The sequence below is a fragment of the Phalacrocorax carbo genome, chromosome 7 (assembly GCF_963921805.1).
Source record: "Phalacrocorax carbo chromosome 7, bPhaCar2.1, whole genome shotgun sequence".
NCBI lineage: Eukaryota > Metazoa > Chordata > Aves > Suliformes > Phalacrocoracidae > Phalacrocorax > Phalacrocorax carbo.
In genome coordinates, this window is record NC_087519.1 from 12,834,778 (window position 1) to 12,905,368 (window position 70,591).

Sequence of the window (70,591 nt, forward strand, 5' to 3'; positions counted from 1 at the left end):
CTGTTCATAAGCCTGTCTTTTGACCTTCATGTTTCTCTCCAGTCTATCTTGAGACACAGTAGAAATGAGATCCTCCTCTGAAGAGGCAGATATCATCTGATTCTTAAAATACTTTTTGGCCCTTTTAACTTTGTAGTGAATTATTTATTGTAATATTTCTTTGCTGTTAACCATTTCTTATCTGCCATTCCACTGTTCCTCAAACAAAAGCAACACGAAGCGCCTTTTGAGTTTGCAACAAATATTTATTTAACAAAATGGATGCCACCAACATATCTCCAAAATGCAGGTATGTATAACAAATGTAACTACAGTTGGTTTCCAAAATGAAATCAACATCAAATTTAAGGCAGGATATTCTGTGAGTTTTCATGCAAGAGCATATTCAAATGTTCCTTTATCCAACCCCTCAACTTCATCTTCCCATGTAGATGAAGGCATACTACTGTAGGGGTCTAGCAAGATTTTGAAGCATCTGATAATTAGAAGTCCCAAGAAAACACACAAAATCCCCACAAAGGCAAAGCCAGTTTTTTGCTCTAAAGTCAGAGGGAAGGCAGACATTTCATTGACACTCATGCTGGCTGAAGTGTTGCTGCAGTAATTACTGCTCATCATTGGGCATCACATCCTGGTGACTCTGTGGGATTATCACCTCTATTGCTTCTTTGCCTGCATAGAAAAGAAGAATTTTGGTTAGGTCTAAATGGGGTGTGTATACCTGAGCTGTAACATATGAACATTTGGAAATGAAAAACAGGTTGGATTTTAGTAGCATCTTGTTGTTTTTTCACATTTAAATTAATGTGATAAAATTGCAACTTTTAACCTCTACACCCCATCCACTGACTGGCCACTGTTATGAGACAGCAAACTCACAATTTCCTGTGTTTCTATCTCCTCAAAACAGAGCAATTTCAGCACATGGCTATTGCAAACAGCATTTTGTCAGACTGGACACAAGCCTACAGATTCTGATTAGGCAATACTCACAAAGGTCTCCACCTGGAGAAACCAGTATGTTTTCTGAAATGGGTTTACATCTCAGTCCTTAAACTACTGAAACTTGCATTAACCTCAAAGGGAGTTCCAGCCAAATAATGTGGATTTTTCTTATGCAATTTAGCTTATAAATCTACATAATTACATCCAACTTGTAAAGCATTGTGTGTGCAATTTTAGCGAAGCCTTGGGCTCCATTTTCAGAAAAACACTGTGTGCATTTTGAGCTTGTAAGAAAGTGAGCATATTCGTAAAACTGCCCCTTCGCCTTCCTCTATACATGTCCACTCTTGTGTATGAGGAAAGATTGGTGGGCGAAGAGGTAACAGAAGTAAATTCCCTTCCCCTAAATCTTGCTCTGATTGATTTCTCCTCCTTAGTCTTCCCCATTGAATACATATATACCCCGCCATCTTTACAGGCATAGTAAACACCCCGTCTGAACATGCTCCTCGTGGAGCTGAGGGGACTGACCCTGATGTGTGCCCTATGGAGGCAGGATGCTCAAGCATCTCCACCTTACCACTGCCACCAGGAGAGCTCTATGCGTTTCCAGCCAGGAGAAACTTTTGTCTTTTTAAGGAGATCTTATGTAAAGATTTTAGTTGGGGGTGGGAATAATTTTGCTTTATTTTAGGTTTTCCATCAGATATTGAAATCACATCTTTCTTTTGTCTCTGTAGACAGCAGGAGAATTGGAAGGACTGGGACTTCTGAAGTGCCAAAGGACAAAGGCATTTTTATTCTAAGTTTGGAGCTTGAGGGTTTTTGGCTCTTGCTAACACCTATTTAACTAACATGCCTCAGGGGAAAACTCTTTTTGTTAACAATTCAACCATCTTTTCCCCCAGGGAATTCCCAGTATCCATTTATTTCTTAGCAGAGTAATTAGGCCACTCAGAGCTCTGTGCTGCCATGGCTACACTGCTTCAGGTACCTGCTCTGCTAGCCAGTTTAAAGGGAGCTCCAGTATCTCCACTCTGTACTGCCATCACGGCTGAAACCAGCCATATCCTGAGTCAGCCTACAATTAATAACAACAGAAAAAGTGAAAATAAGGTTTGGTATTACTGAGAAGACAGAAATGCACAGGACTTTTATCCTGTTTGGTGTCTCCTTTCTCACATCAAAATTTGTGGGATTTTTTAATATTATCCTAAAGAATGAAAATTTTAAAACAAGGATTAAAGGGGCAAGGCACAAGTCTGTCTTTTTGCAATAATCCTCAGTATAATAGGTGTTAAAATATATGCTTCCCTATTACAGCCTTTACACATTTGCCAGAGCACAACAACCAACTGTCTGTTTATTCTACAGAGCTGTGTAGGAGATCCTTCCTTGTTTTGAATGATGTTCTGCTCTTTGGGTCGTGCTGTTTTAATTCCTGTTAAGTTGGAGAAAAGATCCAGATATAGCCTACTAGGATTAGAAGTAATGTCAACAACAATCAATATTTATTTTCTGAAAATATATCACAGATAAAGCCCACCTGCTGTATGGATTTTCATTGGGCATAATTCCAATTTTTCTATTAAGTTTGACCTTATATAGGAAAAAAAATCACAGAAAGTTCAATATCATGAATTTATGTCACAAATCAGTTGATTTGGATGACAGCCTGTCAAGGAAAAAAAAATACCTTCCAGAAGTCCTAGGACACAAGGTTCTAAAAATTAAATTGAAGACTTATATGGGAAAATGATACATAAACGCTACCTGGGAAAGCCAGACTCAGAAAACCCTGCTGCTATATTGGAAGACACTGAGGGAAGTCTTAGGGATAGGCTGGCCACAGAGAACCCTGCATTTAAGCTGAGTCCAGAGATATATGTATGTGTTTGAGGTGACATTCCTTTATCATAGAGTCATATTCCAAGATTATGACTTCCAGTTTTACTAATTTTGCAGGTTACACACTAGAATTAATGGAATTTGTTTGTACATTATGTGCTTGTCAGGAGATGTTATGGGACAGATCTCTGTGCAAAGCTTGACTGATGCTGAAACATGTAGTGGTAAGAAATGGATATCAGTCTTATTTGGCAAAAGTTCAGCTGGAACAGCTGCATGAGAAAACAGTGGGCATTTTGCTTGGGTGGGGGCAATTGGTTCTGGGAAACTCTAATATGCAGCTTTCTGTTCTTCTCTTCCTTGTCCTGAATTTCAAAAATTGTAATTGAAGCCTTAAAGTACACAGAACATTTTGTTCTAATTATGTATCCCCACCATAACTGTGGTACCAAGACTGACCTTGGGCACCTTTTTATTGTTTTCGTATTTTAGTGCCGCATACAGGTTAGATGTCCTCTCCCAGTTAGTCAGAAATCCTTTAATTTGCTTCAGTGTATGTGTCAAGGGTGAGTCAGAAGACTGTGAATACCAACTAACATGGCCTGGATGCAAAAATCCTTGAAGATAACCTTTAGGGCACTATGATGGGGGCAGGCATTATATGAGAATCTGCAGAGTCATTTTGTAGGGGTGGGTCTCAGACTGATCTCTCTAGACTTTTTTTTATAGGTCAAGACTCTACTAATCCTTTGATTCATTGCCTCTACAAAAACACTGTCATAAAGAAAGGCTCCTTAAATCCTGCTGTGAAATAAAAGACCATTTGAGTCCCCTGTGAAGCCAGAAGAAATAATTGGAGTCCTAGAGAAAATAGGAATGAGGAAGATAGCTCAGCACATAGACCACTGAGATAAGGCAAATGGAGGTATGAGCTTGGGGTACTGGCTGCACCTATGGAGGGTGATGGGGAACACCATGGGCAGTAAGTATTGTAAGGCAGCTGGAAGAAAGATGTTGAAATTCTTATCCTAGCAGCATCACCAGCCCAGCTCTGACAATGTTTGGTGTGGAGTGAAGATCCCAGCCACAGCTTTGGTGGTTTGGGTGTCACTTTTTTCACACCTAGCCTTCACCCTCATGTTTTCAGAGATACTGAGAAGATGAAGAAAGTAGCCAGTAAGTGTTAAATAAAGACTTCCTCAATAATCTTCCTTGTATTTTGGGTTTCAGTCCTTCCCTCAAAGAACCCCCATAGATTTGGGATTTTTTGTAGTGGCTCAGTACTGGAAATGAGTACCTTTGACATCAGCTCAAGCTGGGAGCATCCATCCTTTTGGCATGATTAAGCCTCAGTTGCCTGAAAACTCGCTTCATAAATGATAGTAACAAAATGGACTAAATCAGTTGCCATCTGTTCTGCCCTTGGATATCTGCAGCCCAGATGCTGGTTCATGGATCTGGTCATTCTGAAGGTACTTTGAATAGCTTCAGTCCCAGACTTGAGTCTGAGTGACAGAAAACCTGACTTAAAGACGTGTTGGTGTGGTTAGGGATGTAAACAGGAATCCTCTGTGAGTTTCAGAAGCACCTCATTCACACTTAACTATCTGGTCAAGGAAACTGAACTGTATTCCAGGAATGCTATTACAGGAATCGGGCATAGGAGTTGTCTGCATGAAAGGATTAGCAACGGAGATCTAATGAAATAGAAATCAGCATAAATTTGGAATTCTCCAAAGGGTCTGAGCTATCTTAACAACACACAGCCAGAAATGCTGCAAAAATAGCTCTGGGACCACACAGCTAACCTGTCATGCTCATGTAAACGCTGCATGTATGTATTCTCTACATTGCTGGGAGAAGACTGTCTCTCCAGTGTAAGGTTTCTAAGACAACATACAGGGAGGTGTAGGGTAAGAAGGCCAGCGCAGGGATGCCTAGCAAATAAATAAAAGCTAACTGTCCTGCAAGGGTAGCGAAGCCCCACAAAAACAGGCACTGTTTTTGCAGCACAGTAACTTGGGGTGGAGGCAACACTTTTTCACATAAACAGCATTCCCCTGCAGAGAAGCAGCCGCTGGGCAGTGACATTTCCAGCCTTCAGACAAGCAATGAATTGCAGAAATGAGATTTTATCCTTAGTAAATACACAAGCCCGGTGTCTCCGTTGGACAAGAGCCCCTGTGCTGTGAATTCATATATGTGGTCTAGGTTTGGGTAATATAGACAGGCAGGAAAATACAACGCTCATTAGCATCATCCTTAACTTGTGAACGTGAAAAAGTGTCGGCTGCTTCCCCGGGGATGGAGGCTGCGAGAGACCGAGCACCTGCAAAGCAATTGTTGCTGCAGGATTGCCCGCACAGCCTTCGCTCTCATCGGGCCCGCTTCCCTCGCAGGGCAGATTTACGCCCTGCCCCTCGGCCCGCCGCCCTCCCCCCCGCCGCCCCGGGGTGCCTCTGGCCCGCAGGGAGGTGCGGGCCGGGCCGCAAGGTCAGCCCCGCCGCGCCGCGCCGCCCGCGCTACGAACCCTTCTCCTCCGCGCCCGCGCAGCCCATGGCGGCGGAGCGCAGCGCTTCCCGCGGCTCCGGGCACCCTTTACCGGCTGTCGAAAGCCCAGGCTGGAGACCCGACGGCGGGTCCCGGGCGGCGGGGGCGGCTTGCCCGGGTTTCCCTCGCCGCCCGGCGATGCGGCCCCGCCAGGAGACGCTCAAATCATCCTAATTAAAAAATTAAACGCGGCCGCTGCTGCTACCGCCTCCTCCTCCTCGCCGCCCGCCCCCTTGTATCGCCGTTCAGCCGCGCTCCTCTCCAACCCCCTCTTTGCACGGATTAAACTGAGGAGCGTGGAAACTTCCTGCAAAACACTACGTGCCGCGCATCGGTAAGGGCCCGGGCCACTGCCGAGCGGTGTGGGAGCGCCCTCCTCCTCTCCATTCCCCGACAGGGTAACGGGGCCTCAAAGGCCGGGTGGTCCCTGCAGCGGTGGAAAACGCGGCAGCCGCCCCCGAGTGGAGCGCCGCGGCCGAGCAGCGCGGCCCCGCCGCCGGCGCGCAGCAGGACCTGTAGAGCCGCGCAGGCTGCAGCGGGCCGCTCTGCTCGCTGTGGAACTCCCCGCAACCGGCGAGCGGGGCTTTACGCGCTGATGCCGAGTTGCTTTGCGTGGTGAGCTAAAAGCCCCTTAGGCTGCACCTACAGTGTCCTCCCCGTAGCTTTCATAGTAATAACGATTGAGGCATGGAACATGTGGCGACATATGGCCGGGAGCTGCTGGTGGTGCGGAAGCCTAGACCTCCCTTTATATCCTTTCATTAGCTATGTTTAGCTCGTGCTGGTTGTATATTAGAGAGGCTTTTATTTGCCGTAACAGCAGATGTTTAAGGTGGATAAGGAAAGAGGATTTCGTTTCCCAAAACTGGATTGGTATATTGCACTAATAAACAGCAAATCTGTTTTAAATGATAGTGATTCCATATTTGTATGCCACCCTGATGAATACACCCCTGCGGAGACGCACGTGGGTCAGTGGAACAGGACTGTATCATAGTGTTGTGCATCATGAGATTTTTGAAGGCTACTCCAGAGCTACTAGCAGAATTTGTTTCGTAGAAAATAATTTTTAAACTCCCTATGTTTCTTCCTCCATGCAGTAACACTAGGATAGGTTAAACCTTTTTCTTCCCAGCTCAGGCTGGGAAAGGGTTTTGCATTGCCTGCCATTTTAATGTCTGGCTCTTCTGCTGTGTCTACAGTGGGCTTCTGACCACTGGGTAGTTTCAAAAAAAATGCCTTCTCCTGCTAGTAGTTAACTATGCACTTGCTAATGGTTATTAGTTTCATCTTCTAATATTGTAGTGTCAGTCGTGGTAAACAGTCTGTTGCTGAAATTATAAGGCAAGCTAATTTTTGAAGTGCCTCTCATATTTAAATATCTATGAAGACTTTATAAATAGAGTGTTTTAAATAGTATAAGATTGTGCTTTCAGAATATGTATACAGGGAGCCTCTTCTGTTCCTAAGGAGCTCTAGTGTTCTTTTTTAGCCCTGTCCCCGATTTATTCAGGGCCCCGTGAAGGTCTCTCACTAGAGAGAAGCAGCTATAGTTTGGGATTTTGGGATTAGCAAACACACAGGGGTTCAGGATATCATGGTGCCTCCCCATCTAGCACAGCTGTGTTAGGAGAGTGACATAAATCCAGGCTTTTCCAGTAACTGAGCATTGCTCTACTTGGAGGACCTTACTGTACGTAGGCTTTGGGAGTAGTCAGGACCAGTGTATCTGCTCTGGCTGGGAATGAGGGACAATATTGACAGTAGAAATATATAACCTCTGAGTGGGAGCGTCTTCCTCTTCTGTCTGATTTTGGGCATGGATGCTGGGTCTTTCTCTACCATTTTTCCTGGAAAAGGTTTACTTGTGGGATCTTTTTCCCTATAAATATGATATTATCCTTTCCTCTCATTATTCTTGTAGGAGTGAATGTTAAGAGATTATTTTTTTTAACTGAAATAATTGCCCCTCTTGTACTATGGCTTTGTGTGTTGGAGATCCACTTTTCATGGGAATGAAACTGGAAAAGAAACTGGCAGCCAGCAACAGGGAATGAGTCTCTCCTTCAGCTACCAGTTGTCAGCAGGCAAATAACACTCTTTCTGTTCAAGATGTTATATTTTAAAATGGAAAAGTGATGGAATGACTTTTTTCCTATATTTCATTGCTTTTTCTCTTGAAAGTCACTAGTTTTGCTCTTGCACAGGAGCAGTGATTTTTTTTTTTTTTTTTGTAAGGCAAATGGGGATAGCAGTGTATGTGTGGCCATTCTGGATACATGGACAAATAGAGCATTCACTACTTTTCACCATTTCTTTATCAGGCTCCACCTTCTTTGTATTCAACAGAACAATAACTTTTACTTCCGTCTGTCTTCAGTCGTATTTGCCATTGATTCAATCCTTGTTTTAAGGGAGTGTTAAGTGTGTCCTTAAAGGAGGGCCCTTGAACAGAAATAGAGATTTTATAATCATCTAGTAATCTGGTGTGTTGACCTTGTAAATTCAACTAGCCTAATTTAAGGTTGGGCAAGACACTTTAAGCCAAGTGGGTATCAATGAGCAAAAGGCAATAGGGAACTCTTAGAGCTATTAGCTGGTTAATACCTTTTGATGTTTGAGGATCATCTGAGTGGTGTAAGTATCAAGAAAATGTAACTTTTGAGGAATAACTATCTTCATTGTAACTTGCTTTTCAGTTTAGCTTTAAACAGCTGCTTAAGTGTTCCTTCACAAACTAACTCTTCAGTTGCTAGAAATTTAAAATGGGCTGATAAGGGTAGAGTCAGTGAAGAATATCGTGCACAGAAGAAACAGATCAAGTTGAAACTCCCCTCCTGAGCAAATTTAAGCAAGTTTATGAAACGATGCATCATCAGAAGGCGATAGTATATGGGGGAGATGAAAGCAGGGATAGAGAACCACAGTGAAAGAGGGAGGATTATATATTAATTTATGTATTGATCAGTTACAAGTGGGAATTTTAAAATGTCATTTAATTAATGCTATTTAACATTTTAAAAAGGATAAACACCTTTATTCTACCCTGAGTTTTTTTCTGTAGTCTTAAAAGATCTGAATCTGTCTTTGTGCAAAGGCAGATTTTACTAGGTACTGACTTCACCAGCAGCTTCAATGTGTGCTCTCCAGTCCTGAGGGTCCACAGGGTACTCCTCTGGTGACTGCCAGGAATGAGGCAGAAGAACAAGTTCTACGAAGCAGTCTCCCCACGTTAAATCCCCGAATAGGCGCAGCCTCCAAACAGGAGAAGTTCAGGGATTCAGAAACTGAACTAGGTTGAAAATCACAGCTTCTCAGTTCAGTACACGAGTGTTAGCGTTGGGGAAGGTGGAAGAGTGCACACATACTGTGAAAACCAACAGTGCCACCTGGTGTGAGTGGTACAGGAGAGTTGGTTCATGAGGAGGGCATATGTACCCAGGTGCATCCCCAGCTCCTCCATCTCGGGGTTGGGGCAAGTCCCCGGCCAACAGGGAGAGAGCAAAGGGCTTCTAAGCCCTTAGGCAGGATAGACGCTCTTTAGACCTGCAGGAAGTAGATGTTTTCTGCCGCACCCTGACAAGGGGAGGTGGCAGGTACGTTAGGGGCACTCAGCCTGTCATTAAGGACCACATGTGTTGTAGAGGGAAGGACCAAAATGCAAGCAGGTTGCTTAGTTTTTTCCTTTTGTAACTTCAGCAGCTAGAGTAATGATTTGGGGGAAGAGAGGGTAATGTAATTTGTTTCAATATAGGACGAGTAAAAGTACTACCCAAGGCTTGGTGTTATGCAGCCTTTTAGAGGTAAAAAATACATGATTATGTTTTAGGCTCTTAAGCTGTGGTCAAGGGTTGTATAACACTGGGGGGGAAAAAACCCAATTTTGATGAGAATTAGGGAGATTTAAGCCTTCAGTGGGGGAAAAGAGGTTAGATCCCTGCAGATCAAGTAGAGCAGGTCTCCTGTGTGACTGATCCCCTGCTGTGGACATAGGATGCTGCACAGTTTTTCTGGTTATAAATATGCAACAGGCAGAACAAAAGCCTCACCACAGTTTCATCCCCGTAGCAGGCATCTGTACAGCCTTTTATCTGGGGAGGGAGTCTGAAGCAGTTAGTGCTGCTGAAGACTTATTCGGGATGGGGGAGGGAGAACAGGACAGAGAAGGCAAACTGGAAGGATGTTGAAAGGACGTGGAAGCGATGGAAGAAGCAATCAGCACCGCAGCTGCAGGTGTGAAGGTCTGTGCACTAGGTGGGCTCTAGCTGCGAAATGGCCGTGCTCTGCTGCAGTGAGTCTGGAAGATGCCTGCCGGCAGACAGGCTGTAGCATTTGATAGTTTGCCCTTTTGAAGTGTAAAATGTTTTGTTTTCCAAAGTTAAAAAAAAAACTTTTCTCAGACTGGAAATATAATGTTTAATTGCAAAGACAGCGTTTGTGGAGGATAATATTTGCTTTACTTTAGGCCCATTAGAGCTATGCAAAAGAGGGTGTCAGTTGCAGAGTAGGGTTAATGTTTTTTAGCACAAAGTAAAGCAGTGTAGGTTGGGTGCGACCTTAGGCAAGGCAGACTGGTTTGGAAATACTTGTGGCTGTGCAAAAAGGAATCTTTAAATGAGCTGCAAAAGTCAAATGATTTACAAAGCAAACCTGTTGTTAAAGCAGCCCTTCTGCAGCTATACTCAGGGCTTTCTGGAGAAGGGACAGGGTCTAGAAAATGCCAAGCACTTTTAGGTGCCTTAGCAAACAAAACAAGAAAAAAATACATGCAACACATTCACCATGCAGGTGCCATATAGGCGAGAGCAATGTCTGACTGAAAACAGTCATTTACACAAAAAAAGAAAAAGTCAATGGATTTAAAACGTATGAGGCTGAGAAGTCCCATTCTCTTGAGCTCCATATGAACTGACTTTCAGGAAGATAGAACTTTTTCACAAGTGCCACCTGATGAAAGTGTCTCTGGACTGCTTTTGATCATGACTTAACTGGAAACAAAATTAAAACTAATATTGAGATAAACCAAGCACCAATTAAAATGATCCTTTCTATAAGGATGGTGATACATATTTAGTCATTAGCAAGTTGAGAGCAATGACTTGTTTGTCAGTGAGGACTTGAGACTTGAATTTACCAGAGAGTTACTGTATTGAAAAGAATGCTGATACTTGGAACACACGCAATTATTTTAACATGACTACTACTGGTACAAGAGACTTCCAAGAGTAGTTCCTTTACAGTTGCTTATATTTACATACATATGCAAGAATACACTAGTAATATTCCATTATCCTCAACTCTCTGTAAATTAGTGTTGACAACTCTCAGTTTGCCAAGAATATACAGCTGGAACACCATACACCCTACCCATAACTGAGAAACACTATTTACATTAGGGGGCGAGGAGAGGAATTTGTTAGGACAGCAGATCAAGAACACTTCTAATACTTCTGTACTAAATGAGGAATCTCCTTGTAAAAGGAATGTTCTTCAGAGACCACATCTGTCTCCTCTAAGGACATGAACAGAGGTGGAAGAGATGTTGGAAGCCCGTGTATCAAAAGATAATTTAAAAATATTCTCAGGAGGGATTGGTAGTATGTAGCAAAGGAGACTTTCTCACAAATACAAGCATATTTACAATACAATACAAGGTACTGGTTTTTATATTTTCACTTATTATGTGAAGTAGATTTTTTTTTTTCAATTGATTTATATGCAGAAATCTTCCTAGGGAAAAACTTAAACCTTTTGCAACACAGTTTTGTAGACCAAAGAAATCCCACTTTTTAATCCCAATTCACCCCATCAGATCCCTAACAGCTCTTTGTAGCATTGTTCTCCCATTTTTATTATTGTTCTTTGAAGAAAGAAATACTGAGTGGTTATGTGTGAGAATTCTAGAAAAGGTTGCAAGACTCCCATAAAAATCCTGAAACAGGCAACTGAGGTAAAAAGAATGTTATAAATAGGAGTTGTGGTGTGAGGGGAACAGAGCGAAGCTAGTAGCACTCCTCCAGGCTTTAAGCTAAGCTATGCCCCATTGCAAATCTAGTACAGAACACCTCTACATTAATAGATGTGTATCACTGTATGGATTGTACAGTTATCAGTATTTATTACAAAACACATTGAGTGACAACCAATTTTACTGGTACAAAACCAGTGCAAGCTGGGCCAAAAAGGCATACAAACTTGGTAAGGTAGCAGTTGAAATAGCCAGTAGGTTATTCAGAACAAGTAGGCAAACTGTGTGTAAGAAAGTCAATAATTCTTCACGTTACTAACATCCACAGGCCCATGGGCATAGGAATTCAGCATCAGCTGCTTGATGCCATAGTACTGGGTTAGGGAGTATAGGATTCCAGCACTTGAGATGCTCTGTGCAAAGCACAATCGAACAGAGGTCTGGTAATGGATTTTAATAACCTGAACACGTGAATTACTTCCTTTCATCCTGTAGAAGTGAGAGCTGTAAAATGTAATGACAGCAGTTTCAAGTAAACATTAACTATTTCAGTGATGGTGATTATCGCAAATACCAAGTTATTTATCTAATTATGGTTAATGTGTGAACGGAATTACACCTCTTATCAGACCTCTAGACATGCCTTTCTACCTTAATCTGGGAGGTAGGTTATTAGGGTGTTTCATAATATCTTTGAGCTTTCTCCAAAAATATGAGGCGTTACCAACACCTGGTATGACAGTCATGAGGGCAGACAGACAAAGGAGAGTCCCAGCAACTCATAAGGAGTTTACTTCCAAAACCCACTTTTGTCCAAGTCAGTGATTCCTGTCTCTTGCCGGAAACACACTCTTAATAGAGTTGTGGAGCCTCTGTACTGCTCAGCTTTTCTGAACCTTCATGAATTGTTTTCTTAAAAATGCATAAATTCCTGTGGGTCAGTAACCAGGAGCCACTGATTTAAATTCACTGCAGAGGACTGAATGGTTTTCCTTGTATCATAGATGTTGGTGACGCCTTTAGAAATACTTTGGTACTCGTGGTTTGTGAATTGATTAAACTTCATTCAAATGATAGAAACTTTTTTTTTTCAAAATATTGCTTAAAACCTATTTTCCCCCCAAGTGATAAAGAGAAATTGGGATTGATGAAGCTGAGAGGAATATGCTGCAGACTATACCTCCTAAGTAAATTAATATCTTCCAGGTGAGTGATAGAGAATGCAAAATGCTTAGGGGGGTGTGTGTGGCATGGACCTATGTAATTTTGAAATAGTATAGCATAATTACAACTATTAATATTTAATTGTTATTTATATTTAAGAATAAAGCAAATGTCCATCTATAAGCTTCCAGTGCTCTAACTATAACTGAACTTTCAGCTTAGCCTGCCCAGTAGCTTTATATATTTATAAATAATCAGAAATCTGCGGTTGGAGGAGAATTTAGGTGTAAGCTTATAGCCTTTTAGCCAGTACTAGAAGGGTGTCCCAGCACCCCTAAGCAGGCTAGGTATAGTGTTGTCCCTATATTTGGTCTGTGAGCTGTCTCAACAGAGGTTAAGGGGTGACAGGTCTACAGAATTCTGGAGCCTTCATTTCCTCATGAATGTGGGGCTCTTCTTGACACTGGAAGTACTGAAATATTTGGAAAAAGACCATACAACGTCTTATAGGCAGGAGGAGTACTTGTGACTGTGCTGATTTTGAAGGAATAAGGAGACTATAAATGGAGGAAAAATGCAAGGCAAATTTTGTTTTGAGAGATCATGACTTCAAGTCATTGAGTATTCTGAGCATAAAATTTGAATAATAAGTTATAGTCTGTTTTCTGAAGTAGAGAGAAAGCAGTGACCGCAGTGACTTGCTTTGGAATGCAGATAGTCCCCAAACAACAGGCGCGATGCTCCTCAATTAAATTAAGGGTCAAGCAGCAGTTTGCTGGAGTGGATGGTATTGATGGAAGCATAAAGGTGCAGAGCTGAAAACGTGCAATAGCTTATTTATTGTTAGCACCCTACAGCTTTGCAGATATTCCTAAGCTTATGAAAATGGCATCATGCCTTCGGTGCTAGGCCTGCTGGCTTTTGTGAGGTGCCTGTGAGCTGCCAAGCACCAGCCGCTTGTCTTGGGGCTCAGCTGGCCTGCAGCTGTTCTGGGCAGGGGACCCTGGCCACCGCAGGAGGTGGCTAGTTTCAAACGGGAGTTAGCAGGTGCCGCCGCTCAGGGAGATAGCCTGCCTGGGGTGGGAGCTACCCGGTGCCTGGGAGCGGGCCTTAGCGCCGGGCAGGGCTGCCCCGCGGTGAGAGGTAGGCGGCAGCAGCACCTCAGGGTGTGGCGCCGCGCGGGGCGGGGAGGCCACACACCCGAGCGGCGGATCCCCTGGGACGCGGGCGAAGCGGCCGTGGGATGACCGCGGGGTTGCCGTGGCGGCCGCAAGCCCGGCAGCCCGCCGGCGTCGCCATGGCAACCCGTAAAGCCTCCTCGCGCGCGCCCTCCCCCCGCCGCCGCCGCAAGCCCTGCTCTCGCGAGACTTGGCCGGCCCGGCTCGGCGAGGCCGAGGCGCTCGGGGCCCTTTTCAAACCAGCGGTAGCGGGGCCGCGGCCCGGCCACGAAATGGCGGAGAACGACAAGCCGGAGGCTGCGGCAGCTGCGCCGCAGCGCGCAACCGAGGACGCCGTCGCCGCCGGCCAGCCGCCGCCGGCGGCACAACAGCAGCAGCTGCCGCCGCAACAACAACAGCCACAACAGCCGCCGCGGGATGAAGGGGCGGCAGCAGCGGCAGCAACCGAGAGCGGCGGGGGCAGCGCTAATGGCGTCAAAATGTGTGTGCGGGGCCGGACCGGGGCGGAGCGGGGCAGCGCAGCGCGGTCGGGGCAGCGCGGGGTGCGGCGGGCCCGCCTAGGCCGCGGCGGGGGGTAGGCGGCCGGCCCCCACCTCCACCCCGCCGGGCTCCTCCCCCGCCGGGGCACGGATGCGGGCGGCGCGGACCCAGCGCGGAGGCCCCCCGGGGCCGCGGTGGCGGAGGAGGCGCTTCCCGGCCCGGTAGGCTCCTGCAGGGCGCACGGAGGAGGCCGGGGCCCGGGTCTGGGGGAAGGTGAAGTTTCGTGGTGAAGTCGCAGTCGGTGAGGGCTGGGCGCCTGCCCGGGGAGCCGCAGGTGTTGGAGGTGCGAAGCCGCCTCGGCGGCGGGCTCTGGTGGGGCCAGCACTCGCAGGTTCCGTGCCTGGTTTTGTTCACGTGCTCATGTCGTACCGTAGCGATGTGTTTGGTAAAACCTTTGAGCTAATCTTTGTTTACGTGAGAGTGGGAAGACGGCCCTGTAGTGGTTTACTTTTTAAAAAGAAAAAAAACAACCAAAGAACCCCCGCATACGTGCACAAACTTTTCTTGTAAATAGTAGCGTTATCATATATGGAATATGTAAACAGGGCCTTATGTAGCAGGTCTAAAAGGAACATAGTGTAAGGGAGCCAGAAGTACCGGCTCTCTAGAACAATACCGTGAGTAACCTTTTATGGGTTTGGTTGTTCTTGATGTCAGGCTTCGAGGGTTATTGTTCTTTACATTAACTAGATTTTGGCCTCATATCGTTGGAATATCGAGATCTAATCTTATTCGCATCTTGGAAGGAAAATACATTTATAGTAGAACTACTGTTGTGGTACAGTAAAGCCGTTGAGACCTGTAAAGTTTTGACATGTTCTAAGCAGTCCTGGTCCGATACTGTTGTGTTTGAAAAATGCATATGGGATCAAGTTCAATATAAAGCTGGAGGAATAAAGGCATACTTCATGCCTTTACTTGATTCCCTGTGACATTCAAATAGTTTACAAGTTATAAGTTTCACATTACCATAAAATAGCAGTGTGGGTTTTTTTGTTTTGTTTTGTTTCCTGAGCCTGGCCCTCAGCTCCCAAACTACACAAATTATGATTGAATTCCTGCAGGAAGATTGTCACCCATTTGCACCTTCAAGGCATATAATATTTTATTGCTATTTGGGGTTGCTGCTGTTAGAATAATGGCTTAATGTCTCAGTATCCCTCATTCTGTCAGCAATTTTCCTCTTTTCTCTCCAAAACTAATCACAAGCAAATTAAAAATCCCAGTCATTCTGCATGGTAGAAATCACAACTTTACGTTTGAAAATAATGCAAAGTTCTTGGTAACAGAGTTTCAAATCTCATTCTGTTGCATACAGTTTCCAGTTTTCCCCAAAACACGTGTACAAGGGATTAAGTTGTCAGTGTGCAGGTGAAATGTACGACTTTAAAAAAGTATTTCAGTAACCGGATTTGCTTAGCACTCAGGTTAAATTGGATAGGAATCCTGATCTCAACTTGCACATTTCCCTAAGTTTATTTTATTGAGCAGTGGAACTGTTCAGCACAACAAAGCTGAACTGATCTATGTGCTTTAGAATCATGTGTTGTAGATGTCTTGCATTTCTGTCTCTGCTGATCATCTTATTTGTATGGACACTTGTGAGCAGAGAGGTAAAGTTTAAAAAAGTCAGCTTTTAGGGCTGTCATGTTGATTTGTGATTATTTTTTAGGCTTTTGTATATTAATTAAATATACAAATGATGAGTTCATACAAAAGGTAAAGAGCAGAAATTAGTCTTGGTTTCCCCCCAAGAAAATGGCAATTCATAGTTTCATAGTTTCTGGGACAATTTATAGTTTGGGACTCTTTTTTTCTGTGGTCTGTAGGTGACTAACATGACATTGCTTTGAATGTATTGTTTGATTAAAATTATTTTTAATATTCAGGGAGGAGGGTAAGAGCTACATCCACAGAAGGTTCTCTGCCTCTAGCTTGTTCACTGGCCTGTTGGTTTTGGCAGATGAGTTTTACAATGATTGCTTCTTAATTAATCGTCTGTTTTCAGGAGGCTGGCTGTGATCCCCAGATTAAGTGAAGTGTCTTCTTGTTTCCCAGATTTAAGAGTTTATGCCAGACTCATATCCTCTGTGCTCTCTACTGGTTTGTACTGCCAGGTCTTGTAGAGCCTGTGTGTTCCATATTTGCTCTTCCTCAGCACCCAGGGGCTGTTTTCATAATCCTTTAAGCAGGAAGGAGCTTAAAAGGCTAAAGAGAATCCATTGTTCTAATCCTAAAATTTAAGGAAGAACTCAGATTTTACTAGGGTTCTCATTGGGCAGGAGTTTTGCATTCGCAAATGAGATTGAATTAGAAGGAACTGATCTGACTAGAAAACCTGATACTCTGGTCTTTCCCTCCCTGCTTCCTCCAACTGTTACCCCCATTTCAGCTCATTACACAGCCACACAAGAATTGAATTGCCACAACAGACAGGATGGTGTGGAGGAAGGATGATGCAGAGGGAAGCTGAAGGATGCGTTGTTGACTTTGAATGTCTTGAATTTTACAAATACTTTCTCAGTTGCTAATCCTCCTTTAATCCACTTGTAAACATAAGGACCGTGAAGTTCATATGAGTACTTCAAAATATGGGGAAAAAGTCATGGGAGAAATATGAAGATGTTTGAATTTATTCCTCCCTGAAAAGTGCCCAAGCTTGAGTAGATAATATGTTTAGCTTCGTGAAGGACTACTTGCATGTGCTCTTGAGTGCAAGACTGCTACTTACTCACTGTTTTAGTAACTATGCAGAGAGCTGAAAATGCTCATTTCAATTAATCAAAATTGGTGATCTTGCCATATGTTGTGGTTGTAAAACTGAAATGCCTGTATTGGTTAATTTAACACCAGAAGCCTTCCAAAGTGTCAAAATGAGATAAAAACTAATCCTTCTGAAATGTGGGAAAAATTGTGAAGATAGTGATGTAATTTCAGGAGGGTTCACAATCAATCCCTTCTGGCAGTCCGGTAGAACATTTCATTTTAATTGTTCTAAATTGAGTGGCTAATGCTGGCTTTTTAAGTAAACGTTTGTGTAAAAGTACTTTTTAAGTTTCTTATTAATTGTGGTGAGATTTGAGCTACGCTTTTATTTATATCTCTAGCATCTGTCTGGTGGCTTTATCACTGGATTCTTTCAGTTCAGCGGTTTACCTTTTTTAAAGTAACAATTCAGGCACCTTGATCCTCCGTTAGCATGTTAAATCACCTTGTGATAGTAACACTATCAAGAGTGCTAAAGAGTTTTGGATAGTTCATCAAACTGTTCAAAGTGTATAGTTTTATCAAAGTTGAGATTTGGGCTGCTTTAAAAGAAAGGAAGCAAATTTTCCTTCATTTTAATCTAAAACTAGAAAGATTTTAAAAGGAGAGCAGCTGCTGTTGCTAAATTTTTGTAATACTGAGGGCCAGAAGTCTATTTTGTTGTTGTTTCTGATGACTTAATTAGTCATAGATTGCAGAGCATGTTTTAATACACCTATTTCCTATGCATTTAGCAAGTTTTCAAACTCTAGTAGTGTTACAAGCAAAGAAAGTAAAAGAGCATTTGTTCTCAATTAAATTTCAATTTCGGTCTAAAAGCAGTCTGGCATAAATTATAAAAAATATGTGGTAAAATGTAATTTGATTTACAACCTATTAGAGTTGATTTTTATATATTATTATTACTATATTGAATGAAGTACACCAAGCTGTTTCATAAGTTAGACCATTTCAGCTCTCAATTCTGTGGTGAATATCATGAAATTTAACCAAATCTGATGTGAAAATTATTGAAGGATCAAAGCACGGGTGCTGTAGCTTATTTTTCAGATGAGTTTTATTTTGGTATTTGTAGTAGTTTCATAATACCATCTTGCTGAATCCTGACAGACATAATGGAAATGGAATGTAAGTGAAGTAGCAAGATGTGCTTGCTTTACTTACGGTAGTGAATACATTACTTTTTGTTTTAGATAAAGCAACATATTATGGAATTAGACTGGTAGCATGAATTTATTTTTCCTAATTTGAAAAGCAGCATTTGACGTCCTGGGAGTTCTAATAGCGTAGGAGGTGTTCAGCTATATATGTATAGGAGGTATAACAGTCTAATGATCCAACACAAGGCTAATGTTTGTTTGTTTGCTTGTTTTTTAAATGTAGGGATAATGATGAGGCGGCAAAAGAAGAGAAGGCACCTGTAAAAGAGAAGTATGTTGCAAAACCAAAGGCAATCCCTTCTCTTGGAAACAAGAATAGATTCCACCCCTATTCAAAGGACAAGAATGCAGGCACTGGAGAGAAGAAGACTATTAATCGTAACAGAGTTTTTATTAGCAACATCCCATATGACATGAAATGGCAAGCTATTAAAGATCTCATGAGAGAGAAAGGTAACTTATTCCTTATAATACACTTCACATAGAAAGGGGTGGAACTTAAGTGCAATGTATATGTCCTTTGAGCCACACAAATTTGATTTTACTTTTTTTTTTTTTTTTTGCCTTTACTTGGTACATCTATCTCCCTTCCCCCTCTTTCATCCGAGACAATTGCATTGCAGGGTAGGATGGGTGAATGAAGTGCTTACAATCTTCTGCCATTCTAGTGTGACAGTAGAGAGTATATGCATGACCTCATGACTTCTTAAAGAGATTGTGTTTCGTCTAGTTGTAGTCTCTGTAGATTTTTTTTTTAAGGGCTGTTGTATTTAAGCAACACATTTAGTGTGTTAACATGAATAATAAAGGACGTGTTTCAAAAGTTGTTTTGTATTTCTTTGGTGGAATCTGGCTGTGGAATTAATTTTGTCTGCATTGTCACTACTGCCATGACTGTTTGTCTGGAGATTTGTATTAAAAGCTTGTTACTATTGTTGCAGTTCTGATAGAGCAATCTTACTACCCCAAGTGTTTTATTTTAAGTTTGGGGTAAAATAATGCTAATATGTGAATTCTGTAAAAAGTTAGTTCTGTGTTTTCCTTGAAAAAATTGATTCTTCAAAAGTAATGCAAAGCACACTTGGCTTTTAGGCTGTGAAAAATGCCAAAACCCCGCCTCTGTAACTGCTGGTTTATCTGTTGTAAGGTGACATGACTATTTGATTGGTTTATCTACTGAAACTTCCTCCTTTAGAAAGTGAGTGGCTTGCTGTGAAATATTTGATGTGTAAATTTGGTTATTATTGAAGGCAAACTTATGATTGAAGACATTCAGGTAGAAAGTCACCTTAAAACAGGTGTTGTGAGTAGGATGATATATGTAACACTTTCCAGTGAACGTTGAAGTTTCATTTGTTAGGTTAAGGGACTGTGTATATCTGAATTTGTTCACCAACTATATCATACTGGCCAAAATATGATCTGTAGTATGAATTAGGTTAAATATAGTTGTTTGTTTTTAGCTTTTGAGAATGTGGCTGCTGCATATTTCTGAAAATTAGCTAAATTATATAGCCATTGACAGGAGGTACGTTGGTCTGGTTTTGATTGTTGGTGAATAATAGGTGCTTCTCTGTAGAGTTGTGCACAGGGACACAGTAAAGAAAGATACTGGTGTTTAAATGCATTGTCTCTTGGTATTTTCCCTTTGTATGTCTTATGTAGTTGGTGAGGTTACATACGTGGAGCTGTTTAAGGATGCTGAAGGAAAATCAAGGGTAAGTGCCGTGGGCAACAATCTGCTAGAGGTTTAAAAGTTCCTCAGCAGTTTTATTTTTGTATAATACCTGTACCAGTTATTGGAAAGTAAGTTTCATTTTTACACTGATTTTCGTTAAGATAGCCTTGAGGATTTTGTATTAGAAGTAGTCTGACACTTTCATGCAACTCAGACTAGCTGGCTGTAAAGGACAAAATACTTCTGTAATGTTAACATATGGCATTTACTTAATTCTTCTTTTTATCTTTGTTTTGGTACAAATCTGTTTCATATAAAGGGTGTTCAATAAGCCACTGATTTTACTTAAATTTTATTAGCGTAGTCTTCTCTTCTTGGGGCCTATGAGTATAAAATGTTAGCTAAGAATATACTGTGTGAAGTGCCTGATTCGGCAGCTTGCAGGGTTGGTATCTAAACACTGGATTAATGTATTTGTTTCCTTAAAACTAAATGGATGGAGATAGTTGGTAGCCAACAGAGTGCCAGCAATGAGGCACTAAGAGTGAAGATTGTTAAAGCTCCTTTGTCTTAAAAATAGTCAAAAGTTTGGCCAATCGTAGCTCCGAACCTGCAGTTGAGAATGTGAGAAATGCAGGTTGAGTCTTAACTGAGGTTGTATCAATTGTTGTACATGACTTTCTTTAACACTTGTTAAGACTAAAACATGCTGTCAGCTTTGCTTTACTTAAAGCAATCCTCAACTCTTTGCTTTATTAGAAGGATTCTGGTGCCGTTAATAAGGTTATTTTCTTAAAAATAATTTCTCAGTTATGCTAGTAATACTGAAGAGGTATGCAGACTCCTTGTTCATCGTACTGGTATACCTGATGTAGGTAGATTTGAATTTTGTAGTCACTGGGCAGCTTTTATGACACAATGAGTGTCTTGACTGGTTTTTGGTTATGTTTTTGGGGTTTTTTTCCTTTCCACTCTTTCCCCCCCACCTCCTCTCCCCAGTTGTCCTTACATGGATCTGTGTGGCATTTTTCCAATTCTGGTTTGGCTCAAAGAGAATTAAAAAAAAAATGTATTCTCTTGCATTTGAAAGGTATGTATGTTGAGAAACTAGGAGAAATTCAGCTTGACTACCAGTAAAGAGCATATATTATGGATTTTGAAGCTGAAAATAACTTGAATAGTTGTTTAACAGTGAGCTGGGATCTTTAACTGGAATCTGAAATGGTCTATCGTATGTGCTGACTGACTTTTTTTTCCTCTCTCTCTCTCTCTTTACATGTGATGACAAATTACCATGGATGTAGGGTTGTGGGTAAGTTTCTTTTTCTATGTGTGTAGAAACACACTACTATCCAAACATTCTGTTAATTTTAACATTCTAAACTTTGTTTGTTTTGTTCCCTCTAAGTGTGGTTGAATTCAAAGATGAAGAATTTGTTAAGAAAGCATTAGAAACCATGAACAAATATGATCTTAGTGGAAGACCCCTGAATATTAAAGAGGTATGGTTATTGCTGCTGGTTTTTATTTGAAACAATGAAGATACTATAACTACTGAGACAGCAACGCAGTGTTTAGAGCACCTTAGCTGTGTAATTTCCAGTTCAATTTTTTTGTGACATTTTCTTAATGGGCTAAAGTGCCTGTTGGCTTGCAGAAGGTCATGATACTAGCCAAGTGAACTGACAAAAAGTGTGTCCTAAAGTCAAAATAATATAATACTGTTTTTCTTTAAAACTTTAACTTCATATTCTTACTTAGTGTCATCAGGTCTTTTCCAACCTAAATGATTCTATGTTTACATTGCTTATCTGCTTCAAAATATGATGCAGAATGAGCTGAGTATCAGACTACTTCCACATGTGCAAAAATGGAGCTGGAAGTAGAGAACTTGTGTGGACTGGAAAGTGAAATTAATGTCAACATTTCTGTTGTAGTGTTGTATGATGGTGTCTGATGCAGTTCTTTTTGTCCTGTTGCAACTTTAGTAATGGTATTAATAAACAATAATAAAAAATAATTAAATTAATTCAGTTCTTGGAAGAAGGTGCTAGACTGACAGTCCTTTAGATTGAAATCTTTTCTACTTGTCCATAGGCTAGGTACAGCATGTGAAGTGGCAGTGCACGCTTCCTCAACAAGTGCTTTGCCAATATGCCTCAACCCTCATCTGAAAGGACCCACCTCTAGAGGTGAGGGAATTAGGTCTCCATGCTAATTCAGTTTTTGATCCCTCTGACATGGACAAGGATATTAGTTTATAATATTGATGGGTTTATGTAGAATTTCAAATAGTACCTTTCTGTTTGTGCCAGTCCTCTTGTTGATTATTAAGTTGGCTTTATTTTTGCCCGTGTTTCAGGATCCTGAAGGTGAACACGCTCGTAGGGCATTACAGCGTGTAGGAGGACAGTTTCCAGGAGGACACGGACCTGATGTGGCACCTGGAATAATGAATTTACCACCTTCTATTCTCAATAATCCAAACATTCCTCCTGAGGTTATCAGTAACTTGCAGGCAGGCAGGCTTGGGTCCACTATTTTTGTTGCTAATGTAAGTTTAAAACCGTATTTTATAACTATAATACTTGATCTTTGTAAAACATGTTATATTCCTGCATAATACAGTTACAATATAAAGAGGAAAAGGGAAATGATAGTGCACAATGAGTATATTCAACTAAAAATGCTGGATATGTATTCAGATTTTGGACATGAAAAAAGATGTTAAACTCTTGAGGCTGACATGCACTTTAATTATTGTACAGTCATCTGTTGATTCAAAATAAGATTTTATACATCTTTTCACTATCTATTTACAATTGCATTTTTTTTTAAATTAAATATACACTTCAATTTATCTTGCTAGTTACTTTAACTTAAACTGTTGTATTTGTTGGAGGTGCTTACTTCATAAATTCTTTATTTGCACAAGAGTACTATGTCTGCAAGGGGACTTGCGGGAGCACAGCTGCTCTTGACCAGAACCCATCAATTTCTCAATGTTAGTGTGTTAATTGAAGTAAAAGGTGTATATATATAGTACAAATTGTTGATTTTAGTTGACATTTTTGGACTTGGTTGCAGTGTATGTATATTACAAAATTCTGGTCATTTACATACATTGAGCATTTTGTGAAGCTGAAGAGTTACAACAGTGCAGAAAATCTCTTCCAAATGTAATGGCAGAACAGAAATGCACACTCAAAACACTAATATATTTCTGTGTGTAAGCTTGACTTTAAAGTTGGCTGGAAGAAGCTGAAGGAGGTATTCAGCATTGCTGGAACTGTGAAGCGTGCAGACATCAAAGAAGATAAAGATGGCAAGAGTCGAGGGATGGGAACAGTCACCTTTGAACAAGCAATTGAAGCTGTTCAAGCAATATGTATCCTTGGTTTTGAAAAATAATTGATCAAATATGATATGATCAAATATGATTAATGGCTTCTGATAGCGTAGTTTTGCAAATGGTGCTTATTTGCCTTGTAGCTAGTATATAGCGACTAGAGTGCAATACAGTAGGGATTACATTTTTAATAGTAAGTTTACTGCTAGAGTCTAAAAAGGTGTTCCTGATAATGTTGAACAAACCTAAAATATGTGGGAATGTGACATGTCTGAAACTAATTTTTATATACCTAACAGCTTATATAGCCTCTTCTGGCCTTTGAACTGGCATTCTAAAGATTAGGTAAGGAAGGATGAGACTCCTAAACCAGTGGTTCTTCTGAAATAGTTAAATTGTCTTCTGTAGTTAGGTTCCTTTACTTGCATTTCTTCAGCTATGTTCAATGGACAATTCCTGTTCGATAGACCCATGCATGTAAAAATGGTAAGTTGCTTATATTTCTTTCTACCTTACATGTCTCTGCCAAAACATTGAAAGGATCATAGCGTAACATCCTTGTCTTTTATCAGGATGACAAATCAATTCCTCATGAAGATTTCCGTGTTGCAGAGAGCAAAACTTCACAATTACCTCGTGAGTGCACACTTTGTTTTCTACTCCCTGGACTTAATATATGTTGATAGAGAGGCTTGGAACAGTTTAGTAGTACTTTTGCTTGCTGTGGTCTCTTTATGGTACAGAAGAAAATCTTTCTTCCAGTGATACTTAGTTTTGTTTTCAAGGTGGTCTTGGTGGCATTGGTATGGGACTTGGACCAGGTGGACAGCCCATCAGTGCAACACAGTTGAGCATGGGTGGTGGAATGGGGAGCATGGGTCCAGGAGGTAAATGTCTGGTCGTCATTGTTAAGTTTTACAGTTGTTTTACATTGTTACATTGTTAAGTTTAAAATTGTCACTTCTGTCCTTGGAAGAATGACATACTCTTGACAAAGCAAGCCTTGTGTAGTGTGCTTTTGAGATGTTAACTGTCTTTGCATTTTTTAAATCCGTTAGGATCTTACCCGTCTTCTAAATGGTGTTTGTCTCTCTTTGGTTTAAAGGTATGGGAATAGATGGTCCGGGATTCGGTGGAATGAATAGAATGGGAGGCGGTACGTGAAGTGAAGTTCTTTGCATTAATTATTTTTTTAATATTATATAGAAAACACTCTTCCTTATCTTACAGGACTTGCTGGATTTCGTGGAATGGAAGGAATGCCTAATATGGGAGGATTTGGAGTCAACCGAATGGGAGGTAGGTGAGCACTGATCCAGTACACTTAGTTTTCTAATATTTATTTATTAAAAGCCCTTCCTTCAGGTATGGATAATGTAGATGAGGTGAAAGGAAATACAGTCAGTGGCACGAGTGGAGGCATAGGAACTGGTGTGGGAGTTTAATAGGTACCTCTGGCTTGTGCATTAAACCCACTTCTATTTAAATAAGCAGCTGTGAAACAAGTGTTGCATGTGTATGTAACAGAATATTTTTGGGTTTTCTGCTTTGTTCTCTACAGAAATGTTCCGTGGTGGAATGGGAGGAAACATGGACAGAGATTTTGGTCGTAGTGAGATGGCATTGAACCGTGGTTTTGGAGATTCTTTTGGAAGGATGGGTATGGTAACTTAAATTTCCTGTGGCAGCTTGCAACATAGTATTGGAAGAGTTTTACTAGAAGAAAAGTCAAGAAAAGACCTGGTTTCATTTGGGCATCTTCCACTGTCCCCTCTCCCCAGTCATTACTGTAGGGATGTAGTCTGAGTATTTATTATAGCCGTTGCTTAGGATAGAGGTTGAAGTGTGGCCTTTTTTTTCCATCTGTAAAATACAAACAGAATCATGATTTAAGGAAAGCATTTAGCTTCATACTGTTAACTTTGTGAGGTATTAAGTCTTTTGGGTATTAAAGTATATGCTTCTGGTAATCCTGAGCAAGCTGCCCATGTATGACCTCCGTAACTTCCAGGAGTTTTCCTTTGCAAATGCATGCTGGAAAATTGTTTTTACTGCAAACCAGGTAGCATTGGATAGGAAAGGTGAATTTTGGTGCCCTCTGTTTTCTTCCTGACTTCTGAGCTCAAGCAGCTCAGAACGGGATTTATTGGCCTCTCCTGTAACTGACCCAGCTTTGTTTTGTTTATAGATGATGTCTTGTTGACAGAGTTCATGTTGTTACTTTTGCGTTCCCTCAAATGAGATACTTTTCTCTCTTAAGAGGCCTGGAAGTGCTTAACAGTAGAGCCTTCTTGTACTTCATTACTGTACTGTTACTTGGATGAATGTGTTATAGGAGATGGGTTTTCTTCCCCCTCCTCCCTGTTTTTCTCTCTTTCCCCCTCTCTTAATTCCTCACTGTGAAAGAGAAGAGAGGTGCTAAGAGCATAAGGTTCATCTGGTCTAAAAATTGAATTATTTTTTTTTAATTTGGGCAAGTCATAACGAAGGGTAGCTCTTGTGTGCTTCTCTTCAAGCACTGGTAATTGTGTAGTAGTGATAAGAATGTAATAAGCTTGTCAGCTGAGTTAGTCTTAATGTCTTGGAATTAGTGTCTTGGAAACCTCGTGTATGCTCTCACTCTCTCTACTTGCAATACAGGATAAACATCTGTTTCCTGAGTGAAAATCCAAAGCCACTTCAGTTATAAATGTTCATGCAACCAATAGATTTCTGAGTCTTCTGGTGACACATTGGTTTTGAAATGCATGAATATCACCACTGTGAGAAACTGATGTGGGAGTCATTCATTCAATAGATCCAGCAAGCTTCACCTTACAACCTCTCAGCAATCTTACCATTTAAATACTGTTCTGAGAGCCAAGATAAGAGTTTCCCAATTTATCCCTAAGTAATGGAAGGAAATTGTAGGGATTTACAAATATAATAGTTAATAGATACTGTGTTTAGTTAGGGAAGACCCTAGTGTCCTCCTGTTACAATGTTTAGGTTAATGGTATCTTAAAAGGGAATGCTGTGAGTGCATTTGGCTTTAGTATCCTGCCAGTTTCAGGGGGGGCAACTTACCATAGTCTTTGACTGGGCTCTGCCATCAATTAGTGAAAATAAGGATGCTTGATTTGCAACAGAATTGTTGGAGTTGCCACTTAAATTGCCAGAATTTTGAAGTGTCTGAAAAATCAAAGGTTGTGTCATAGAGCATCACCAAGCATATAATTTTTTTGTTGGTGAAAAGCCAGTGGGGGGGAAAAGTACAGGTAAAGGATGTTTCTAAGGCCAGAGACAGCTGAAATCTTGCTTATTAGGATTATTTGAGCTTTCAGGTCATGTCTGGTGGGGTTGTGTGTGTGTTGTGTTGGTGGGTGGTTATTTTTTTTCCCTAAGTGCATCTTAGACAGTTGGGAGACTTCTTTTTTTCCCTTTTAAAGGAGAGTGGGTTTAATTGAGATGCCTTCACAACTGAGGTTTTCTAGCTCTGGAAAGGTGGGGATTTTTTTTTCTTCACAATTCGTTTTAAGGGCAAAAACCAGTCATGGTGACAGCAATCTCAATTTTTAACTTGATGTTTCATTGCAAGACCCTCTCTGGCCTAATGAATAAGTATTAAGATCTTCCTCATACACAAACTGTTAGCTGAAGTACTGAGAGTAATCCTGCTGGTGTTAAATATTGGTAGTTTTTTTCAACAGGCTAGTCCATATTTTTTGAAGTCTTTGGTATGGCTATGACAGCATGTTGTCTGAGAGGAGACAAATATTTCCCACAAGAGACTGGCAGGGAACAATTGTTGCTGTTTTGAACTGTGTGGAGAAAATGAATTTAATGGAAGACTCAGCAGTGACCTTCTTTTAGATATTAAAACAATGGTGTCTAGCCTAAACATGACAGTTACTGATTTATTTTGCTGTAAGTAAAAACTGAGCTGTTTCTCTTAGGTACGAAAATCAAGCAAGAAAATGCAGCTGACAGTTCCACTCTGTTCTGCAGTGGCAGGAATGTAGTTCTTTTGAGTTTCTAAAATTCCAGAAGTTCCATTGAGATTACTTTCCTTAATATTAGCACTTCAGTGAAAAGAATTATTTTTACCCCACTCTAGAATCAGTCTCTGATACCGTTCTGGAGATTCCACGGTTCTGCCAAGCAGCTTTATTAAGTATTAATTCCCACCAAATTCCATCAATTTGCTCTTCACATGCAATACAGGCAGACATTGGGAGAGCTGCTCCTATCTTTTGTGTATGTTTCTTAAAAGTGGGAGTAACTAGGGCATTTCTGTACTATGAAGTTCAAATAAGATGAACCCTTCAGTTTTGAGGCTGTTCTTCCCAATGTGGGAAATGGCTCATTTAGTTTTAAGATGTTTGAGCTGCTGGTAGACTGTCAGGGGGGAGAAAAGCTAGAAAGAAATCAGAGCGGCTTAAATCCCATAATAGAGAAGGAGGAACTAATGTTACTTACTAGATGTTTCTTATTTAGTTTGTTGTGTAGAAGAGAATTGCCAGGTAACATTGAGATGAGTGCACTTCATCAGTGTGTGCTTTGTTGTTGTCGCTAACTGGTGGTTTCAGTGTATGTCACTTTATTATTTTTTTCTGTTTAGGTGGTGCAATGATTGGTGTTTTTGCAGGAGGAATGGGAGCGCCTAGCATGGGCCCAGTAAGATCTGGAATGAGTAGGTTAACCTGTTTCAATAGAATGTAAATGCATAGGCAATGTAATGATATGGTGTACATGTAATTCTATCGTGATTTTTGTTGTAGTGTAGTGTTTTGCCAGTGCTGGAAGAAGTAGTATTCTGTTGCATGTGACTGCAGTCTAATAGGTTTTAAAGATGTTTTGTTGAGGTAAAAGTTCAGAGGAAAACTTGCTAATACAGCCTTTCCCTTAATCTTAGTTTTGAAATGGTTTTAACTTGTGGTTTGGAGGGAGAAGTGATTCAAATAAACTTGTGTTCCAGAAAAAAGACAAATAGGCAGAGTTATTTGTGTGAACTTCATGAAGCTGAACTTCAGTAACCTCTCATAACTGAAGCAAAAAATCAACCTTGGATTTTAAATTATCACTAGATTATCACTCAGTTTAATTTTGCTCCAATAGCAAGTTTGTATTACAGCAAATGCCTGAGTTCCTCAGGCTAGAGCAGATGAGAAACTAAAATCTCGTGTGTGGCAATCTTGAGAGGCGTAAGGCTTAGTGAAGGTCCCTCATGAATGATCTTCATAGTTTTGCATTACATAAATATTTAATTATAAATCCAGAAAGAGTATAATAGGATATTTGAATGCATTGATCTTAGTTCTTTATATAATATACATTAATGTATTTCATTGCATGTCTCATAGGAAAGTCCATGCTCTTTGCCGTACTTGCAGTAACATCTATTCTCTGCAAAATATGGATTCTCTAGAAGATTGTGTCATTAAATGTGGCTCCATTAAGTAAAGCTGAATGTCAACTCAAGAAACAAAATAAACAATAGTGTTTATGGTCAAATTATCTGTATCTTAACATTACCACAGTTATTTACTTGATCTCTTTTTGGTACAGGGTATCAGATTTTTGTTAATTAAACTGGACAGCCTTTAAATCTTAATTCTTCACTTGTGTTCAACAGTTTACTACATTAGATGGTGTGACTAATAGCTTGATGCAGTTTGTTTTTTACTTTTGTTTTAGAACTGACACTTTGTATCTTCTAATACTTTGACTTAAGATATTAGCCATGCTACTAGATAAATCACTGCATATAAAGTTATTTTTTATTACAGCAGTTTTATTAAAGTTATTTTTCTTCTGACACAAAAGTTTGGGGTTTTTTTTTTTACAAATTACTTCTGTATCTATTACTAAAAAGAGATTTTTATTTTATCCTCCTTTTCTCTGTGTAGGTGGTGGAATGGGTGGTATGAACAGTATGGCTGGAGGAATGGGAATGGGGATGGATCGGATGAGTTCTGGTTTTGATCGTATGGGACCAGCTATGGGTGGAGGCCTGGACAGGAGCATCGATATTGATCGAGGATTTGTGCCTGGCCCAATGGGAAGTGGCATGAGAGAGAGATTAGGCTCTAAAGGCAACCAGATATTTGTAAGAAATGTAAGTATTTGAATACATAGAAACCATGAGATTCTTTTGTGTGCGTGTTTGATTACATGCCCCTTTTCTCCTTGTAATATTTTGTTATTAATAATGCTTTTTTATTCTAGCTTCCTTTTGACTTGACCTGGCAGAAGCTAAAGGAGAAATTCAGTCAATGTGGTATGTATATGAATCTTATGCCTGCTCAGCTCCATCGACTTCATGTTTTATATGGTGTTCGTTAGATAAGGGCAGGAAGGCAAGGTGTTGCCTTATCCTGAAGAAGAGTCTGGCTAGCCTAATCTTTCTTACTTCCCCCACCTTTCCTGTGTTATATAAATAATTTTTTAGGCATGACATAACACATGAGACCAAGGTACAGTATGGGCTATGTTGGCTCTGACTGCTCATCTGCTATAAACTTTAACCAGTTCCATTAATAAAATTACTCTCTGAGCCTTCTCTTTTTTGGAGCAGGTATTAGTTATCCTGTGGCCAACACAGAGTATATAGTGTAGCATTTATTTTGAGACAAATGTGTGCAGAGACCTGGGCCTGTCCAGGTTATGCATTACTTCCAGAAATGGTGCTGCGTCAAATCAGAGTTAGTAATTTTGCCAAACTGGCAGATTGTTTTTTATGCAAATTAGATGATCCTGATTAGCATATTTGCAGGCTGTAATGCTTCCCCTTTATGTTAAGAAATAAAGGCCCTTTTTATGTAAGATAAAGGATTGCTACAGATATCCAATAATTCTTTCTATCTAATTCAGAAAAGTTGTCTTTTCACAGAAGTAAATGAAAAATGAAGCTTGGGTGTAGAAATACATGATTGCTTTGTTTTGCAAATGCACTTTCAGAATGGGAAGCTTTAACTGAATTACAGATGCCTTTTCTTGTTTTGGAGAGGCAGAAAAGATAAATAATTTTAAACATACTACTGATACCTAAGACAGTCTTCATACAGCTTTTTGCAGATTCCATATAAATTAGAACTTGCAGTTCAACTATGAAAAATTTTCAGGTGTTCACAGTTGTTTTTTTTTTGTAGGTGGAGGATATAGCAAAACAGTTGTTTTTTTATTAAGTCATAACTGCCTGTGCACCTTTCACATAGTTCGGAATTTATTTTTTTTATTATCTCTTCAGCAACTAACAGATGTAGTAATTATGTTGAATTGTTTTTAAGAATTATAAGCACAAATGTAAGCAACAGATTGTATTCATGCCAGTATCCTAAGGAAATACAAAGACCATGTCTCCATATGTTCAGTTTCTTTCAGTGAAAGACCAGTCTTCCATTATATGATATTTAAAAACAAAAAGCTATGTATTTTAGGGAAATGTTTCTTGTTCCTAGTGGCATTTGGGGGCTCAGGAGTGGTGTGCTACAATATACCATAAGCAAAAGCTCATTCACTCCAGGCATTGAGCATTTTCTGAGGTACCAAGACATCTACATAAAAATGTTGCCTCATGAGTTGTGTGTCCAACCTCAGGAAAACACTAAAGGAATTTAATAGTGCATGCTACTTTTCCACTACTCCTAACCTGGTAACTTTACTGTTTTAAAGGCTCTAATTTTGTTCTGCAGCTTCTTTACAAAATTGCTTGAGTGTTATTGCTTGATACATTGCTCTGATGAACATGGTAGACTGGATTGAACTATAATTTGGTTAATGCCTGTCAGTAGTCACACTTCTGGCAGTGTCAGTAAATGAAACACAAAACTTTCCTGTAGCCTTACAGGGCACTTTGTTTCAAACTTGAGGTCAAATATAGGCATACTTCATCTTAATGCTAGTGTGAAGGAAAGATTTGAAACAGTGGACCTTAATTTGGATTCTTCACTGCTCTTTTGACCTGTGTCATCTTCCCTGAGTAAGTGAATATACCATCAGTCTGAAAGTGCTAATTTCATATGTCCCCTTAGATTATAATTTAAAATGCCTTTTTTTTTTTTTTAAATCACTTCTGATGAGTTCTTTACATTGTTAGTGCACCGAAGACTTGAAATAACTGCTGTTTAACTTATTTATTCAGGTCATGTAATGTTTGCAGAAATAAAAATGGAGAATGGAAAATCAAAGGGCTGTGGAACAGTCAGATTTGACTCACCAGAATCTGCTGAAAAGGCCTGTAGGATAATGAATGGCATAAAAATCAGTGGCAGAGAAATTGATGTACGCTTGGATCGCAATGCATAATTTAAAACTGTGTGTTCAGGAACATTCCTATGTCTCTTTAGCTTCTCTATCCTAGTAAGTCATTTTTAGTAACATTGTATGCTTACAAAAGCTGTAAAAAGGAACTTTTAAATCCCACCAGCCTTTAACAGTATAGTGTTTAATATACTGTGATACTTGTTAATTGAATCTTACTATGTTTGGTTTTTAAAGACAATTTGCCTGATTTTTGTTGTTTTTTTTTTTAGAGGCACTGAGCACCTGCAGGTCCCTGTAGACCATAGAAGCTTTGGATGCTCAGCGCCTTTGGAAAATTAGGCCAAGTGTCTCTAGTCATTCAGTTTAAATGAATGGTTATACTGTTTTTAATAAAATAAGCCATTTTCTCTGTTAATCTCAAGATTGCATAGTGGGATTTGTTTAGTGTTTTCTGATTTTTATCCTTCCCCTCCCCTGCGTTATCAACATTGCAATGTAAAAACTAGATGTCTTTTTTTCAGAATTTTGGTTTTATATGTGCGTTGTAGTCATACAGTAATTCTTGACTCTAAAAGAAAGGGCTCCAATTAGGCTGTGATATTTTTGTTCTACTTAATATTACTTTAATGACGTGACTTAGTTCTGTAAATAAGATTTAGAGCCCAATGGGAGTTTTTGAATTTTTTTATTTTATTTTGACTAAATGAAGAAATTGGTCTTTCCCTCCTGCTTTTATTTTTTTCACCAGTATAATCACTGATTAAAACTAGTTACCACAGACCCTTGTAGGATTGTTCCCTATGATGCCAAGTTCATATAAAATTGATAATATAGTAAATACTAGGTACAGTACAAGGCAAATTGCTCCCAATTTTTTATCTATTTGCCAGCCATTCAGGTGAATTGCCAGAAAAATAAAAACAACAGAACAGATAAGAGAAATGGCTGTGTATGTCAAACCACTGCTGTTCACTTCTATGGGTCCCGATGTATTTATGAAGGCAGTTTTGATAAACCAGGGTATTCCCAAACAGAGCATATCAAATACGTTGGATCCTACGATGTTAGACATAGCCATATCTCCATTTCCTGTAAAAGAAGAAATACAAATAAGTCTGCTTAATTGCATTGTGTGAAATCACCAAACTATGTTGAAGGAACAGACTGTCACCTTTTCAGACTTCTCATGGAAAGAACTATAGCCGTGATTTTACAGAACATGGTTTTGGGTACCACAAGCATAAGAAAAAAAAAGTCTCCCTAAATCACCAGCACCTGCACAGCTGCACTTAAAATAAGCTAGACAGGCTATTATAAAATCCAGTCATGTTTAAAATACCAAGACCTACAGTTGCGTTTTGCAGTAAAACTGTGACACTTGATCAATAACAGATCAATCTAGAATACTTCTCTGAGATACTTTGAGAGGTTTTTAAATGTCTGAGCCACAGATTCTTCAGGTAAGCTATTTATTTATTATTAGTAAACTTAAGCTCTAGAATCTGGAGCAAAAATTCTGAAGTTACTCCTTGAATTTCTGGAAATGTTTATTAGAGTTCGTTTTTTCATAGAACCTTTTAAACACATCCATTGGAATGAGCCTGAATACTAAAATTACCTTTTCGAGCCACCAGCACACTTGCAACTGTATCTGGTACACTTGTTCCTGCTGCTAGTAATGTGAGACCCATTACTGACTCCGGAATTCCCAGTGTTTCACCTGCAGTTGATAAATAATGGTAGAAAATGCAAGTATGTTTTTAGTTTAAGTTTCATCCAAAGAAATCGCTTTGGACTTTGTTTGCTGGAGAAAGGATTAGTAAACATACAGTAATTTCAAAAGGAATCTGTCAGCTAACTTGACTAAAGATGAAGTGACTGAACCATGAAGTAGTTAGGAACAACAACAAAGAAATGTCATCCTGTCTTTCAATCAAATAAAAAAGAAATTGTAGTATAGTAACCATCTTAACAAGTTTCTCAAAGACCTGAGTGGAATGTCTCCAGTGGTCAAGACAATACCAATTATAATTTTTTTCTTTCAGATACTGTAGAAGTTTAAATATCTAACAATTTATTCTTTCTTGCCCCCGTGCCCCCAGTTACTGGAAAATACAGTAGTCTTCTATGGTTTTGGGCATCTCATCTTCAGTGCTCAAAAGTCTCATGAAGCAATAACACTTAAAATCACCCACTCTTTAAAGGGGGAGGAAAAAAAGCATGTGGGTTTTCTTAGGGAGGAGGGTCATTAAGATCATTACTACAATACTGTCTCAACTACATGGCTTTACTATTTCACTCCAATTAGGAAGTTCTTTTGCTGGATTTGGAAGAATCAAAATGGAGAACTTTTATATGACTTCTAAGTGCAAGTAATCCTTCAGAAGTATGAGCTTCTTTAGGTAAATACTGGTTTAAATTAAGAAAAGTTTCAAACTCTTATTAATTAAAAAAGCAGCTTATTTTTCCCCACTTTTTTTAGCCTCACATGTCCAGTAAGCATATTAATTTCTCATTTAAAATACAGTGATTCAGATCTTCAGAACTGTTTTAGCAGTTGTACCATTCACAGTCATCAATATGCTGAAGTATTTGATACCTCTGTTCAAATTATTAAGTAATTACTTTTTCTAAAACTTTTATGTTCACTAAAAAGTATCTAAATTTTTTTGAAATCTGAATTCTTACTTGCAATATTTGGACACTTCATAAGAACAGTTTTCTTAAGCTAGGTCAGCAATGCTTCCCTAGTACATGCCAGCATAGTCTAGCAGTCCAGTAAATTTATGTTTGAAACTATCTGTTGTTTCAGAGGGACTAACGTGATCCAGTTGCACAATTTGTACTGGTATTTATTCTTCCATCACTCCTAATGTAAGAGTTTTGTAGGATGGGGAACCAACAAGGTCAGCTTTTATAAACCATGCAGGCTGGAAAATAATGGTTCATGCCAAGCAAGCCAAGGTAAAATATGAATAAACCAGCCTTATGTACCCAACAGTACTTTCTAAGCCCTCTGAAGGTTATAAGATTGAATCTTAAACTCAGGTGAATCTAACTTTTCTTTTTATTAGAGAGATTTATTTTCTATTTAATGCATAGGATTTTTTTTTCTGGCAACTGACCATAAAGAGAGGATGGTCTGATATTTCTAGCCTTTAGCTAATTTTGTGTATCAGTAGCAATACCTTGCTCTAAGTAGTCAAATTTTCTTTGTTTTTTGACCATCAAAATTTAGTCCCCAGCTATGACAACTTTGTGACATTCTGATAAGCTGTTTATGCAATGATAGAATCTTTGAGTCACTCTTTATGAAACAACCTGGACTTGAATATAATGTGTGTGTGTTTTTTAGCATTTTAATGTGTAAGTAGAACATCTTTGACCTAGAAGTAGTGGGCCGAAGACCCCAATACTGCTTGTGATGACTCTTCAAAGCGGACTAACGCTAATACATTATTTGAATTTCCAGTGTACCTCCTTTCATATGAATTAGTGCTTTGTCTAGCAGAACAGCAGTAACTTCCATTTGAATCCTGTTTCAAAGGCATTCAGACAGTAAACCCTTGCTCTTTAGATACAAGTGGAAAATTATTTGACCAAGGATTGAACCTGGTGGATGTTATATCCAGCCATCTACTAGTAATTTCTCAAAGGTTTACCAAATGTGGAGGTCTGTTTCTGCACTGAACAAGGAGTTATTCATTGAACATAAGTTGAAAACAAGTTTAGGATGCTGAACTAGCAGAATACTTCAGTAGGATTACTGAGCTATAATGTGAAAATGACAAGCTTTGTAACATTTCTTTCTTGTTTAGAGATTTGTTTTCTGCTTGTTCTTAAAATTAAAAACTGGATTTTTCTCAAGCTGACTGGAGAAACAGTGAAATGAGACCTTTAGTACCTTAAGATATTTTTAAGAGAATGTTTTTACACACAAGTTCATACCCCTTCTCTCACTTAAATGGAATTCTTTTACTGCTTCACTTTATGATGCAGATTTGTAAGAGGTATACATACACACACACACCAAGAATGTTTAATAAACACATGATGCTATAGTTAAAGTAGTACAGAATTTGGGAGGTCTTTTTGGCAGTCAATTTAATGACAAATCTCATACTACAGTGTTCAAGAAAAATATAGGCATAGAAGTAATGGATCTTTTACAGAACCCTGAAGCTTTACTTCCAGTCTTGGTGGATTCCATGTTTGTCAGACTTCAGCATGACAAGTTTATTGCTGTGTATCTAATTGTTTCATTTCATGAAGCAGTTTTCATTAAACAGTCTCTCTTTAAATATAAGCTGATTTTTGTAGCTATGTGAACAAATTCTCATTCATATGATGGTAAGCAGTTTGAAGCAGCTAAACTCTAAAGTGGTTTTCATTAGATGGAAGAAGGTGGCAAACTAAGTAAACATAGGTTTTTGTTCTTTTTACAGCAAAGTATGTGTTGCTAAACTGACTGTCAACTGTGGAAAGGAAAACTCTTCAGAGAGAAAACTGATTTTTCAGTGATTCTCAATTGGTTGATTCTGTATAGCAGCAGCATTTTAGGTACCTACCTGCTATTGTTACCATCCATACAAGAACGTAAGTTATTGCAGAAATCCATGCTGCTGAAATTAAAAATGTCACCATGAACCAGTTCTTCCAAAACTGTCTTCTGCAATCTGGTATAGTTAAATAGAGTAGTGTAATAATAGGAAGGGATAACACCCACAAAATTCTCTTCATATCTGCTTCAGGCATGGTGAAGATGCTTGGATGATCTGTTGAAGAAAAAGTATCCATTTTTAATTGTAGCGTTAAGTTTGAATCCACAGCATACAGTCATATTGCTGGCTTCTACTTGTGAGAATACTGAAAAAAGGTGAAAAATACTTCCTTGAGTTCTAGCTGTAGTCTTACGTCAGTACCTACATCACACTGGACAAAACTCTGAACTCAAATGTTATTACCATGTTACTAGGAGAGAACTAAGGTAGATGAAAAATGAACTTTTCTATAAAGGTTTACATAAAACGTTTACCAAGAGTAAGTACCAAGTGCTGGTTTTGCCCAAGTGAAGAGGAAACTGATGATTTGTGGCCACATCATAGCTATTCCTTTACTTCTGATATAATGCATGTTTTGGGCTATGAACCTGCCATTGTCATAAGAAAACAGTATATATTAGTGCAGTACCAGTGTGTCTGTGAACTGATAACTGCATTTACAGGCAGCGTTCCTGGGAAGTTTCACATGTGCACAGCAGAGACTGATGGAAGTCTGCTGTTCTAATGGGACACAAATGAGCAACTATCCTAGCATTCCTCTAGCAACTAACTTCATATAAATACCACCACTCTGATTTTGCTTAATGTTATATTCCAGGGAAGAATGACAACTTACTTAATATACTATGCTGGAGTTCTTTTGTGAACAAAATCTTAATAATATCTCAGAATTTATTCTTTATTAGAACTGATGCAGACAGGCATGCAGAGTGCTAGGGACAACTGTAATAATACTTATACCTTCAGAGATTTCATCAAGCCCATGCAGGCTATCTGAGAGTTGAGAGTAGTCCAGCTCATCTTGAAAAATTCCGCTATCTGTTCTCGAATGTTGATGAATTAGAGGTCCACTCTCTTCCCTCCATCCAACAAGTGGTTGCTGCTCAGCGTTCTGTTCCATAGCTTTTATAAAACATGTACAGCAGGGACTGAACTTTTTCATGAGGTATTGGTTGATTTTAATGTCAAAACATAGTACCAGAATATAACACCCATATATCAATAATAAGGATGCACTTTCATACCTAGAAGAAAAGACAGATTTTACATAACATGTAATCTAAAAACCCCCAACTCTAACTTGTTAAAATGGCTGGTGTAATGGGGGGAGGGGGGAGAGAGAGAGAAAATTTGCATGAGTAGCAAAAGGAAAACACACAAAAGCATCTATTTGGAGTTGTATCGCTGGTGTCATGGAAGTTCTTGAGCGCCTCCATGTCTTTCAGCAGTTTGATTAATTCCCCTCCCCTGCAGAATCTTGTTTGTGTATTGTATATCTGCATGTTTTCCAGGGGATCTTACTGATTGAACATCTTACTGATGTTTGCGAAATTCAGTCTTCATGTGATGGTTAAAGAGAGGGATAGTATGTGTTATTTTGAGTTAGAAACTTCAGAGATTTAGTGCTGGACCTGACTGACTTGTTGAGACAACAGGAGTTTCAGTGTTGATGGAAGAGAGTTAAAACATCAGAAGCTCATGATCTGCTTCTGGCAGGCAAGTGTTTTTCTTAACAGAGATGCTATCAAAGGAAAGGCTTAAAAGGAGTGAACTATGAAGACTAATAGCTATGCCAAAACAGTGACGATAAAAATCGTGAAGTCGGTACAGACAGAGCTATGCAGATCAAACTTTATAAATATGCAGGGTTTGAATGATTAGGTAATAATCTTTACAAGCATTGTGACTTTTCTTTCTTTTAAAGCCAACAGGATGTTTATTTCTGTTAGTGAACGGCAGTTCAGGCTACTTGGGGTTTGGGGTAGTTGCTTTGTTTGTCAAAACACTGTCTCACTAATCTCCAGTCAACGTGAATTCAACACTACTTGTGCACTTACCAGTAAACTCTGTTGTCAGATATCATCGCAAGGACCGCCGCTACACTAATTGTATATGCCAGACAGTCTCTAAGCAGCGGCCAAAAGGATAGCCTCGAAACCTGCAGATCACAGATTCATTTACTTTTCTTAAACTTGTCTGTAATACTTTCACTAAGTGCTGTAAATGCTGCATCAATATGTTGTTTCTATATTATGTAAAAAGTAAAGATTCTTAGGAATGACTTAAGTATGATATTTAACAAGTTAGTGTTTTTAAAAACTTTCATAGCAAGCTATCTTAAAACTGATTACATGCTGGTTTTGCTACTAAATAATAAACTTGACAGTTGTCATAGTGAGTCTCTCTTGGCTTTTGTTGGCAAATCAGAAAAGATAACCATTTGGCTCTTAGGAGCAGAACTATCAAAGTTGATACATACCACACTGGAAAACAGCCCACAAGCAGCAGAAATACCAAGAAGATTATAAATGGCTGATCCAAGGATGGTGCTGACACCGATATCTCCCTTTGTCACGAAAACTCCTATAAGGAAAGTGAGTCTCTGGTATGTTTCAGTTTAGCATACAAGGAAAACTAGATTCTGAGGAGTCAAAAAATGTATGTCTCTTACCTAAAAAAGCAGTGACAAGCTCTGGAGCAGAGCTTCCAGCAGCCATAAAAGTTGCTCCAGCAACATCCTGAGAGAGGCCAAGGCCTGAGGATAAAGCAAAAGGATTGCTTAAAACAATAAATCCTTCAATAGTCTGTACCCATTACTTGTGTTAGTATATAGTGTTAGAAGCCACTACAGTTTAATAGAACAAACTTTGCTTACTTTCATACAGTTAATGCATTTATTTAAAACTGGTAAAATAATATACTGAAAACAGCCTCATTTATCCGCCTAATTTATTTCTAACTTTATTACATAGATTAAATACTACAAAAGAAGTATTGATAATAGAATAGATTTAAGCATGATCTTAAAATGTAAAATAGGCATATATATGTGGGCTTTAGCTCTGTTTCATATGGGTAATAATTGTGGGGAAATTCCTTGGCCTCTAGTGTGATATTTCTACATGACCCGTATCAAGTCTGTCTATCTTCCAGGGAAATTCATGCTACTGTGTCTTCATATACCAGAAATACTAGTTAAATTCAAACCAGTGCCATGATCTTAAAATCAAATTTTCACTTCGTATGGAAGTGTAAGAGCCTGTGTCTCACTTGAATGAAATGAGATTTCTGTTCTGGTAAGTTGACTGTTTCTGACATGTAACTCTGTGGATCAAGTTCTGCACGCTAAGAACAGGGACATATGGCTAACTATGGAAAAAGTCTGACAGGCTTATTGTCAATTAAGAAAAACACCAGCTCTACAGCAATGTTTAAGCTTACATTTTCTCTAAGTGTTCTGGTCTGGAGAATGTTTTCCAGTGTTCATGGATGAGTTTCCCTAGGGAATTCTTTTAAATCTTGGCAATGAAAAGCTGAACTCTTAGGCAAGACCATCTCTGTAACTCAGTGGTCTGTTGAAGCCAGGCGAATTATTACAGGTTGGTTAGATTTCGTAGAAGGTTAGTAACTGGTATTCCTTTCCCTCCTGTATCATACATACCTTTAGTATGTAAACAGTAGCTCATCTGATACTTGTTTACTACTTTGAGAGGAATACAGAAACTTGAGCAAGGTACTTAATCGCCATGTTTTAATATTGGGGAAGTTTTTGGCTTCTTGGTTTGGTGTTGTGTGTTTCCCGCTACACACACACTTTTTTACCCCCGATAGTACTGCTCACCGCAAAGTTGCATCGCCAGCGTAGTTAACATGGAGGAAGTTTTAAGATCTTCCTCCACACACAAGGAAAGCAAATTTTAAATGAATGCCCATGGAGAGTGTAATTGGAGTATGTTTTTTCAATATAATACTGATACATTCTATCAAATATTGTTTTGATAAGTCTAACTATGCAGGGAGACTCTGAACTTTCTTTAGTTTTGTCTCCAGAGCTCTCTATCTTTGAGGCTTTTTAAAGAGAAGTTCTACTGCTTAGTTTTACAGGGGAAAGATCAGGATGGTCACTTACATTCACTGATGATCTCTAGAGAAGGTAGGAAGTAGTCATCGCACACAATGGACACAGCCAAAAACATGTAAAGTATGATTATGAAATAGATGATGATTCCTCCATCCTTTCTCTCCTGTGGTGTAAAAAATCCTCCAGGAAACTCTGACGATGAAGAAGGGACACAGCCCGTCCTGTTTTCTGAAAATCGAGTACAAAGGTGTTACGCATCCTCATACCTTTCCGTTTTTCAGGCTGTAGGAGTTCTGTGGATTAAAGCCAAAACTGGAAGGACTGCTTCAGGGGATTTCTTGTCTTTCAACTAGATCTGTTTTTCACCTGGGGACAAGGACAGCTGCAGCGCCACCGATAAAGCTGCAGCACCGTCCTCAAAACGCCGCACACCTGGGGAGGGGGGGTAAGGCAGCTGGTGCGGGGGCAGAGCGGCGGGCGGGCCGGGCAGTGCCGGGGGTGAGCGACCCCCCCCCCGGCCCCGCCGGCAGGGCTCCCTCCCTACCTGCGTCCGCGGCGAGGCGCTGCGCCCGCGCTCCCCGCGGCGGCGGCTGCCAGGCCGCCAGCAGCAGCAGCAGCAGCAGCGCCAGCAGCCGCCTCCGCGCCGCGCGCATCTCGCCGGTCCCGGTGCCGGTGCCGGTCCCGCCGCGGCTCGGCTGGGCTGGGCTGGGCGTGCGCGGGAGGCGGCGGCCGCCGGCGTCACGTGGGGCCGCGTCCCCGCCCCGCGCGCACTGGCCGCCCCGCCTCGGCGGGCCGGGGGGCTCCCCGCAGCGGCAGGGTGTTCGCGGTGGGGTGGGCGTGGGGGGGCTGCTCCCGCTCCGCCTTTGCGGGGCGGGCGGCGGGGTCTGGCCGCCGAAGCTGCTGACCGCGCCGCACAGGTGCTGTGCGAGCGTTCGGAGAGGTAGAAGGTGAATGTAAGCTTACTCGCCTCTGTCCGTTTTCTGCTGTGACAATTCCTGTTCATTCTCGCGGATCTACCAAAATTCCCGCGGTGAGGCTGTGCGAGCACCTGGCTCGTCCTTGGCTGGGGAGGGAGATGTTCGTGGTATTTAGGTGAAGGGTTCAGCAAGAGCAAGGCTGAGACCTACCACACAATCTCTCCACTCAGACGGAATTCACTGAACTTCTTTGTCTGGTGACCTTTCCATAATGAAGTCATGTGTATAATTGAGGATTAAATAGTAAAATACAGTCTTTTAGCAGGATGGCTTTGTGAAGTCGTTCCCTCCACTCCTCCCCAGTCACTGGTTTCTCAGAAAGGGTTGTGTGTTCTTTGATTCACTTACAGACACGTCTCCATAAACATTTTAAGCCCCATTATGTCAGATGGCATTCCGAGGTGCCCGTGTTATTACTAATAGTTTGTTATATGCAGGGCTGATGCTTATATTTGTGAAATAGAAGTGCAAACTAGAAAATATTCTTTTGCTTTGCTGCATCTAATCCCTTAACTCTTCCTGTTCCCTGTGTCCATGGTGTTTGGCTAATATGTGATCTAGGATACAGGAGATGAGATAAAGTGAGAAAGCGGTTATTCTTCTGGATTGAATCAAACAGAATCATACAGCCACCATTAGAATATGAACATTGCCTCTCAGAGAAAAATTTTTTGGAACAACAAATTCTGCAGCAATCGCTGTTGCCTATTTCTGACCCCAGAATGCTTTTTACCAGAGCAAGAATGATTTTAATGGTCAAGATTCTTAGGAGTGACAACTAAATTTCAGAAATGAGTTCCTCATGCTCTCTGAAATACAGACTGCAGCAGAGTTATGGCAGCTGCTGCTTCTTCTGCTTTACAGAAGGAAAGAAATCATTCTAGTATTTAAAGATTTAAGGATTTTCTTCTGAATCCCACTTTCCACCAGAGTAAAGGAGTAAGAATTTTCCTGTCTAAATTACCAGTGTCTCTTCCCTTATATAGATAACAGAAAGGGTTTTGTAATCAAGGTAAGCAGCTTCCTTGCAACTGCCTCTCTTCCTTACAGCTTATCAGTTGCCTACTCTTAAAACCTCAGCACAGTTTTCTAGTATCAGCTGCTTCATTTCAATTTAAGTATTTTTTGATGGCATGGTCTTTTTTTATTGCTTTAAATTACTTACGAGGTGCCATTCTGATGGGAATGAGTTCTCTGGTACAGCAACAGCTTGTTGTGTAGTTAGGAAAGCTCAGTCATGTGATTTCAGGATTTGGAGGTTTCGCTATGCTCTGGTTTTGTTCTGTGTTCAAGCTCTAATTCCTTTCTGTAGACACCCCCTCTCCATGCATAGCTGAGGCAAAGCCAGAGCTTTGGTTTTACTGAAAGCTGAAGCCCACTTAGTTTGCTAAGAAGTTGTGAGTGAGGTTGCTGGGCTCACAGTCTCCTTGCCAAGCACACCCCTGGACAGAGCAACAAACAGAAAAACCCATAGTCTCTCAGCATGAGGAACCACGCGCTACATATCTGCATGCTTGACCCAGCACAAAAGTACTGACAGCCAGAGCGTGTTTTAGCCTCAGTGTGGCTGTCTGCCTGGTCTGGGTTATTTCAGTCTAACAGAACATGCTGCATAGCTGAGGTGCATCAACTAATAGTACAGATTTAATGTGTGCTGCTGCATTTTTTTGGCTGCTATTAAGATAAAGCCCTACTCTCCTTAGTAGTAAAAATAATAGAGAAATAAAATTTTCAGAGCTTCTGAAGGAGCAAGAAGGGCAGCTAGTCAGTATGGTAACGCTAATGCTCCGCCACCACCAACGGGGATGTGCTGGAAGGCTCCTATGGCTGCCCAAACAGGACCCTCTTAGAGGGTGAGGTAGCATCAAACTACAGCAGCTGTAGCTCCTTTCCCAGTGACCATATGCTGTGTCAACTGGCTACTGTACAACTGAATGCCCCATTCAATTGAGGACAGGGAGCTGTTTGGCTGCCCCTTAACGCAAAAGGAAGTTGGACTCTCTAGAGGTCTGACTCCAGCTGTGTGTTGTTTCAGGGGCAGGTGGGAGAAAATGTGCACTGGGATCAGCTCTTGTGTCTCTGCATAGCAGGTGCTCATTTTCTTGTGAGTGAGGTAAGACTTCAGTGCTTCTGTACAAGTCCAAGAAGCAGTGAATCTGCTTAGTATTGTTTGAGGTTTTTCTCTTGCACTTTTTTCATAATGTCAGCAGACAGGACACGCATACTGAGGAAAAAAGGCAGGTAAGTTTATAAGAATTTAAGGGGAGGGTGAGTCCTTGTTGGTAGGACCCAGTCCTCAGATGTAAAAGATAGGGTGAATCCATGGCTAGCTTAAAACAACAACAAAAAATGTTTTTGTGTGGGCTGGCCTCTAGTCTTGCTAGGGGAAGAAAAAGGAGGTAGAGACCCTAGCAAGGGATCTGCAGCTAGCTTAGGTATAGGTGATTATATGCCCTCTGGCTTCCTAAATTACAAGTGCACTTGAGAATTTTCTTCTAGCTCAAGCTGTGATCTGCTGTGTCAATCACAGTTCAGAGTCTGTGTCATTGTTTCCTTGTTGTTTTGGCTTTTTCTTTTTTATTATTTTTGTAATGGCCTGTAGAAAATTAGACCAGTCTGGGTTCGGATGAGTGTGTTTGGATGGCCCCAGGGCTGATAGGAGTGTGGCTCCTGTCCCAGTACATGACCCTGTGCACAGGTGTGCTTTTCTTGTGTGATGGTCTGTGCATGTATGCTCCCAGTCACAAGGCCTAATGTGCTGGGAAACAAAATAAGTGAAGATGTTTTCACCCTCAGAAAAAGATCCCCAAACCCCAACATTCTCTTGATAATCTGGTGTTATCCCTATTTGGCAGAAAAGAAGCTGAGGATGAAAAGAGAACTGACTACCTGGCATACTGCTGCGATGGGAGGCTGTTCTAGTGCTGTTCAGAAGGTCAGTTTCCACATGCCCTTTCTTTTGTTTGTGCTGCTTGTGTGGCTTCTTTGGAGGCTAGAGTAACTATCTGTGCAAAATGGTGGTCTCTAAAAGAGCTGGCAGAATAAATTGTCTTACCCTGAGGTGTTCAGATACCACCCTAAGATGATAAGATAGATACTTTACTGTTGCAAAGTTAAAATGAGTCTCTTCAGTGTAACTCCATTATTCTTCATTTAAAAGATAAATATACCATCACTGTCAGACCAGATATTCCCCTTTGTCAGCATTTCATGCCTCACTTCCTGGATCTAGATAGATTGATGATAGCTGTTTAATATTCTTTCCTCCATAACCAGTGATTTGAGAATTGCCGAGTCTCATGATGGCTGCTCTTAAAGCATCAGCTTGATGTACGTTAGCCACACAAGAATCCTAGCTTGCTTTCACCTTCAAATAAATAGTTGTGGAGAAAGCTTGAAAATGGGAATCTGAACATCTACTGCTGGAGGCAAATAAACACATGACAATATTATTTTCAAGCTGATCTCATGACTTGAGGAGGGGGTTATAGGTTAATTAACAGCTTTAGAACAATGTCAAAGGAAAGGATTTGATTTCAGACCCTTAGCTTCCTGAAGCAGACAAGAGCCAAATGCTCTTGCTTTGAATACCTCTGAAGATCACTGGAAGATACAACTCAACTGCAGTCCCTGGTGACAACCAGGAAAGCTGCTGAGCTGTAAAGGAATGGCATGTGGTAGCCAGCACAAGCCTGTGTGAGTCAAATTTATTCTAGGACTCTTGGCATTTGTGTTCTGACCTTGCATGTGTGGTGAATGGTTTTTATTGACTCTAAGCTGTGAAGTTGTGAACAGTGAAAATGGTCTGTAATTAGACTTCAGTGTTAATGCATCTGCAGGCTAAATGCAGGAAACTTCTAGCTTTTCAGTTGTGCTGTCTGGCTGCCTCCAGCTGTATTTCAGTCACTAAGACTGAGTGGTGAAGTTCTTTTTGTCAGGCAGACAATGGAAGCGTTCAAATTATGTAGTCAAGGGGGAGGTAAGTGAGGGTGGGGAGTTGTTTGAGGCTGCCTTTTTTTGTGTGGGGACTGTAGTTGTGGAATATTTTTCATGTAAGCTGTGGAGTAAAGTCACTCCTTGTGATAGCGTGGATCGTAGCCTGACAAAGGTATAGCTTGACTTAGGGCTATGCACAATGTCAAAAAAGCTAGAAACTCCTTGCAGGACTTTTTGCTTGGTTGTTCTCAAGTGAGTGCCTGCTGAAAGGAAAATGTACTATTTTTAGTTGGAGAAGATTGAATCTGTTAGTTTTGTTGCCTGGGGATTGGAACAGGCTGCCCAGACACGTGGTGGAGTCACCATCCCTGGAGGTGTTCAAAAAATGTGTAGGCATGGCACTTCAGGGCATGGTATAGGAGGCCTGGTAACGCTGGGTTGGTGGTTGGACTTGATGATCCTAGAGGTCTTTTCCAACCTTGATGAGTCTATGATTTTCCCAGTAATTCAAATGTGCAAAATTGTGCCTCCCATCTTTGGGCCCACAGACCTCTTTCACTTCATCTGCTCTCTCTTTGATGAAGCTTTACAGTTGTTTTCATGGTCTTAGCTTGCTCACTGGGTGGTTTGATCATCTGTCCAGGACATCGAAGAAATGTCTCAGAATGAAACATGTCCCAGGTTAACTATTTTTAAGTCAGTAAGAACTTCTCCAGTAGTATTTGAATGTTCCTCTACATTAGCTGCTTTCTTTTAATTGAAAGTCCTCATTTAAAACAATTGGAATGTGTCGTAAACGTCAGTGCTCATGGTATCATGAGACTGAATGTCTGATGGTGGTTGACTGTCTAGACTGATCACATCAGAAAATCTTGCCGCAAAGGCTAGATACACCTATATATGAATACACCTACATGTACACCAGGAGAGCAGAGCTGTTGCTAGTCAGTAATGCTGCAGAGAAGCTTCTTTGTAGAGTGCTTATCTGGTATTTCAATATACCCCATGCCTTTAGAACATCTTAGGGCTGTGAAACTCAGAAGGCTGCACATAGTCTAAAAAGGATAGAAAATTGTGGATGCTCTGCAGATATACCCAGCATGCTTCAAGCGCATGAATCAGGTGTTTGCATGCAGGATGGCCAAAGAATGGAGCAAAATGTTGAGGTTTTTGATGGTAGTCTTATGGATGACAGTAACGTTGCACCATGATCACTTGAGATTGCTCTGTTCCATCCTTCCAGCAGTTTTTGTATAGACCAAATACACATCCACCTCTTCTAATACACTGTTGTGTCAGTGGGGCAGGTAAATACACCACAAAACATATGGGAGAGTAGATACTGACAATGAGTGAGTCACATATTTCTTTGATAAAAACTTGTTTTCTTCCCCTCCCCCCACCCTCAACTATGCAAGGTCTTGTTTCTGTGGACAGAGGGGAATTAAAGCAGAAAACTGCTTCCTTGCCTACAATTGCAAAGCCTGTCTTTTTCTGCCAGTTTTGTGCACCAAGGAGTTCTGGTCCCTCTCACTGACTTTTGCTTCCACTTGTTTTCTTTCCTCTTCCTGTTGACACAGAGACTTCAACAAACACTTGTGCTTGTACTTACACTGGAGTGTACGCTTGTTTTTCCCACTCTTTCAAGTCCCTATTTTCTAAGACTTTTTTTTTTTTTTTGCGTTAGCTCTCACTCTGGCTGTCTTGAGGCTTGGCTTCATCTGCTGCCTGCCATCCGTTTGGTGTGTGTACTTCTCTTGAACCCGTTTGGAGACCAAGATGTGTATTGAAGGCTCTTTGCACAGCCTCTGCAGTTTCAGTGAGTCTGCTGGTTTTGATAAAGTTTTGCTGTTTTTTTTTATTGTGTTGCTAATGAAACAGTCTAGGTGCTATGGCAACTTTCAGGTGACCTTGAGTTTGCAAGTACTTAGGAATTTACATTCTACATAAATAAAATGGAAATTATTATTCTATGATTATAGTATTCTTATGGTTATTGTCTGCAAGTTCTGTAACCTCAGTGATATCTCAGGAGATAAAACAAACTCTCAGTACATACCTGTCTGTATATAAGCATCATCAAATCATGTTTTCTCCAATGCGATTGCTTCTTTTCATGTATTCCCGTAACTGAACAAGCATTAGAAAAATAATTATTATTGACATACTAGAGAAGAGACACATTTAATTCTATCTTATAGGCTTCCAAGTTGTTTCACCAGATAACATCGGCATGTACTAATGTTATTTACAATGTAATAGGTGGTGTGGATTTGAGGATGTTTCTCTGTTTCAGAAATAGATTGCTAAAAGACCATGTGTTGCAAAATACTACTTGTGTATGTTGGTTTATGTTACTCTGCATCAGTCTAGAGGAGACTCCTTGCATTTTAAAGTACCTTCAGGTTTTGGTGCAGAATCTGTGATACTAACCTTTTGTTACTTTGTGCATGTTGTGATATGCTCCTGGAAATTCTCTCTTCCACCCCTCACTCCTGTGCAGCCTTAGGGGTGAGGCCAGCAGGGAAAAAAACAGCTTGGTTGCTTTTTGGCTGTGCTTTTGCCGAAGAAGGGAAAAGTGGGGAGTGGAGAACAGTTTTCTCAGGAGCTGGAGCAGGGGCCTTTGTGGCAGCCCTGCTGGACAGTGAAGCATAAGCCTACTGTGCCCTCTGCAATGAAGAGGGGGGGCAACAAACTGAGGAGCAGAAACTTCTGGTAAAACATAGCTGAGCAGCTGTGTGCCAAAAAGATAGTCTAGATAGATAGCTCTGTGAACCTGGACTTTATGAAAACCAGCTGAAATTCAGCTGGAACTTCTTGACAAATTGGTTTTCCCAGTTTATACTTTGGGTAGATTTCATGTAAATTATATCCAGACTAATGTGCAAGTTATACATGTGTGCAGATGCCTGCCTTTCCTCTGGAAACACTGTATCCTTTACGTGAAGATGAAGAAACACAATCAATTCTATGCTTCTGTTGAGGAGATGACAGAACTAGTACTGCTCAAACTGAGCAGTACAGACAACTGAAGCATAAAATTCCTGCAAACTCTGAGAATGTGTCTCTTCAGAGAGCTTTGGTGCAGTCCCCTACCGCTTCTTCATGAGGTATCTCATCACCAGAAATGCAGTTTGTGTATTGTCAGAGGACTTAGATTCTCCCAAGCTCACATAAACTGCTGGTGAGTTGCTACTGATTATTTCTTCACAATGCTAACTTTAAAAAGCTCCACTGTGAAATGGAGAATATTTGAAACCTCACATATTTAATAGTAATTCTGTCATTGCTGTATATGCTCAAACATAACATTTTTAATATTCTAAGGCAACTCTTAAGTTTTTATCAGACCTTAAAAAATGAACATATTGATGTCTTAATTGCTAGCACAGAATATATAGATAATACTGTATCTTTCACCAGAAGCATGCTGTGCTGACAGAGGAACTGATGTGATAGAGCTGAAACTTTTTCCCCTTAGGACAGAACAATTATTATATCCTTATGTCACTAAAACTGTTTGCTCATATTCTCACATATCATAAACTCTCTATGATTTAGGGTTTTCTCATCCATTTTAAAAGCTTTTAGCTTATGCATCTGTTCCCTGGCCACTAGAAACATCATTTCATTGTGGTCAGTTGCCACTAATAGACATAATCAGGAACCATGGAGACAATATGCAGAGTATATGCAAGTTTACGTGAGTTCTTCCTGTAAGCCGGTGATGGAAATGGCAGCCAGGTCTCCAGCTGCTGTCCTTTTCCTGCTTTCCAAGAAAGCTGTTTCAGTACTGACTGGTTTACTGATAAACATTTTTATAGACAACTTCCAGCTTACCTGGATCATTTTTAGACATTCCCATCAAACCAAAGATTTCTCAGCTAGAGCTTGGCTGAATGAATAGCTGATTCAGCATAACAGGCTGTAAACCACCAGCAGGGATTTGAAAATGGTGGGGAAATAAAGAAGCGGGTCAGCTAGAGATGGAATGGACACTCTGTGGGTGACAACTGGTGAATCCAGTGGATTTGCTTTCAGATGCTTTGACTGTAATCTGTTACGTCCACCAGTGATCCTCTGCACTCTCAACCTGAATGAGAATAGCTGGTTCAGACATCATCATAAATGTAAATCTAGTATTTTCTTTTCTGAAGTCCATTTCTGCTGAATTTCATCTGCTATACTGAGAAGTTTGTAGTTAAATGGACAGGTGCTTTTTTCCACCATATTTTCCCATCTGTTTGAGGAGAAGCAGTGGTGACAGCTTCATCTTTGTGAACTGTCTCCACACTTTCCCCAACTACATAATTTCCATTAGCTGGAAATAGATTTTTATTTGTTAGTGTTTGAAGAGCTCGGATTGGGCTTGGCTAATATTGTGTGGAGCCTCTCATTGTGCTTTTCTGGTGTTTATGCCCACTGAAGACAAGGCAAAATCACTTGGAATCAAGGAGTGGCTTTAGGTGGGTTCTTGTGTTTTCCTGTGAAAACTTTGAGAGATCAAATACAATCCTCTGGTCAGCATGAAGGAGGAACTAGTGTCTCCTAGAGAAGACTTGAATGTGTACATCTGTGCTCCCTTGAAATTTAGGGACACTGACATGAATTCTGCTAATGAATGAAGTGTAGAAGAGTATTTGGCAATACTCAGCTGTCCCAGACTGGTCATTTTCTAGGTAGTGGAAACTGCTACCTTTTTTTTTTTTCTTTCTTAACTCCCTACTATGCTTATTTTCATTCTGTAGGGGATTGGTGTGTTTATGTATGTTTTATGTAAATAAAGTGTCTGGTCATTTCCTGCTCTCCCCACCCTTTTCTCTTGAAGTGACCATTGAGTGTGCCCACTCTGATTCTTCTACTCAGTTTAACAGTTCCTAGTTCTGAAGACCCCCCTAATTCAAGGTGAGGGACACTGTCCTTGCAGCATGAACTGTGTATTCAGTTCCTTTCTGGGATCTGTTTAAAGTTGTCTCCTCCTGAAGGACTTCCTTGAAGTTTTTTCTAGTTTAATCTCGTGCCTGTCTAATGAGGTGATGCTCACAGTAAGATACCTTGCACAATCTCTAACCTTCAAGGCAGGACAAACAATTGGCAATATAGACTCAAGGCTTTTAAAAGCCCTGCTTGGAAATGCTTTTTCATATGCTTTCTGATTTAAATATTTCATTCAATTTTACAGAAGCAATAAGGAAAAATATGCACATTTAAACAGGTTTTTTAAATGTTCAATTTGATTGTCCTTGAGATATTCAATTTTGGATCTGCTTAATGGGATATCTGCTGTCCAAGAATTTGAATGTGTTATAGACTCCAGTCCAGTTCCATAACTGTGGATGTTTGACCTTTGGATACTTGAGGATATCCTACCTGCTTTCCACCTGCTGCCCTGAAATAGGTCCTGCTATGTCTGCTAGCCTCACATGAGTGTCTTGGGTACTCTAAGGATCCACTGCTAGTCAAGATAACTAATGTTTAGGCATCTGAGTTGAGCACTTAAGTTATTGTCATTATTTGAGGTGGGTTTTTTGTTGTTGTTTTTTTTAAAGAAAATCTGCTTTTACTCTCCTTCGTGTTCTGATGAGCAAAACAGCACTACGGATAGGACCTTGTTCACAACAAAAAATTGTTCATTTGAACTGCTATCATCTGTTGGAGCCATGAGCCCATTTCTGTGCAAATCAGCTTATTGCTGTGAAGTTGTGCCAGCTTTGACCAAACCACAAGGGGATTATTAAATATTATAAAAAGTTTCAGTGAATTCCCGCATCCCTCTCTACTGTGCTCCCGGATTCCCGGGTTCTAAACATTAAAAGCCAGCCACAGGTTGGGTCCTGTAGCTCTAACTACTTTGGCAGCTCTCTTGGAGCAGATGCAGAGCAGTGAGACTTAGGGAAGAGGAAGACTACTGTTGCAAAGTTGCACAAACAAAAATGTTCTTGCTTTTGACTTTCAGCACAGTTTAGAACGCTTTTTCCCCCCTCCCTTGGTTAACATTCTGCATTTGGGAATGTTACCGATTTTTCTGACTGAACTAGAAAATAGAAATATGCTTGTGCCTGCACCCAAATCTGGGGCCAAGCAGACTGTGACTCTTGGCTGATTGAAATATAAATCCCAGTGTCTGGAAAATCCAGATCTAAATACAGCCCTGAAGACCTGTCAGTGCAGGATTCATAGCACCAGAGTGCTGTGGGGGAGGGAGAAAAAGAATATCATTTCTGTTTCCATAGTTGCTAAAAACTAATGGAAAATGCTGTAGAAATAATTTTTAAAACCTCAGACAATGCTCTTACTAAGGTATTTCCTGAATCTATAGAGAAATAAAGTACTTTAAAGCTTAATCTGTCAGCCTTCTTGTGCTGGCAGGACAGTGAAGACAGCAAAGTAAATCCATATGCTTAGTATTTGTAATGAACAAGCAGGAGTACAAAAAAAGATATGGTGACCACTCAGTGACTTGCTATCTTGCATGCGTTTGATTTTAATAAGATCATGGTTGCTTCTTACTATCTCTGTTACATATCAAGAGGATACATTAGTGTGCTTCTATTTGCATAATCTATTGTGGCAAGACAGCACCCTCTGTTCACATGCTTACCTCTTGTTAGTGCTAACATTATATGCTATAAATGCATGTCATGCATTTCAGTTATGTGGTTATGTAGTGCTTTGCTTGGGCAGTATATTTAGCAAATTGCATAGTCAGATGATTATGTTAGACTGAATGGTTGACATCTAGTACACAAATAATTATGACACTAAACTTACTATGTATGAGCTGGAGCCATAGCTGATTTCAGTGACAGATGGAAAACTCCACTGAACCTTTTATTGGCCATATGCCACTTCTGAGTGTTGGCCAACAACAAGATTTGTTGCTAATATATAATGATTTAAACAGTAAAAAGAGCAGCTGCACTTTGATTTTTGGTGCCTTTACTACAGGTTTTCCTGGAGCTTTTGAATATCTACTGCCGCTTTCTAATGCAAAGCTGTCACTTCTAGTCTGTGAGAAGAGGCTTTATCTTCCCAGCACTATCTGTGGTAGAATTTTATATTTTGATACTTATAACTAAAGCTCTCCTCTGCCTTTTATTGCATTATTAAGTTGACAGCATAAAAGTCTCCCTGCAACATGGGGCTGGCAGTGGCTCGTAAGAAGCTGGCTCTGTTGTGTAGTACCGCAAAAGAGCTTTTTTTAGGCTGTCAGTAAGTCTTATGTTTTATGGTCTGCCTGAGGACTGGGAGACCAGTGTTCCTCCAGCTGTTCAGAGAAGACAGCTTTCAAAGCATAGTTCATTGAGAGGAGCTGCATGTGTTGTTCATCAAATTACCAGGACAGTGTTTCCAAATGTGAGTATGTGAATATAAACTGCAATCGTTATCTATGCAGAACATGTTATATTGTTTTTGTTACTGCTGGCAGAGCAGAAAACTGCTGCCATGCAACGTTTTGACCTTCATTCCTTCTAAAGAGTGTTTCACTGTGGTGTCCTTTGCCAACCTGCTCACTCCGATATTCATACAGAGAAAAATGAGATTGGAATCTGGAAAGCAGAACCATTCTGGCCCTGGGCCCAGCAGCAAAGAGCATGTTAAGGGAGGTACATGACAAGGGAGCACATTCCAATAAAACTTCATATACATATTTTTGGGGAAAAAGAACACTTCGTTTTATAAAATTTGCATACAAAGAGAACTGGCTAAACATTTGACTGTCCTGGGCAGCATCTGTCTGCACTGCACGGAGTACTCTAGAGGTTTCTAGGATGTGTTTGACTAATCCTGTTGGTCAGATAACAGTCATCATATTGTTTCTGTGCTAAGGGAGGCATGAAGTGGTCATTGCATAAAGTTTTTTTTCATTGAAGAAGGCAAGCAGGTAGGGAAGAGAGCAGTTAATACCTGTATGCTTCTTGCACCTCCTTAGAAATGGGTAAGAAATGAGATTAATGTTGCTCTCCCCTTTCCAGGACAGCTCGTATGGAGAGTTACAAGGATTCAACTGGGTGCCTAAACCATGGTTTTGTTCCTGCCTGGCTCATGGGAGATGCTGTGGGTTGGACTGGCTTGCACAGTCTAGCCTTGGTGCATGTGAGTGCAGTATTTCACATTAGCTGACTGTGGCTGAGCTCTTCTCTGCATGGCTGGACCGCCTCTGGGTCTCAAGCCTGGTTGCTAATGTTTGTTATGATGCTGTCTGTAGTGCTAATACACTCTTGCATTCTATCAAAGACTACCGTTCTCATCTGCCTAGGTGCGTTGCCATCTGTTGCTAGAGCAGTCATTCCCAGTAGGGTAAGCAAAGTGATTTACCCATGCAAAGCCTAAAACATTAATTTGTTTCTTCACCCAATAGTAAAAAGTAACCAAAGAAAAGGCCCCTCTGCATTTACTGCATCTTTGACCTTTCTCTGTGGTGTTTGCATGCCAGCTGACTCCAGCCATTGTAGTTTGGATTGGTTGCTGACTACTGCATGCTCTGAAAGTGTCACAGTGTTGGCCTTGCTCATCCCTTCCTTTAACAGAACAGTGTTTTGTTATGTTTGTTTGTTTATCTTGTATCTCTTCCTTTAGCTTTGGAAAAGCATCCATGTAACTGCTGGTTGCAGGCAGGTGGTTTCTTCACAGCTAACAGCCTTCACGAGCAAGGTCTGCAAGGTGCAACTGTAACTGTACCAGCTGCACCGAGTAAAAAGAGACGAGTGCTCATAGTGGGTGACCTGTTGTTAAAAGGCACTGAGGCGCCCATTTGCCGACCTGACAGGGAGTCACGAGAGGTTTGCTCCCTTGCTGGAGCTAAGATCCGAGACATCACTGAGAGGGTGCCACAACTTGTCAAGAGCACAGATTACTATCCACTGCTACTCTTCCATGTGGGCACAAATGACACTGCAAGCCAGAGCCTGGGCAGAACTAAGGAAGACTATAAAGCCCTAGGGAAGCAAGTGAAAAATACTGGTGCCCAAGTCTCCTCCTCCTCCATATTACCTGTTGGAGAAAAATGGGTGACTAGAAATAGGCGAATAATTCAAATCAACTCCTGGTTACGTGGCTGGTGTCGATGTGAGGGTTTTAGCTTTTATGACAATGGGACATTCCTCAGCAACCATAGCCTGCAAAGGGGGGGATGGAATCCACTTGTCTGGAAGGGGTAAGGGAATCTTTGGCAGCAGGCTGGCCAATTTGGTGAGGAGGGCTTTAAACTGAGGGACTTGGGGAGAGGGGGCCAAAGTGGCAATGCTAATGCCATGACATACAATGGGGAATAAGGCGGGACAACCAGAGCAGTGACAAAGGTGCCTTAGCTGCCTCATGAGATGACAACCAGGAGACCAACCACCTCAAGGGTGTGCATGGCTATAGTGGATCCTCGTGCACCCCTCCAGGAAACCTGTATGCTCAAGTACCTTTCTGAAATGCCTGTACACCGATGCATGCAGCATGGGGATTAAACAGGAGGAACTAGAGGTCTGTGTGTGGTCGCAGGGCCACGATCTGATTGCAATCACAGAGACATGGTGGGATAGCTTGCATGACTGGAATGTGGTCATGGATGGCTACAGGCTTTTTAGGAAAGATAGACCAGCAAGGTGAGGTGGGCGAGTTGCTCTTTATGTGAGGGAGCAACTGGAATGCATCGAGCTCTGCCTTTGAGTGAAGGAGAACAAGTTGAGAGCTTGTGGGTAAAAATTAAGGGACAGCCAAATATGAGCAACACAGTTGTAGGTGTTTGCTACAGGCCACCTGATGAGGAAGAGGAAGTTGATGAAGCCTTCTACAGACAGCTGGAAGTAGCCTCACAATTGCAGGCCCTGGTCCTCATGGGGTACTTTTACCAGCCTGATATTTGTTGGAAAAGCAACATGGTGAGCCATGGATGATCCAGAAGGTTCCTGCAGAGCACTGAGGACAATTTTTTGATGCAAGTGGTGGAGGAGCCAATGAGGTAAGATGTGCTGCTCTACCTTATACTAACAAAAAAGGAAGGGCTGGCTGAGGATCTGAGAGTTGGGGGTAGCCTTGGCTGCAGTGACCATGAGATGGTCGAGTTCAGAATACTGCATATAGCAGGGCTATAAGTTGGGTTACAACCTTGGATTTCAAGAGGGCCAACTTTGGCCTCTTCAGAGACCTGCTTGGAGGAGTCCCATGGGCTAGGGCTCTGGGAGGCAGAGGAGTCCAAGAGAGCTGGTCAATATTCAAGGACCACTTCCTCTGAGCTCAAGATTGGTGCGTCCCTAGGAGGAAGAAGTCAGGCAGAGGAGCCAGGAGACCTGCATGGATGAGCAAAGAGCTTCTAGAGAAACTCAAATGGAAAAGGGAGGTTCACAGTATGGGGAAAAAGGGACTGGCCACTTGGGAGGAATATAGGAATGTTGTCAGGGTATGCAGAGATGTGATGAGGAAGGCCAAGGCCCACTTGGAATTAAATCTGGCAATGCATGTCAAAGATAACAAGAAGGGCTTCTTTAAATACATCAGCAGTAAAAGAAAGGCTGGGGATACAGTGGGCCCACTGCTGAACAAGGAAAGGGGCCCTAGTGACGCGGGATGCAGAGAAGACAGAGTTACTGAATGCCTTCTTTGCTTCAGTCTTTACTGCTAAGGCTGGCCCTCAGGCATCTCAGCCCCTACAGGAGAGAGAGGTAATCTGGAGAAAGGAGGACTCCCCCTTGGCTGAGGAGGACTGGGTCAGAGACCACCTATGTAAACTGGATCCTCGCAAATCCATGGGCCCTGATGGGATGCACCCATGAGTGCTGAGGGAGCTTGCGGATGTTCTTGCTGAGCCAATCTCCATTGTCTTTGAAAGGTCATAGAGGGCAGGAGAGGTGCCTGAGGACTGGAGGAAAGTAAATGTCATGCCAATCTTCAAAAAGGGCAAGAAGGAGGACCTGGGAAACTATAGGCCAGTCAGCCTCGCCTCCATCCCTGGAAAGGTGATGGAGCAGTTCATCCTGGAGGTCATCTCCAGGCATGTAGAGGAAAAGAAGGTTATCAGAAGTAGTCAGCATGGATTCACAAAGGGAGGATCATACTTGACCAACCTGATAGCCATCTATGATGGTGTGACTGGCTGGGTTGACGAAGGGAGAGCAGTGGATGTTGTCTATCTCGACTTCAGTAAGGCATTTGACAGTGTCTCCCCTAGCATCCTCATAGACAAGCTAAGGAGTTGTGGGTTGGATGCGTGGACAGGGAGGTGGATAGAGAACTGGCTCAACAACAGAATTCAGAGGGTTGTGATCAATGGAGCAGAGTCTGGATGGAGGCTGGTAACTAGCGGTGTTCCCCAGGGGTCTGTGTTGGGTCCAGTCCTGTTCAATATATTCATCAGTGACCTGGATGATGGGATAGAGTGTAACCTCAGCAAGTTCACTGATGATACCAAACTGGGAGGAGTGGCTGATACGCCAGAAGGCTGTGCTGCCATTCAGCGAGACCTGGACAGGCTGGAGAGCTGGGCCAAGGGGAACATCATTAAATTCAACAAAAGCAAGTGCAAAGTCCTGCACAACCCCATGCACCAGTACAGGTTGGGGGCTGACCTACTGGAATGTGGCTCTGCTGAGAGGGACTTGGGAGTACTGGTGGACAGCAAGGTGACCCTGAGCCAGCAATGTGCCCTTGTGGCCAAGAAGGCAGCCGATGTTATCCTGGCATGCAGTAAAAGGAGTGTGGCCAGCAGATTGAGAGAGGTGATCTGTCCCCTCTACTTTGCCCTAGTGAGACTGCATTTGGAGTAGTGTGTCCAGTTTTGGGCCCCCCAGTTTAAGAAGGACGGGGAATTGCTCGAGCAAGTCCAGCAGAGAGCTACCAAGATTCTCTACCAGGAGAATCTCCCTTATGAGGAAAGGCTGAAGGACTTGGCTTTGTTCAGCCTAGAGAAGAGAAGACTGAGGGGGGATCTTATAAATACTTATAAATATCTAAAGGGTGGGTGTCAGGGCAATGGGACTAGACTGTTTTCATTAGAGCCCAATGACAGGACAAGGGGCAATGGGCACAAGCTGGAACACAGGAAGTTCCACCTAAACATGAGAAACAACTTCTTTCCTGTGCGGGTGCCAGAGCAGTGGAACAGGCTGCCCAGGGAGGGTGTGGAGTCTCCTTCCCTGGAGACACTCAAACCCTGCCTGGACACGTTCCTGTGCCCCCTGCTCTGGGTGTGCCTGCTCAAGCAGGGGGGTTGGGCGAGATGATCTCCAGAGGACCCTTCCAACCCCTACCATTCTGTGATTCTATGAACATCCTGTCTGTTGTAGTTTGAATTTTTGTTGGGATGTTCCTTATCTAGGTAAGTTTTTCTTTCCTGTCAGACTCCTCCTACACCCCTCTTTGATCTTGCCTACAGCAAGCTATCTGTCTCAAACAGTCAAGCAGAGTTGTGCAAAATATTCATAAAGTGATAGAGTTATTTCCCACTGTGTCACATCCTGTAGAGTGCTGGACCCATGTGAAACCCATATCCATCACAGGGATAGAAAACAGTGCAATTTTTATTGGAATTGAGAAGTTAGATTTATCTTTAACTCTGAGAGACATGTATAGTTGGCTATGTTGTCAATCTGAAATGGTACCTGCTGGGGAATAATCCTCCCAGTGATGTGGATGTCCTTAGTGTATCATCTGAGCTGCATGCTCTTCCAGAGTGTCCTGTGCAAATTTTTATCTTGCACAACTAGTGCATGACACCTTGTGCATCTGTGCAACACAGGCCAACTACCCTCCATTTCTGACTATGTTTTTACATGTTTTTGATGCCACCTTCCTCTGGCATCTTGTGATAAATCAAGCTGAGTCTAGTACATGTGTAGAACAGCTGCCCTGTTCTTTGCTCTTTTTTTTTTGTTTGTTTGGTGGGTTTGGAGGTTTTTTTGTGATCGTTTTCCCAGGGTTGAGAGAATCTCTTATCCAGGTGTTTGTGGTTAGGTGCAATCTGTTGATCATAGAGTGGTTGTTCTTTCCTCATATTGTACAATTCCCTAATGCCCATTAATGTCACTGACTGCATCATCTGCCCTCTTTGTAATATTTGCTGGCATCAATGTACATTGGTCTAAAAACTAGTTGAATGAAGTAGTATCCTTTGCTAGAAGAAAATACATACCAGCTTATATTTTGAGATTTTAAAGGCCACAGATATTTTCAGATAGCTTATGTCCACACAGATTATCCAAAACTAAGGGAAAAAAGGGATATTTTAAAAGCTTTTGGGAAGGTTAGTGAAGGTTGTTTTCCCCCTCTCCCCAAGTCATTGTTACGTAATTCCCGTTGACATTTACAGGCAGTTGTGCATGCAAACAGGAAAGAATCCGATAACAGAAAATGATTACGGAAGCAATAACATTCTACAGTTTCCTTTTTTTCTCAATAAATTTGTTCTCGCTTCATATAAAAAATTGAAATGTTTTCTGTCTGACAGGTGGACTGTGGGTAGTGTTTAGCGATAGTTAGCAATGTCTCCTCATGATGTTATTGCATAGCAGGACCAGTGATTTACAAGTTCAGGATAAGGGTCCTGGGCAGTATCATTGCAATGTATGAAGCAATTAAAAATATAATGATTCTTGAGATGACATGTACAGAAATGAAAACACTTTGCTAGAAAGCAGGACTTGCTGGTGTCAGCTGATGATTAGTATTTGTTGTCTTAAAGGCCCAAGATTTTTGCCATGTTGTCCTTTTCTAAGCAGCAAGCTCTCAGTGTGATGGGCATGACTCATGCTTAGCTGAGTGCTGCGGCTGCAATTTCTGTTCAGCTGGTACTCATGCAGAATGAGCGTAAGATCTTCAGCCAGATCTTTTTAAGCAGACATGCCAAGCATGTCTTTAAAATCCAGTGGTGGGAGTAGAGGCTTAGGACAGGTGAAGCAACAGTGTATAGTGAATGTTTCTGTAACCATAATTGGTATACTTTGACTTTCATGAGATGGGAAGAGTTTTCTATATTGGAGGTTTGTGATGACTTGGAGGGGGGCGAAAAAGAATTCATACATTCTTTGTCACTCTTCTACATCTGCTGTGATTTCTAGGGTCTGTGCTATTAGCAGCCTTCACTTGGTAAATGAATGGTGGGAAGTGGGTCTCTAAAGCAGTGCTATGTAGTAGCCATTTAGTGTTTGCTCCAGGCATGTGTATTCTCTTTTTTTTTTATTCCTGAGCAGATCTGTTTTCTCCTTGCCTTTTGGCAGCTCACCACACTGCTTCCTTTTGTGTTTTGTTATACAGCTGCTACGCAGCTGTATGTGCTGTGTGAATCTGTACATGTGTGCAGGTGAATACTTCACAGCTACCTGGAGACAGTGACCACGCAAAGCACCGAGAGCACTGTGATAAACAAATGGACCGTTGCTGTGTGGGACCCAGGAGCATAGTTAGTTGGCTCTACTAATGCCCAGCCGGATGAGTTAGCAATTCCCTCCCATATCTGTGGACTCTAAAATGAGGACAGTGTCAATGTTCTATGTAAGGGTAAAAAATTGTAATGTCTAAAGATAAGTGTTATTTGAGAAGTAATTTTCCTGATTATGCTGTACATGGCAAACAAAACAGGAGCAAATGATCAAGTGATTTCTAACAGCTTTGACAGGAGATGGCATCTGTTGAAGTCCAGGTGGATTTATTAGTGGAGTAACCCTGTCTCCCTAGAGCGTGCTGCTGTCACATGCTGTCTCATTCTGCATCCCCTACCAGAGTGCATAAAGTGCAATGTGTAAATGATATTTAATTATTGTTAACAGTTTTAAGGAAAAAATTACGTTCTCAGTTCCATACCAATATTGATGATAGATACACCTATATAGATACACACACTTCTAAATTTATATTTTTATAGAGATAAAATATACATAGTGAATAAAAAAGATGATCAGAATTGTGCATTCAAGTACCTTACTTTGGTTTTCTTCTCCTGCACTGAATTTGATATGCTGTAAAATTAAAATATTTGAGAGAAAATTTTACAAACCAAATCCTGGTGACCTTTAGTTCCTAATCTCAAAGCTGCCAGTGGAGATCCAGGTGCCTGGGAGCCGTATCCAACTGTAGGCAAATCTCAGGAGCAAGCAGAGTGATTATTAATCAGCAGCTGTGCTTATGATCATTTGTAGTTATTCCATTTTTTTGCCTAAGTAGTAAAAAAAAAAAATCAGACTTTTTAACCATATTGGATTAATAGAAATAACAACAAAAAAAAGACTTTGCTATCTTGAACAATAATACGATTTATAAGCTGACTAGTGTGGGAATACTGCGGTCCTCTGTTGTGTGGAATCTTAGGAATCTTATACTACATGCATACATCAGACTGACATGAGAACATCCACCTTTAACTGAAGTGATAGGTGCTGTGTATTTGCAGCAGAAAGAACCATGCTCTGATATATATATCAAGTTTTGAAGGGACATAATCTACTTTGTTAATAAAATACTTAAGTTTCTAGGTCACTGTGGATCTAGCAATTTATCTATGTCTGTAAATGATACTTACTACCATAATACTCTGTTTGAAAGAGAAACAATCACTGTCAGATACTCTTAAATATTTTGTTCTTGGGTAACTAGCTTGTTTGAATGGACAGTAAGGTTGTGCATATAAAAGAGATGATGTTTTTCTGAGGTTTCTGTTTGCTCCAGGTATATCTCTACCATTGCATACCCAAATATGCAGTGAGGACATTTGGGGAATTTAAGAACTCTCAGAAAGCAAATGTTCCATCACAACTAATGTTTTCCTCCTGCTGGTGACAATACCTCAGGATATCAAAATGAATGGCAGAAATGAAAGCAAAACAACATTTATTTGACCAACAGTGTTGAGCATCAATTTGAAATAAATCAGAACTTGTGTCTGCTTAAGACTTTTCTTTATACTTTTGGTTTGTACAATTTTTTGATCCCTTTCTTCTGTTGGCCTTGAAAGCACTGGTTATTTACTAACATAATATTATTACATACCTATCTGCAGGCTTTAAGATTAAATTGAAGCCTTGCAATAATTTGGCCAAAAACTACCAGAACATTCAGTCAGCTGTCAAAATTTTAAGAGAAGCCATAGTAAGCAAAAACAAGCTGTAGCTATTTAACTGATATCTAAACAGAGTCAGCATAGTTACCTGGGTAGGTGGCCCTTTGGCTGAATTATTAGCAAAATGCAATTTGGTGACAGTTTACACACTGTGGGCCATTGACTCTTCTCAGTCCACATGTGCAGTTTATATTATAGCCAAATTAGATGCATTTATAATTCATTCTATCTCTTCCTCCCTCCCCCCCTCCCTCCCTTCCTCCCTCATACACTCTCACTCTCTACTCTGGACAACCTGTATTTGCAACTTTGATGGATCAGGGCTTTGTTAATTACGTGTCCAGCAGAGCATCACTTGCTATCACCTATGGATTCCTTATAGATGTAAGTGGCTAAGAACTGATTAAAAACCATGGCAGAAATAGCAGCAGCAGTACTGTTACCTAAAATGTGACTGTAGTTTGTTTAAATGGTAGGCTTTACCTTTGGGAAAAAATGCATTCTGCTTTTGATGTGGATGACTAAGTGTTGTTAGTTCCCAGTTGGCCAGTGCAGTAGATACATGCCAGAACTTGCCTAATACCCTTTCTGGTTCCTAAAGGTAATTCATTTTTAAGGCAGAAGCAGTCAGTAGTATTGGTAAGTAATTCTTTTGCTTTATTTGCATTTCTTTTCCATTGTAATATAAATTGTAATAGTTGAATGGCTGTTGGTATCTTTAAATCTATCAAAAACACTGTATTCTCAGAATTGTGCTTTGAAGGTGTATGCAGCCTTGGTGAAGGCATATTCTGTCATATTACAGAATTATCACAGAATCACAGAATCAGAGGTTGGAAGGGACCTCTGCAATCATCTAGTCCAACCTTTCTAGGAAGAGCACAGGCTAGACAAGATGGCCCAGCACCCTGTCCAGACAAATCTTAAAAGTGTCCAACGTGGCCGAGTCAACCACTTCCCTGGGGAGATTATTCCAATGGGTGACTGTCCCCACTGTGAAAAATTTCCCTCTGGTGTCCAATCGGAATCTCCCCAAGAGCAATTTGTGTCCATTCCCCCTTGTCCTCTCCATGTGACTCCTTGTAACAAGGGAGTCTCCATCTTCTTTGTTGCTACCCCTTAAGTACTGGTACGTGCTGGTGATGAGATCCCCTCTGAGCCTCCCTTTCTCAAGGCTGAACAAACCAAGTTCTCCCAGCCTATCCTCATATGGCAGGCTTCCCAGTCCTTTGACCATCTTGGTGGCCCTTCTCTGGACCCCTTCCAGCCTGTCCACATCCTTTTTGTATAGCGGGGACCAGAACTGTCCACAGTACTCCAGGTGTGGCCTGACAAGCGCTGAGTAGAGCGGATAATGACTTCTTTATCTCTGCTGGCAATGCCCTTTTTGATGCAACCCAGCACCCTGTTGGCCTTCTTGGCCACAGCAGAACACTGGTTGCTCATGTTGAGCTTTCTGTCCACCAGGACCCCCAGGTCCCTTTCCACAGAGCTGCTCTCCAGCCAGGTGGATCCCAGTCTGTGCTGCACTCCTGGATTGTGTTTTCCCAGGTGCAAAACCTTACGCTTGTCCTTGTTGAACTTCATAAGGTTCTTGTTGGCCCACTCTTCCAGCCTATCCAGATCTTCCTGCAGAGCAGCTTTCCCTTCTGAAGTGTCTACTTCCCCACTCAACTTGGTGTCATCAGCAAACTTCATCAGGCTACGCTTGATCCTGTTATCCAGATCACTTATAAAGATATTGAATAACATTGGGTCCAATATCAATCCCTGGGGGACCCCACTTGTGACAGGTTGCCACTTGGAAAAGGAGCCATTTATCACAACCCTTTGGGTGCAGCCTGTCAGCCAGTTCCCCACCCACTGCACAGACCATTCGTCTAGGCCATAACGCATTAATTTCTCCAGGAGGAGACTGTGGGGGACCGTATCAGAGGCCTTGGAGAAGTCCAGGTAGACAATGTCCACTGCCTGCCCCATGTCAACCAGGCAAGTCACCCTGTCATAGAAGGCCACCAGGTTTGTCAAGCACGATCTGCCTTTAGTGAAGCCATGTTGGCTTTTCCCAATCATGTGCTTCATTTGACTTGTGAGGGCTCCCAGGAGGATTCATTCCATAACTTTCCCAGGGATTGAAGTAAGGCTGATGGGCCTATAGTTACCCGGATCCTCCCTTGAGCCTTTCTTGTAGATAGGGGTAACATTTGTCTTCCTCCAGTCCTCTGGGACATCCTCCGTTCTCCGTGACTTCTTGAAGATTATGGAGAGTGGCCTTGCGACGATGTCAGCCAGCTCTCTCAACACCCTCGGGTGGATGGCATCAGGGCCCATTGATTTTTAGGGCTCAAGCTCCTTATTATTGGTTTGGTTTCTGTTGCCTGCAGAATGTGCATCTTATATAAATATTTACAGTAGACATATGGACAAGTTTCCTTCTTTTGTAAAGTTGAGCAAAAGGCCAAAGTGTTACCAGTGCACTTAGTTACCTACGTAGTAGTTATGTATATTTGAGGAAACAGTCTCTATTACAAGGTCTTACCTGAGTTTGAAAAACCCTGAACTGCTCTGAAGTCAAGAAGACTTGAGTATTCAAGGAGGGGAAAGTAGCTCTAAAGCTTTTGTATTATGTGTGGTGTTTTTGGTTTTGTGGGTTTTCTTTTTTTTTTTTTAAATTCATAACCCATGCGTGCTTGGCATTGAGCTTAGTAACGTAAGTACTGGGCTGTTTTCTCTTGCATGTTTCAAATTGTCCCTCTGAAATGCTACATACTGAGTGCTATAAACACATAGTAATTTTGTTTCAAAACATCAGCTGAGTCTGCAATGTTTCATAAACATTGGCTTTTTTTTCAAATAAACTCTAATGCTCTATCAAATATTTTAATATTTGGAAATGATTCTGAACTGGACAGAAAGTCTTGTAGCAACAGAGCATAAACATCCTTTTTCTGTTGCACAACATTTCTTTTTAAGTTCTTGACACACTGCTGTTTTAATGTGATGTGGAGAAAACAGCACTGAAGCCTGTTAAATGATTCATTTGCATCCTCTGAACACCAGATTGGAGAGAATGAGGGGGGGGAAAGGCAGGAAACAAGAGATTAGCTAAGCAGTTTAGGGACTAGTTGTTCTCACTGCTGGTGTTAATTTCTGAAACCAGCTCAGATAGCTTTACGCCCTCCAGACAGTGTGGAACTGGAGGTGGTATCAAACAACAAACGTGGATTCAGGCGTTAACTGTGAGATTACAGTCCTAGAGTTCAGAGGTGATATATATATATATATATTTTAAAAATCTATCTATCTATCTATCTATCTATCTATCTATCTATCTATCTATCTATCTATCTATCTGTCAAAGGTTTTCACTTCATCTCACCATTAATTTGTAGTGATATATCTCATGTCTGAATGAGTAACTGAGCCTTGCCCTTTTTTCTGCCTAAAAAAGTACTTGTACTATTCAAACCCGAATTTGGTTCCATTTTGGTTCTGGTTGGGTTTATACTACAGGCTGTTTTGTTTAGAGATTTTTAAAATAGGCCTTAAGCCTGCAATGTGATACAGAGGAGTTCGTGGTCAAGCTCTTCAGATCTTTGTGAGGAACGCTGAAGCTGTATGTTGCACGGCCAGATTCATATTTTGTGTATTTCTTAGTTATGTTAAGGTGCATTTTCTAATAGAATTTCTTACATATGTGTCTGCCTTTGTTATTTCTAAATTATCCCACATCAGAGAGATTTGTCTCTCTCTCTATATATATATATAAAGAAAATGGCTTTTATTTGATTATGACTTCTGAATATAAAGGTTTATTACATTGTTAAAAGGATGTGCAACAACAAATCATGTAATCCCAGATCTTCAGCTTATTTTAGAACTGTTGTACTCAGTTGTGCCTTTACTGGGTTTCTTCATCTTGTCTGTGGCTGGAAGTTCAAGACTCTCATATTTTCATCACTTCTGGATCTTCCACTCAAGATAAGTGAAAGTGGACTACTTGAGTGGTGGGTTGATGCCAGATGCTTCAGTTAATTGTTCAAGGTGTGTAGTGTTGATAGTGGTCATGCCTGACTGTTGTCAGGGTTGAGGCTGAGCCTCGTCTTGCTTAGTTTGGCCTCTGTATTGTGGTTTTGACCTGGTGATTTTTGGCTTGATTTGTTTTGTTTTGTTTTCTTCCTCTTATTCCAGAGTGGTTCTGTATTTGTTGAGCCTTTTGGCTAGCTTTTGTCAACCTTGACTCAAGTTTTCAGATGGAAGGGGGCTATTTTAACTCAAGTGCTGAGAGTTGAGAGTCGCTGCGGTGACTGTTTTCTGGTGACTCTGCTCGATGACTTAAGATGTTCATTGCCCTGTCAGGAAGACAGTAGGGGCTTTCACTGCTTTTGCAGTTTTGTTAAGGCAGACTTTCTTGGAGGAAGTTTCTGGCATGGGATAAAGTTTTTTTGTCTTTAGAAAATGAAACTTCCTTTTCCTAGGAAATTTCTGTTTGTTCCACTGAACCACCTGGTATCCTCTGATACTAGGTAGCCAAAAAGCCAGTACTGCCTTTCTCATATATCATGTTCTTTCTTCCACCCACCTTCAATCCTCCTCTCTGATAGAGGATTTTGCTCAGCTTTTAACAAGATAGTCTTAATTAAGGTGCCTGCAATTTCACCAGCAGTGAGAAAAGTATTACAAACATTGATTTAAAGTTTTACTCATTGGTTTGCTGCAAACAATTTCTTACTGAGATAACTTCTTTCTGGATTTATTTGACTACTGTACAATCAACTGCTAAGGTAATTATCAAGAACTAAACTAAGTATATCAAGCTTATGCTAGACTGTCCAGTACTTTTTGAAATTGAATTCAGATAGACAATGGAAAAACATTCCTGAAAGGTGTGGAAAATAAAGATGGAAAGTGCTCCATATGTCCCCAGCAGCAATCCTCTTCCATGTCTAAGGCGGCAACCTTGGAAGACATTTAAGTCCTTTTAATAATGGCAGACTTGCAGGTTAGTGCCTTGGACTAAATCTCCTCCTCTCATCCACACTGTTTCTTGGACCTTAAATTTCCCTGATTTTGTTTAATACTTCTCTTTCTCAGGGTAGCTGGATTCAGTCTCCATCTGTGGCCTGAAGTGCCACTACTGAGTCATCAGACCGGTTACTGTTCACTGACACAAGGCTGACTGCTACAGCTTCTGTGTGCCTGAACAAATACCTGCAGCAATTTAGATGTCACTGCCCTGCAGTGATTTACTACTGTCCCTCTGCTAGAGGTTGCCTTCCTGCAGCAGAGCTGGTGTAAGGGAATGTAGCCACTCCGTTTCAGAGTCCAGAACCTTAGAACAATTCACTTTTAGATCAAACTAATCCATATCCATGTGTTTCACACAGGGGTATATGTGGTGTTCTGGAAACTATAATATAAGGACAAAGGGTTGGAGCAGGGAGGTCCACCTTGAAGCAGCTCCGACCTGTACTGAATCAGATGGTGCCCATAGGCTATGTGGTTGTAGAAAAACAGGATCACTACCTTAGTAAGGCACTTGGGAGGTAGTACAGCTGTGCTGCTTTGGATACTTGCAAGGTCATTTAGCACTTCGGGTACCCAAAGTAAGCACAGCTTTGCATTGCAGTCAAATTATAGTCCTTTCTGCATGATATTCAAAGGATGCTTCCAGAAAAGAACACTGAAGTGCGTGACTGACAAAATCCTGGCCCCCCAGGAGTTTGTCAAGTTAACAGTAATCTCAGCCCCCATCCAGTGTGCATTGTGTGGTCCCTTGGCTTCTTTTACCTGGCAGGATTTGAGATTCACAAGAATTCTTCCATTTCTGGACCTTGTGAAAGCAGGATTCTTGCTGTTTTAAATACCTTACTCATTCATAAAAAGTGAACCTGGCAGGGAGATTTGAAGTATGGTGGAAAATGCATACATGTGACTGTGATTAAAACAGACTCTGTATTCTGGAAGTCATCCAGCCAGCAGGCTAGGATCTGGTGAGTTTTGTAATTCCCCTCCTACAGCTCTGCACCCCATCTACAACAGCAGTCTGCTAGTGTAATACAAGAGTCTGCATCCTAAACTTGTACAACTCAAAACATAGCAGCTGAATGAAGATAGTGTGTGCAGCGTTATTCTTCAAGGCTGGCACCTTTGACAGTGCTTTCAAGAGAGTGTCGTAATTCAAGTCAATTTTCAAGGCAAAGGCTGCTTACCCATGGGCTGTGTGTGGTCTACCAGGGTAATTAATCTGGCCAGCTTCCCAGGATAATTTGGAAGAGGTCTGTAGGCAAAATAAGTGGTTCTTTAGCTGGGGTAGCCTGCTCCTCGCCATCTCCTTTCTGCTGTCCTTCCCCCTTACCATGTTATTGTGTGTGAGCAGTATATTTTCTTGTGATGGGGAAGGGAAGGCTGAAGCATGTGGCCCTGCATTTAATTAGTGTCATGTAATGGCTGGGGAAAACTGGAGTGGGGTAGTCAGGAGATTTCTAATGTTGTTCTGACTACTTGCAAGCAATGGGGCTTAAACAGGATGTGCACCAAATCTCTACTGCTCTTCCAAAATTGCAGGAAAACAGTGAGAATATAACTGGAGTAAAAGCATTTTTTCTGCCAATGAGGAGCAGGAGTTTTATTCAGATGAGTGCTATTTACCTGTACAGGGTGTGTGTTTTCTCTAACAGCAACAGATCTGCTCCTTAGACATGCAGAGACATCTTCCAGGTGTGGGCAGAATCTAAGTCTGACCCATCAGTGTCTTCCCATGGTACCTCTGCTGGTATTACCATAAGTGTGGCAGTTTTGAAACCAAATAATAGTTTTACTTTATCCCCATAATTTTCTAGATTCTCTAGACAACAAAGACTGTTACCTTCCTGCTTGGGGAAGGTGCTAAGCTGCTCGGCTCTCAGGAGCTAGAAGGGTGAGCTGGGGTAGGAGCAGTATAGATGATATATTCCTGTTGCAGTAGTGGGAGTCCAAGGAAAGTCTCTTCCCTCTTTTTCTTTCCAGTTCTTGATATCATCAAGTATTCAGTGCAGTTTCTTCCTGTGTGCAGATGAGAGCTCAGGTTCCTTGGTACTGCTGAGACTTCATGCTTCCCTATGTATGAGTGTTCTGTCTTCTGCAAATTCTGGAAAATAATAAACCCTTGACTTGGACAACACAAACTCCAGCAAAGGAATTGTATTTACTCTATCAACAGAGAGGGAGTTGTGCAGCTAAGGAAGAGGCCGCATTTAATCAGAGATCTGATTTTAAATTACTTCTTCCTAACTGTCATGAAGTTCTGCAAACTCCCTCTCTCTTTCTAAATTGTCCAAAGAAGAGGCTACAGCCAGTTTGTGTGCCTCAAAGATTGGGTCACAAATCTGTAATGTTGGCTGGGCTGACCTGTTTGTTTTTTGTTGTTTTTTTTTTTCCTTCCTCCCCATACCTGGATGAAATTATGTCTGTTTGCTATTTCACCCCAAGCCACTGGCTACCAGGGGACAGTTTGCAGTCAGCATATGCTCTGTTCTCTCTAGAGGCATATGGCTGTGATCCTAAAGCTGCCAGATTCCTCTGGACACGTTCTGAGTGGTGCAGACCCCTTGCATGTGCATCCATACCATTTCCTAAACAAAGTCTCCCTCCCTGTGTGTAGAGAAGCCTCCCCCACTTCCCCGGGATGCTCTCTCACCAGTTTGCCTGCTGCTAGTTCTGGGCTGTTTAAGTCCTGCAAATCTAGTTAATTACTTATTCGGAATTAAAGTGTTTATAATTTGATTGAGTTCTCTTTGCAAGTATGTTAATACTTTACTTTTGAGAATGTTTGCAGAGGGGCTCTGTTTAATGATTCAATTTTGAAAGCTAATTCAGATTAATATTCTTCAGCATGTGTTGTTCCTCCCTTCCTGTCCTGTATACTTGCTCAGGATTTAATTCTTGCAATATGGGAAAAGTCTGAAATCATGAACCTTAGGCTGGGATAGCAAAAGCAAAAAAGGCTTAAGAGAGTAGTGAGAAAATGTTTTTGCTAACCCCATATTCACCTCCTGATAGTGGATAAATTGCATGTCTGTGGACCCATCTGGCACTGCAGGGAGTAATATCCTTTATGACAAAGACATTTTACTTAAGGTTTGCTTCCAGCTCTGGCCCAGAAGGGGGGAAATTGATTTAGCCTGTGATGTTAGAAACCAAAATCAAGGAGTGTTGAGACAGAGGGCAAGCTGCATTCAGACTAGAAGCATCCTGTTTCTTTCCCTATTGCAGTGATCTGCTCTTCACATCTGTTGCTCCCTTCTTACTTAGACACATGCGAAGTCACATGTGCTGTGCTGACAGTACTGCAACTGTTCTTTTGGAATCAGAGGACTCCTCATATGAGCTCCTCTGCTTTTGCTGTAAATGCCAGCCTACAGGGGACAAAACTCTGGACTTGTTTCATCCCAAGAGGAAGCCTTTAGAAGAAATAGGTTTTTTGTGAGGAGAGCCTGGGAGCAACATCCTAAAGGGAGATATCTTTTTCTTCTGTTGATGCCAGTCTGACTTGCTTTTGTAGTAGCAGCAGTTTCTATAAAGCTGGTATTTGAGTGAAAGGACAAAGACCTTTGTGAAGTTTGTCTTAGACCCTTTACCTCACATGGGGAAGTGGGACACAGTAACTAGATTGGACTGTTGTATATCTGATGTGTAAAATGATAACAGATTGCTCGTAAAGTACCAGAGGCTGTAGTCCGTTACTAAGTAGATAAGGGCTTAAAAATACTAGGTTTTGAGGTTGCACTTGGTGGTTATTCCTTTAAGAGACACCTTTGTGTTACAGCATTTGTGAATACTGCGCAGCATCCTGGCCAACAACTTTGCTTTTCTTCTGATTCGGTGGTTGGAAGCTCCCTGTGGAGCAGGAGGGCTGCACAGCCAACGATCATGTCTGGGCTGAACTTCTAGATAAAGGGTCTTGCTTTAATCTCTTTTTGCTCGCCTGGGTTTATGTAGCTCTCATGGCTGCTTCTTTCCAGTAACCAACAGCCACAGTGTTCATTACAGTAGTGTATCAGCTCTTCTTTCTGGGGAGTAGTAGGCCTGCCAAAGCTAGTCCAAAACTCTGACGGAAGCATGTTTTCCCGCGGTGCTTCATATGAACCAACATGTCTTGCCAAATTAGGTTGATTAGGGACATTGTTTTGGAAGAAAATTAGAGAAAATTCTGGTGATGTCATCCCCGTTTTACCTTTTGGGGATTGAAACTTTTTTTTATCTCTATTTTTTTTATCCTGCCTTCTTCTAAATGGGAAGCGGCTTTTCATTTTAAAGCTTTTTTTTGTGTATGTACAGTATATAACTGAAGTGAAAAATAGACATGTAGATTGAGTTGTAATAATTCTATGGGAAACTTTCATACATTTCCATTCAGATTTGGCAGAAAGCCAAAGGTTTGGAAGCTCAGAACCTTTCATGAAACCAAACCTCTGTTCTTCACACAGCTTTCATGCTTGTCCCTGCAGTGGCTTCTACCTAGATTATTGCAGTACACTGCAGTGAGGAATACATGTGCAGATCAGCAAAGCCTTCAGCCTAGTGTGGAGCATCTAGTCCTCTCCATATGAACACCCATATTTTCACATG

General features: G+C 41.1%; 3 protein-coding genes and 1 long non-coding RNA gene across 7 annotated transcripts; 2 read left to right on the forward strand and 2 right to left on the reverse strand.

Moving 5' to 3' along the window:
• Positions 1–227: 227 nt before the first annotated feature.
• Positions 228–5,852, reverse strand: CTXN2 (cortexin 2). Of its 4 annotated transcripts, none has more exons than XM_064456375.1 (3): positions 5,324–5,851; positions 1,940–2,026; positions 228–672 (listed from the first exon to the last, which is right to left on the reverse strand). In XM_064456375.1, exon 3 carries the CDS (start codon positions 616–618, stop codon positions 370–372), a length of 249 nt encoding a protein of 82 aa, XP_064312445.1. In that variant the 5' UTR covers positions 619–672; positions 1,940–2,026; positions 5,324–5,851; the 3' UTR covers positions 228–369. The 4 variants fall into 4 exon arrangements, with proteins under 4 accessions (XP_064312445.1, XP_064312446.1, XP_064312447.1 ...); XM_064456376.1 differs by lacking the exon at positions 5,324–5,851 and adding an exon at positions 2,302–5,178; XM_064456377.1 differs by lacking the exon at positions 1,940–2,026 and having other exon boundaries at positions 5,324–5,852.
• Positions 5,853–13,831: 7,979 nt separating this feature from the next.
• On the forward strand, positions 13,832–31,805 carry MYEF2 (myelin expression factor 2). Its single transcript, XM_064456379.1, has 17 exons — positions 13,832–14,134; positions 18,343–18,572; positions 19,785–19,837; positions 21,102–21,109; positions 21,206–21,299; positions 22,160–22,351; positions 23,032–23,185; positions 23,583–23,632; positions 23,719–23,782; positions 23,932–24,033; positions 24,252–24,302; positions 24,377–24,445; positions 24,708–24,806; positions 27,747–27,818; positions 29,035–29,243; positions 29,354–29,405; positions 31,269–31,805. Exons 1-17 carry the CDS (start codon positions 13,926–13,928, stop codon positions 31,430–31,432), a joined length of 1,872 nt encoding a protein of 623 aa, XP_064312449.1. The 5' UTR covers positions 13,832–13,925; the 3' UTR covers positions 31,433–31,805.
• Positions 31,806–32,156: 351 nt separating this feature from the next.
• On the reverse strand, positions 32,157–40,778 carry SLC24A5 (solute carrier family 24 member 5). The gene is made up of 9 exons (XM_064456380.1): positions 40,578–40,778; positions 40,082–40,261; positions 38,624–38,707; positions 38,432–38,535; positions 38,010–38,110; positions 36,913–37,196; positions 35,959–36,165; positions 33,009–33,110; positions 32,157–32,479 (listed from the first exon to the last, which is right to left on the reverse strand). Exons 1-9 carry the CDS (start codon positions 40,684–40,686, stop codon positions 32,157–32,159), a joined length of 1,494 nt encoding a protein of 497 aa, XP_064312450.1. The 5' UTR covers positions 40,687–40,778.
• A 2,984-nt stretch (positions 40,779–43,762) lies between these two features.
• LOC135314184 (uncharacterized) lies at positions 43,763–53,047 on the forward strand. The gene is made up of 3 exons (XR_010373635.1): positions 43,763–43,945; positions 46,634–46,765; positions 52,923–53,047. It is a non-coding gene; the product is annotated as an uncharacterized LOC135314184 (long non-coding RNA).
• Positions 53,048–70,591: the final 17,544 nt, after the last annotated feature.

Excerpts from the sequence above, each read along its gene's own strand:
- CTXN2 (XM_064456377.1), bottom strand. The coding sequence starts at position 618 with ATGATGAGCAGTAATTACTGCAGCAACACTTCAGCCAGCATGAGTGTC.
- MYEF2 (XM_064456379.1), top strand. The coding sequence starts at position 13,926 with ATGGCGGAGAACGACAAGCCGGAGGCTGCGGCAGCTGCGCCGCAGCGC. Across the intron at positions 23,186-23,582 it reads TGAAGCTGTTCAAGCAATAT|CTATGTTCAATGGACAATTC; the intron begins GTATCCTTGGTT and ends GCATTTCTTCAG. Across the intron at positions 29,406-31,268 it reads GGAGAAATTCAGTCAATGTG|GTCATGTAATGTTTGCAGAA; the intron begins GTATGTATATGA and ends TTATTTATTCAG.
- SLC24A5 (XM_064456380.1), bottom strand. The coding sequence starts at position 40,686 with ATGCGCGCGGCGCGGAGGCGGCTGCTGGCGCTGCTGCTGCTGCTGCTG. Across the intron at positions 40,262-40,577 it reads GCGCCTCGCCGCGGACGCAG|AAAACAGGACGGGCTGTGTC; the intron begins GTAGGGAGGGAG and ends CTCGATTTTCAG. Across the intron at positions 38,111-38,431 it reads GTGGGCTGTTTTCCAGTGTG|GTTTCGAGGCTATCCTTTTG; the intron begins GTATGTATCAAC and ends TGTGATCTGCAG.